The sequence below is a fragment of the Nycticebus coucang genome, chromosome 20 (genome assembly GCF_027406575.1).
Source record: "Nycticebus coucang isolate mNycCou1 chromosome 20, mNycCou1.pri, whole genome shotgun sequence".
NCBI lineage: Eukaryota > Metazoa > Chordata > Mammalia > Primates > Lorisidae > Nycticebus > Nycticebus coucang.
The window spans coordinates 65,397,829-65,467,822 of NC_069799.1; the positions used below are offsets into that span (position 1 = coordinate 65,397,829).

General features: G+C 50.3%; 1 protein-coding gene and 2 long non-coding RNA genes across 9 annotated transcripts; 2 read left to right on the plus strand and 1 right to left on the minus strand.

Moving 5' to 3' along the window:
• The first annotated feature begins 654 nt into the window (after window positions 1–654).
• Window positions 655–28,300, plus strand: ASB13 (ankyrin repeat and SOCS box containing 13). Of its 7 annotated transcripts, none has more exons than XM_053572914.1 (7): window positions 770–917; window positions 1,324–1,491; window positions 12,250–12,437; window positions 12,803–13,789; window positions 15,737–15,871; window positions 25,705–25,896; window positions 26,444–28,294. In XM_053572914.1, exons 4-7 carry the CDS (start codon window positions 13,408–13,410, stop codon window positions 26,569–26,571), a joined length of 837 nt encoding a protein of 278 aa, XP_053428889.1. In that variant the 5' UTR covers window positions 770–917; window positions 1,324–1,491; window positions 12,250–12,437; window positions 12,803–13,407; the 3' UTR covers window positions 26,572–28,294. The 7 variants fall into 7 exon arrangements, with proteins under 7 accessions (XP_053428887.1, XP_053428893.1, XP_053428892.1 ...); XM_053572915.1 differs by having other exon boundaries at window positions 1,324–1,462; XM_053572911.1 differs by having other exon boundaries at window positions 13,639–13,789; window positions 26,444–28,290.
• Window positions 28,301–42,204: 13,904 nt separating this feature from the next.
• On the minus strand, window positions 42,205–47,667 carry LOC128573018 (uncharacterized). The gene is made up of 2 exons (XR_008376298.1): window positions 47,053–47,667; window positions 42,205–44,132 (listed from the first exon to the last, which is right to left on the minus strand). It is a non-coding gene; the product is annotated as an uncharacterized LOC128573018 (long non-coding RNA).
• A 619-nt stretch (window positions 47,668–48,286) lies between these two features.
• Window positions 48,287–49,959, plus strand: LOC128572865 (uncharacterized). The gene is made up of 4 exons (XR_008376265.1): window positions 48,287–48,575; window positions 48,876–48,977; window positions 49,402–49,556; window positions 49,831–49,959. It is a non-coding gene; the product is annotated as an uncharacterized LOC128572865 (long non-coding RNA).
• The last annotated feature ends 20,035 nt before the right edge of the window (window positions 49,960–69,994 follow it).

Here is a 69,994-nt window from a genome sequence, read left to right on the forward strand (position 1 = left end):
TAATAAGCATTTGGTTATTTTTTTTTATTTTTAGAGACAGAGTCTCTGTCACCCTCTGTAGGGTGCTATGGCTCACAGCTCACAGCATCCTCCAGCTCATGGGCTTAGGCGATTCTCTTGCCTCAGCCTCCCAAGCAGCTGGGACTACAAGCGCCCACCACAACACCCGGCTATTTTCTTGTTGCAGTTTGTCCAGGGCCGGGTTTGAACCCACCAGCCTCGGTATATGGGGCCCGCGCCCTGCTTACTGAGCCACAGGCGCCACCCGGTTAATAAGCATTTGATATGCCGTTTGAGGTACCATCTTACACCCGTTAGCTTAGCAAAAGCATTTAAATTTAACAATAATGAGTCTGGACACATTCGTTTTGCACGTGGATACGGGACTGCACACCAAACACATTTTGCATAGGGATAACACGAACACGTTTTGCCCAAGGTCCTTGGATACACGTATTGTACACAGACACACGGATCGGTGCTTGCACAGGACACGTGTTTGCACAAAGGCGCATGTTTCACACACGGAGGTGCACATACTTGCACGGAACACATGCACACGACACGTTTTTTTGCACAGGACGCACGTTTTCGTCCTAGGCACACACAACTCCTTGGCCCGGCCCAACGTAGACAAGCGCCGTGGCAGTGACAGCGCAGCCAGGAACAAGGGACCACTCTGCCCAGCCAGGAACAAGGGACCACTCTGCCGCGGGCGCTGACAGCGTCCTGGGCACCGCGCCAGGCGGCGGCGGGAACTACAACTCCCGACGCAGCGCGCAAGGTGGCCCCGCCCGGGTCCCGGCGCAGGGCCGGGCGCAGGCAGTGGCTGGGCGGTGGGGCTGCGGGGCGGTGCAGCCGGGCAGCGAGCTTCATGGAGCCCGCGTTGGCGGACGGCCGCTTCCTGGGCGACTTGGGTAGGTGCGGGCGCCGCGGGGGAGCCGGGGGAGCCAGGCAGCCCGCGCCGGCACTGGGGACCTTGGAGGCGCGTCCGATGTCCCCGCCCGGGGGACAGCGCTGCGCCCTGACCCGGTGCGTCGTCAGGGGTGCAGGGGTCCTGCGGCTACTGCGGATCCCGGGGCTCCTGAGCACCTCACGTGGGCTGGAGGGTCCGGCATTTTGTCCTGGGCCAGCAATTTGCGGGGCTGCAGTCCCTGGGACGCCCAGGTGGTGCGGGGCTTCAAAACCTCAAACCCACCCGCGCGCCCTGGGTGCCTGCGGCCGTGTGCAGGGCTGTTCCTCAGTGGAGGGGCAGGGCTGGGGGTCTCGGCGGGGGCGCAATCGCTGGCGGGAGATCCGTGCCACTTCCCACCTGCCCTTTAGGTCCGTGTCGCAGTGTCCCCAGCATCCTGCAGAGGCACCTGGTGTGACAGGGCGTCCGCGCCAGAATGAGGACGGCCCTCGGGATGCCGCGGGACCCTAGAAAATGCAATCTCAGTTCAACGTGCGACCTGCAGATTCGGTCAGCCCGAGAACAGAAAGGATTGGAGGGTAAAGGACGTTGGGGAAGCAGTCCTGTGAAGTAATATGGCAGATGAAAGGAATGGCCAAAGCACTTGGAAAGCCTGGAAAGAAAAACTAAGGTCTATTTACACTAGCAGAAACGGTAGTGAGAGCTGAAGAGGAAGTTGCAACCATAGTAAGGCAAAAAGATTTTAATTGATTTTACAAAAATAAACAAACAACCAAAACCAACCCCCCCCCCCACACACACACCCCTTCAGCCTGATCAAAGGCACTTAATGAGCCTCTGTTTTTCACTTGGCATCCACCCCAGGCAAGCGCTGGACTTTGGCCTTGACCCTGCAATCCCTGTTTGTCCCTGTTTGATTTGCTTGCTTCAATAAGCAATGAACAGCTAAACACTGAAGCCTATTCAAATATGTATTTTAATGTTTTTGTCCATGTGGAGGGATCACAGGCTTGGCATCACCTCGGCCCATGTTTTTTGTATAGTTTGTTAAGGAATATATCTATAGAAGAAAAGCTCATTGTAGACTAATGGGTGTACAACTTCTGGGGTTCATGGATAGTTTTTTTTTTTTTTTTTTTAGACAGAGTCTCCTTATGTTGCCCTGGGTAGACTGCCGTGGTGTCACAGCTCACAGCAACCTCAAACTCCTGGGCTTAAGCAATTCTCTTGCCTCAGCCTCCCAAGTAGCTGGGACTATAGGCGTCCACCACAATACCCAGCTATTATTTTGTTGTTGTTGTTGTAGTTGTCATTGTTGTCTGGCAGGCCCCAGCTGGATACGAACCTGCCAACTCTGGTGTATGTGGCTGGCGCTGTAGCTGCTGAGCTGTAGGCACGGAGCCATCATGGATAGTTTTGACATTGTCATTGGGTCATTTAACATATGTGTATTTTTCCAAAAATATGATCTGCTGACATCTTGTTATTCCCAACCTTATGAATCAGCTGACTACATCACATCTGAAATAGTACTGCTACCCCGGCATAAGCAGAGGCCAGGCTAGCTCTGACCCGTTTTTAACATTCCGATTGCACATTCTATACATGTGGTGTGGTCCAACACGAATGTTTAGGTTTTCCTTTTTTTTTTTTTTTTGACAAAGTCTCACTCTGTTGCCCCAGGCATCATAGCTCAAAGCAACCTCAAACTCCTGGGCTCAAGAGTTCCTCTTGCTTCAGCCTCCTGGGTAGCTGGAATGCCAGGCGTGTGCCCCCATGCCCAGCTAGTTTTTCTGTTTTTAGTGGAGATGGGGTCTCACTCTTGTTCAGATTGGTCTCAAACTCTTGCGCTCAAGCAATCTGCCCACCTTGGCCTCCCAGAGTGTTAGGAGGTTTTTCATTAGTTAATGTAACATCGCACAGAGGTAATGATGACAGAGTTGTACCTATGGTCTTTTCTCTAAGTACTAAGAGTTTAGGGTGAGTCATACCTTAAAATGAATCCAATCTTTATAATTTAGCAAATATAGGGCAGATCCTTATTGACCCAACATAAGTGTCTATTTGCAAAGTTGAAAAAGTCATTCCCATATTTAGTGAGAGCTGCTGATTTACGCTCTTTAGTTACACTCAGCTGAGGGCCCTGAACATAGACGTGTAGAACGTGGCAGGTAAGAAGGAAGAGAGACAGTTCCTGGGACTGGGTGAGCTGCTGGGTTGTGTGTGAGACACCAGCTGTGAGCCCAAGGTGTGGCTGCAAGACAGTCCTCAGCTTTGATGACTTAGAGATGCAACAGTGGTCACACAGCTAGAAGGTAACAAAGCTGAGTTTAACCCCACATTTTATTATTATTATTATTTTTTTGTTTTTTGGCCGGGGCTAGGTTTGAACCTGCCACCTCCGGCATATGGGACCGGCACCCTACTCCTTGAGCCACAGGTGCCACCCCCACATTTTATTTTTTAATTTGGTCATTGTTTTACCCTAAAAGGCTCATGCTCTTCCCATGAGATAGGTTAGGCTATAATGGATTTGTGGGGCTCCCCGCAGTGTGGAATGTCTCTGTGATTCCAGACATGGGTCAGCAGAATCTGCTGTGGTCTCTGAGGTGGCCTGAGGGCACTTTTACCAAATATTTGCCATTTCTGCCTTATACCATGTCAACTTCCTACGAGGAGGAATGTGTTGCCTGCTTCAGTGGCCCCCATCAGCACCAAGGTCGATTTTCATCCCTCTGTCCCAGCTCTGTGATCTCTTAACAGTCCTAGGAATTTACCTACAGATTCATTCTTCTGTTGAATCTGCTGAATTTTTTTTGGCAGTTTTTGGCCAGGGCTGGGTTTGAACCCGCCACCTCTGGCATATGGGGTTGGCGCCCTACTCCTCTGAGCCACAGGCACTGCCCAGAATCTGCTGAATTTTTGATTTAAAAAAAAAATAACAATGTATTGCAAGTTCTTTGAGAGATTTAGATCATTAGTGCCCTAGCTGAGAGGTAAACACCAACAAAACCTTTGTAAATTGTGTTTCTATTTCTGTCTTAGAGAAAGTTGCACTCTAGACATGTCCACTAAAGGAGACTATGTTAGACTGCTTACAAAAATGTCTGAGGGAGATTAAAAGCAGGTCCACTTCAGATGTCTCTAACACCTGTTGGGATTCCCAAGCAGTGACTGTGGCCTGTGGTGGTTGCGATCTGCTGCAGAATGGATATGGTTTAATTATTTGGCTTTGCTACCTTGGACAATGGAGGAAGCCCTGGAAATTTATTCAGCTGGGGCTTGAGGAACAGGGGATAAGAGTGAGGTATTTTGGGCTAGACCCCAAAGGTCCTTTAGGAGGAAAGGAGAAAGGATAGCTGCTCTGGGACACAGCTGACCCTAGGATCCAGTGGAAAGGGAAGTTCTTGGGTGGTGCCCTCCAATGACAGAGAAACACAGTCCTGACCGCTATTGGAATAGCCTGAGGATGTTTAAAAATACTGATGCCAGGGTCCTATGCCCTGAGATTCTGGTTGAATTGCCCGGGTGCCATACATTTTTTTTTTTTGAGACAGAGTCTCACTGTGTTGCCCTTGGTAGAGTGCTGTGGCGTCACAGCTCACAGCAATCTCCAATTCTTGGGCTTAAGTGATTCTCTTGCTTCAGTCTCCCAAGTAGCTGAGACTATAGGCGCCCACCACAATGTCTGGCTATTTTTTTGTTGCAGTTGTTTAGCTGGCCCGGGCCAGGTTCGAACCCGCCAGCCTCGGTGTATGTGGCTGGCACCATAACCACTTTGCAACTGCTGCCGAGCCAAGGGTGCCATACATTTTTAAAAACACTCCAGTGGATTCTAACCTGTTACCAATTTTGGAAACTACTTTATCAGAGAAGGTCCAGTAAAGCTGACTATCTGGAATAGGTCTGTGCACATAGGGACGAGAATGGAGCATACCCACCTCCCAGGCATAAAAAAGAGGTATGTTTTGGTACAGAATTGAATGCAGAATAAAACTGGGCTGACTGTAGCAGCGGAGGGAGAGGTTTAAGCTTGATTGGGTGAAGTCATTCTTTATTGAGACTTTATGTGTGCCAAGTGTAAAATGAAGAGTATGTTAGCTACCAGTCAAAGCAAGAGTGAGACTGCTTCTCTACTAAAAAGAGTAAAACTAGCTGGGCACTGTTGTGTGCACCTGTAACAGCTATGCAGGAGGCTGAGGCAGGAGGATTGCTTGAGCCCAGGAGTTGGAGGTTGCAGTGAGCTGTGATGATGCCACTTTACTCTACCCAGGGGCCACAGAATGAGACAAAAAGAATACATGAAACAGATCTGAGCTTTGCTGAACCTTTCTGTGTGGAGGTTACATTGCTGTACTGAGGAGACACCCTACCCATCTTCATTGCCCCCCAAGTCTTGCTAGCCAGGTGTTTGCAGCTCACATCCTAGGGTGAGTTGTTTCTCTGGTTGGTTTACCATTCTCTTGATAATTCTTACTTTCAGAACTCAATCTTATTCTAAGCTCTAGGAGTGGATTCATCATGAAATGGATTTGGGGCATAAAAGGGCAAACTGATGGATTTCGGTATACAAAGGCACCACCAACCTAATGAACAGGCAGGAGAAAAATAATCTATATTTTTGCCTGTGACTTATATGTTCAATGAAAATTCAGAACTTGGTGAGGTCACTTTGTGAGGTTGGTGGACCTCACCACCATGCCTAGCCACAACTCATCTTTTTGTTTGTTTATGTGAATTTATGCCTCCTGCCCTTATTCTAAATTTAGTGGGGTCTTTGGGAAAGGGGCAAAGAAGATCCTCCACGATGGAGCCCCCAGGTCTATCATTCTTTACTTCTGTTGGGGGTGGGAATCCGTGGCAGGGGAATCCAGTAGAGTCCAATAGGGCAGTAATCTGGGGGATTTTCTAAGTGGTAGAGAGATACCTAGAGTGGAAAGCTCATCTGAAAATAGGAATTCAAAGAGGAAAGACGGTGGTGGCTGACTAACCAGAAAAGCCTATTTAGGGCCAGCAAAGGTATCAAGGGAAATAATCTTTTCTTTACAAACATTTACTGAGCACTTTGATGGGCATTTGTGTCTTATCATTCTCCATACAACAGCTCTGTTGTTACCTCTGATCTTTGATAACTGAGGCTTAGAAGATTTAAAGTAAACCTTGAAGCCCCTAGTTGAGAAGGGGGACAGGGAGGTGGGTGCTCAAGGCTCCCGAGTCAGAGCTGGGCTCTGTGGGACCTGGAGCACTCTTGCCCCAGGCTCCCCAGTCAAAAGAATTTAGGGTGGCCCAGAGGCAAGGGAGGAACTGGGGTAGCAGGTAATTGGGTGAATGATGAGTCAGGGAGGAAAGGTTGAAGGTTGATGGACCTAATTGCGTTTTTAGCAGGATCTACTCTGCCCCTCCATCCCTAGGCAGTCACTCGCCTGACAGCCTGTCTTTCTCTTCTTAGATAACCTGTTTTCACTTTTCTCTTTGCTTTTTGCTTTCATTTATTCTCTTTCACTTTCTTTTTCCCCTGCTCTTACTGATTGTTACATTTACTTTTTGTTTCATGGAACGCATTTTAAAACCACACGATCTGTTGAGGTTTTATTGACAAACAATATTTTGGGGGCTCATAGTGAAAACGTGGTTAACCAGTATCTTACAAAGCAACCACACACTCAGCTCAAACTTTTCAATGGGAATTTGCAATAGATGGATATTTTTTCCCTTGGGAGTCAAGGTGACTGAGTTTCAAGTGCACTAAGGTGTGAATGCAGGCTGAGGTAGTGGGTTGTGTGTGGCTGTCACAGCCATCCTGCTGAGCAGGTGGCACCATCCTTTCTGTCTTTACCTCTGTGGTCTCTGCCCTTGTGGGCTTCTCCCCCCATTTTCTGTGACTGATTGCCACACTAGGACAAAGATGTTTTTCCCCTGGGGCTTCTATTAGGTCAAGAGACACGTGAGTTACATATGCTTCATGTGGCCCTGGCCTCAAAACTAGCGTCATTTAAATACAACTCCCATGGCGGTTAGTGTGTTAGTGTGGTTTGGGGCACAGGCGAGGCGGATGCAGGGCACACGTGGCTTCTTCCCTGGGAGTGATCGTGAGGGACTCTCGGGTGCTATTCGGCTCTAATAGTCACCGTTAGCTTAAAGTACAGAGGTGCCCAAGTCCTTAGCTTTAGGGGACCCTGGGGGCTGAGTCACTTAGGACCCCAGCTTCTCCCTGAGAACTGAGGATGAGCCCACCGAGAGCTGCTGTTTGTGGTTCTTCTCGGGTGGTTTCCCCAAGTGTGCTTCCTTCGTCTCTCTGTGGATGGGGCCAGGTGGAGGGCCACTGTCCCAACTTCAGGGGGAATGGCTCCTCCCAGGCCTGCAGGTTGCTTGGGCCAGACACCTTCTCATGATGTAAGAGTGCCCCAGGTGCCCTGACTCAGAGCTGGTGTCATCTTGCAAGTGTCCTCCTCAGTGGCATTTGAAAATGCTCTTTGTTGGAGTGGGCTGGTGGCTGCAGACAGGTGGCCAGGCTGGGAGGGGGCAGCATGGGGTACAGTCATAGTTGTTTTTTTACAGTCACTGTCAGGGAGAAGTCAGGCCTCTGGTGTGGGAGCAGACAGAGTGGCTGGGAGGATGGGCTTGGGGTGCCCGGCTGTGTGGTGGGCAGGAGCCTGCAGAGCACAGGGCAGCTGCCAGCCTGGACGCAGAGCTAATCACACCCTTCCTGCCCAGAAGCAGGTCCTAGCTCTGGGGTGACTGGTGGGACACTGGCACACCTGCTCTCTGGGGAAAAGGGAGGGAGAAGAAACAAAACCCAGACTGCTTTGCAGCTTTCCCTAATGTGGACACTTATGTCGAGGCTGGTTTCTGCTGGCTCTGGCCAGCTGGCCCCAGCACCCAGAATACCTCTTGTCAGGGATGAGGGGTCTGCGTCTCAGAGGACCCAAGCACTGAGCAGGGAACCCAGAAACTGGGCAGGGAAGCCGGGTAGGGACTCCATCAGCTGGGGGGGACTCAGATAAGCATCGAATTACTGGGAGTGGAGTGCAAGACAGGGCCTGTCATGGGGAGAAGGGATGGCAGATCCAGCACACACCTCTAGCAGTGCTGGTAGAAATAGTAATGATGACAGGCGTTATGTCATAGTCATCACAGCATCTGTCGCCTACTGAGCGTTTACAACCAGCCAGGCATGGTTCATTCAGTCTTCACAGCACCCTGTGGGGTAGACAGAAGTACCTCCATTTTGCAAGTGAGGAAACTGAGGCTTTGAAAGGTGAGCTGCCCTGGCTGGGCATAGTGGCTCACACCTGTAAACCCAGCACTCTGGGAGGCCGAGATGGGTGGATCACTTGAGCTCACGAGTTTGAGACCAGCCTGAGCAAAAGCAAGATACCGTCTCTACTAAAAATAGAAAAAGTGAGGCAAGAGGATCGCTTGAGAATTGGAGGTTGCTGTGAGCTATGATGCCATGGTACTCTACCCAGGGTGATAGCTTGAAACTCTGTCTTAAAAAAAAAAAAGAAAAGTGAACTGCCTAAAGAGGCAGAGCTAGGTGTGAGAGAGGTGGGATTTGAGCTTGTGGCCTGGGTGCCTCTTGAGGCTTCCAGGGGTGGGCTGAAGCTGGGCCACTTACAGCACCCAATGAGAGCTTTTTAATCTCATAGGACAGGTGTGGGTCTGGGGCAGGGCCCAGCCTCAGATAGGAGGGTGCTGGGACCCCAGCTCAGGGGCCAGAGGGGGTGGAGGAGCATGTGACCAGGAAGGTCCACACCTGGCCCCTGGGCCGAGTCAATAAGGTCACACTGTGGATAGAAGATGGGAGAGCCTTCCAGGGGACAGGCGGCCACCTGGTCCCTCTTGACGTGACCTCTGCCTTTGTACAGTGTTAGATACACAGATAATGCCTGTGAAACTCTCTAGTTTTGGAGGCAAAAGTTTTGCTTAGTCTTTCATTGACTTGGGTGTGCAGGCTGCAGGTGGGTACAAGGAGGCACATGAATGTCCCCGTGACCCTGGCCTGCAGCGGAGAAAGGGAGCAGGGAGAGTTATCAGGCCCATGTCACCAGTCAGCAAACACTGTTTTCTAGAGGTTACAGCCTCGGTTCTTACAACAACACAAATTCTAATTTTGTGTTAGCGCTTTAGCCAGCCCACGGTGGGTGAGTGTGGCCAGGTTAGGGCTCAGGTTACTGTCTGGGGCTGGAAGGTGGTTGTACTTTGGTGGAACAGAGAACAGACCCCAACAGCAGGGGGAGGAGGTTCAATGGAGAGATGCTTCTTGTGAGTATTTATTCACCCCGAGACCTGTGTGTCAGGCCTGTGCCAGAGTCAGAGGCCAGGCAGCCCTGTTACTGCCCCAAGGTGCCAAGGACGGCCTTGGGGAAGGCACAGGGTGGGAAGGGTCTGATGAGCCATGGGTGTGGAGGTGGGAGGGCAGGTGGAGATGGCGTGGATGGGGCCACATCTTGGGGGGCTTCCTGGAGGAGCAGGCACACCACTCTGAGGCTGAGGAGGAAGTTCAGCTGGAGGAAGGCGGGAGGGGGAATGGGGACATGAAGCCAGCTGGCACTCTGTGAACCATGAGGAGGGCACTGGGGACGAGGCCGTGTGCCTGACAAGGAGGAGGAAGCTCGTGACAGGGAGCTCTGGGGTCTCACCTGCAATTTTACCCTGGAAAAAAGAAGCCATTGGAGGGTTGGTAGCAGACCCCAGTGGACTGATATATGATTTGCTTGCAGTGGGAGGGGGTGGCTGGAGACCAATTATGTGGCAGGGGTATAGGGCACAACTCTGCTCCCCGAAGGAACTTGCCAGAACAGCCTGGGGTCTCAGGTTTCCAAGGTGGTGCCCCCCTAAGGGAGATGGTGCAGGGCCTGGGAACTGCCTGTGGTCAGGCCTAGCTTGTCAGTTTACTGAGGGACAGCGTGTCCTGTGCCCTCCTGATGGGTAGATTTAGTGTTACCATGGGCTTTCCCTTCTTAAACCTTTTCTATGGGGCAGCTGGAGGTAGGTTGGCCCTGCTGTCACAGGGCTGAGTCACATTGCTCTGTGGTGCTGGCCACTTGTCTTTGTGCAGAGCCTGGCTCTCCTCTCTCCCTGGAGGGGCCATCCTGCAGTTAGGGAGTGTCAGGAGAGGGGATGAGGCTGTGCAGCTCTCTGCTGTGGAGGCCAGCCTTTGTGACAGTTTGTGGCAGCCTCCCCGCTCAGGAAGTCCTCCTTTGTCTCTTGGTTTTCTTTTTTTAGAGCCTGTGTGCTTCGGCTGGAATGCATTGGTGCAGTCACAGCTCGCGGCAGCCTTGAACTCCTGGGCTCAAGTGATCCCCCTCTCTCAGCCCTCCAACTAGCTAGGACTACAGGTGCTACCACCACTTCCAGCTGATTTTTCTTTTCTTTTCTTTTTTTTTTGTGATTTTTGGCCAGGGCTGGGTTTGAACCTGCCACCTCTGGCATATGGGACCGGCGCCCTACTCCTTTGAGTCACAGGTGCCGCCCCCTTTTCTTTTCTTTTTTGAGATAAAAATCTCACTCTGTCACCTTGAGTAGAGAGCAGTAGCATCATCGTAGCTGTCCCATTTTTCTGCATTCAGAATAGTGATGTTTCATCTGTGTCGTAGGATGTGATAGAATTCCCTTCCTTTCTAAAGCTGATGATATTCCATTGTATGGATAGAACACATTTTTCTTATCCATTCATCAGTTGATGGGTACTTGGGTGGTTTCCACGATTTAGCTATTCCAGCCAATGCTGCTGTGAACACAAATGTACAAATATCTCAAGACCCTGCATTCAGTTATCTTGGGTGAATACCCAGAGGTGCGATTGCTGGATCAGATGGTTCTGTGTCTTTCAGGAAATGCTGCCCATGCTGTTTCCATAGCAACCACACCATCCTGGGTTCCCACCCACTGTGCACACAGGTTCCAGTGTCTCCACAGCCTCACCAGCACTAACTGTGTTTTTGTTATGTTATTCCTCTTAGCAGGAGTGAGGTGATGTCTCACTGTGCTTGTGATTTGCATTTCTCTAATGATGAGTGATGTTGAACACTTTCTCATATGCTGGTGGCCGTTTGTATGTCTTTGGAGAAATGTCTATTCAAATCCTTCACTATTTTGAAACTGGGTGTTTTTTGTTGTTGAATTGCAGGTGTTCTTTATATATATTCTGGATATTCACTACTCAGGTGTATGAGTTGAAATATTTTCTCCCATTCCATGGGTTTCCCTTTCACTGTTGATCGTGCCCTCTGACGTGCAGACATTTCTTTCTTTTTTTTTAAATCATGTCTGCTGCTTCTGGCCTTTGCCCTGAGTTGCTACTGCTGAGGTCCCTGCAGCTGATGTTCATGCCTGGTTACCAGTAAATTGCATTTCCTCTATAGTCTAGTCATATAAAGAAATAAAAACTAGACCAGCCTGAGCAAGAATGAGACTCCATCTCTACCACAAATAGAAAAACCAGACAGGTGTGGAGGCAGGCATCTGTAGTCCAGCTGCTTGAGAGGTTGAGGGCAGAGTCTCACTTGAGCCCAGGAGTTTGAGGTTACTGTGAGCTATGACGACACCAGGCAATCCAGTGAGACTCTGTCGCCAAAAAATAAAAAAGACAGAAAATTCGATTTTTTTTTTTTTGAGACAGAGTCTCATTCTGCTGCCCAGGCTAGTGTGCCATGGCCTCAGCCTAGGTCACAGCAACCTCAGACTCCTGGGTTCAAACAATCCTCCTGCCTCCACCTCCCAAGTGTTCAGGACTCTAGGCGCCTGCCACAATGCCCAGCTAATTTTTCTAGTTTTAGTAGAGACAGGGTCTTACTCTTACTCAGGCTGGTCTCAAACTTCAGAACTCAAGTGATCCTCCTACCTCAGCCTTCCAGAGTGCTAGGATTATACGTGTGAGCCCCTGTGCCTGGCCAAAATTTAAATTTTATTTAAAAAATTGTATGTCCAGACTTTATACTCATTTTAGTAATTCCTTCCATTCACTCACTCATTCACCTGGGCCTTCATGGGGGATGCAGATGTTTGAGTAGGGGCAAAGTATACAGTTGAGGGGGCGAAGGTGAAGGGGTGTGCAGAGGTACAGGTGTGGACCTCTGGGGCAGTGCTAAGCTGCATGTTTCCCTGCAGAGTGGGGCTTCCACAGGAAGGTGGTCGGGGGAGGGGGTCCACATGACAAAGACTCTTGTGGCCCTGCCTAGGAGGTTGGACTCCAGCCTCTAGGCAAGGAGGTGGCTCAGGGATCTTACAAGAAGTGTTGGGATATTTCCATGATCACATATGGTGCTCGAGTGCCTCAGGGGGCCAAGGATGGGAGTAGCAGGGTCTCAGTGCAAGGCCCTTTTCCTTCCCAGGCTTCTGGGTGGAGAGGACCCCCGTGCATGAGGCAGCCCAGCGGGGAGAGAGCCTGCAGCTGCAGCAGCTGATCGAGAGCGGTGCCTGCGTGAACCAGGTCACGGTGGACTCCATCACGCCCCTGCACGCGGCCAGCCTGCAGGGCCAGGCGCAGTGTGTGCAGCTGCTGCTGGCCGCTGGGGCCCAGGTGAGTGGCCCTGCCCAGATGGGCTGCAATTGCAGGGACTGAGTGGGTCAGCTCAGGGGAGGTCCAGGGGTGGAGGAGCAGTTGGTGGGGTCAGCCTCTGTGACACACAGGCACACAAACCGGGAGAAGACCTTGAAGGAAAGGCAGAGGGGACAGACAGGGTGTCCCGGGAACCGAGGGAGGAGAAGCTTAGCTCTGTCTGCTGTCTGTGGGGATTGGGAAGCCGAGGGCTGGAAAGTGCTCTTGGGCTTGGCTCTTAGGAGTTCATGGTGGCCCAAAATAAGACAGTTTTACCAGAATGGTGGAGTGGGGTGGCCAGGAAGCCAGCTGTCCCCCGGACATAGGACATATTACCCTCTTCATAGAGTGACTGGGCCTGGGCTGCCACATGGGCCCACACGGCAGGTTCTGCTGAGTGGGACTCCATAGACCAGCTGTTTGGGAAGAAAAAGCGAAGAGAAACAGAAAGAAACCCAGCTCTCCCGAGTGTGAGCACACCTGGCTGGCTTTGAGCTGCCAGCGTTTCTGGCTGGCAGAGCCCCCAGCAATGTAGCTGTGAGCCCTGGCAAGCTGCGGCTGGCCCTGCACACCCCAAGTGACATTATAAGGCCTGGAACCCATCTCAGAGCCCTGGGGACAGGGGAAACAAGAAGCTGTGCCCTGTTCACTCTTCCCACAGGCTTGTGCTAGAACGAGTTTCAGCACCTACCCAAACAGAAGCAGAATGTGGTCAAATTCTAAGCGGAATTTGCGAGTGTGGGGAGTTGCTTTTTTCCTGGCCTGTGATGGTCACGCTAGAGGAGGCACGTGACGTGGTCCCAGGCATTCCCTCCAGTGGAGGCCTGAGTTAAAACCCATTTTTATACCCTGCCTCCCAGCTTGCAGCCCCTGCTCTGTGCCTATTAGGTATTGGTGGGGGGCGGGGGGTAATCAAGGGGGAGGCTGAAGTCTCGAGAGAAAAGAGCCCCAGATGGGATGGCTTCTTTGCTTAGGAGGCCACAGAGACCCCCACCTATGGGTCTGTCCTCACACGTCCTTGCATTGCCGGTGCCTTCGCGTGTTAACAGCAAAGCAGTGCTTCCAGGAGGGGTCTTTGCAGAGAGGACTCTGCACGGGTTTGGGGGTGGGGGATGGGAGGGACAGCAGGGTGCACAGTATCTCTCTCTCCCCATCCTCTGACACCTGCTTCTCCCCCCATGAGGTGGATGCCCGGAACATTGACGGCAGCACCCCTCTCTGTGACGCCTGCGCCTCTGGCAGCATCGAGTGTGTAAAGCTCTTGCTGTCCTACGGGGCCAAGGTCAACCCGCCCCTGTACACGGCATCCCCTCTGCACGAGGCCTGCATGAGCGGTGAGCTGGGGGGTGGCCGGGTGTCCCAGCTGGGCTCTGGAAGTTCCTCCTCCTTTCTGGGATGACAGGGGTTGGTGAAGGGAGCCATGCAGATGGAATTTGGGCAGAAGAGTATGTTCGTGGCTCACAGTGGCCAGGCGATGGAGATTCTAAGACAGGCGTCCAATTCACTGTCCCTCAGACCGTTGGAGGGCTGGACTATAGTTAAAAAAAAAAAAACTATGAACAAATTCCTATGCACACTGCACATATCTTACTTTGAAGTAAAAAAACAAAACGGGAACAAATACAATCACACCGCCTCATGTGGCCTGCGGGCTGCAGTTTGAGGACCCCTGTTCTAAGATTTTCCTCCTCCGGGAGACGGTCGTGGACTGAGGCTGAGGCCTCTGGTTCTGTGGTAGGACTGTGCCTCTGGGGCCTGTCCATGTTAGTGCTGGAGCCTTCACGGCTGCAGCGTCACTGGGTCTTTGTGGTAGCTTGCCCTGCAGGTCCCTGATCCAGATGGGAGACCAGAGAGACCTGGACACATCTCAGACTGTCCCAAGAGCCTGAGCCAGAGGGTGTGTCCTGACTGTGCTCTCAGGAGGGCTCTGGTCCCACAGGCTCAGGGAGCAGGTGGGGTTTTAATGGCCAGCAAATAATAGGCAGATCACAGACAGTGGGGGGATAAGAACACCCGTCCTGGTGTGGGGAAGATCCCGCCTCCAGTCTTCCTGGATCAGAAGCTCCTTGTGTCATATATAGGACTGAAATTTGGGGTAAGACCAGCTGTGGAAACATTTTTAAAAGACAGCCTAAGGAATTTGGATTTTACTCTTCTGAGCAAAGTTGCATGTTTGCTAGGGTGCTGTTCATTTATCTTTGGGTACATTTCACTAGGATGTAGGGTGCTTCCTCCATGGTGCCACATGGGGCCACTTCTCGCTGTGGCTCACCTCTGAATCCTGTGGGCATGGAGGTGGCTCCAGGATGTGTCATGGGGTTTCTGAGCAGGTGTTGAGTGACAGGAGAACAGAATGTGGGGCAGGCTGGTTTGGTGGTCCTTCACAGGCAGATAGACTGGCCTGGCCTGGGTGGTTGGGGCCTCCTGGAAGCAGAGGGGCGAGTTGTGACCCAGGGGCAGAGCACTTTGAGAAGGCTGGTGGCGTGCAGTGGATTTGTTCAGGTTTCGGGAAGAATCCTTGGGGGCTGGTGTGGGAGAGGCAAGGGGTCAATACTGAGTCAAGTGTGAATTGGGGACCTCAGGAAGGGGGAGGGAGGCCCCTGTGGTGGAGACAGCAGCTATGGCTGCCAGGCACAGCTGTGGGTGGGGCAGGGCTTCAGGGCCAGAGTAGAAACTGGGGAGCTACCAACAGCAAAGAGGTGATTGAGTGGTGAGAGAGGGAGTCAGGACCAAATGTGCTGGAAAGGCTAGCATGCGGCCCTGGACACTGACTCAAGCCTGCATGGGAGTCCCTGGAAGAGGAGATGGGAGAGGCTGCTCCTGTCCTAACAAAGTCTCCCCATGAAACACCCAGATGTTATGTCCCCATGATCATTACAAAAATACCTTTAAAAAACTCCAAGGATATTTCCTCCAAGAGACCAAGCCTGGTGCTGGCCAGGTGCCTGCTGGTGGCCAGCTGCCTGCTCGGGGAGCAGCAGGCGAGTCCCTGCTCTGTGGCTTATAGCAGGGGCCGGCAGCCTTTCTTCCCTCTGCCAGGCAGCAGTGGCCCTGTGCCCTCCAGGAGAAGTGCGAGTCTTCCAGCTTCCTGAGGCCTGGGAGGGGTGAGCTGCTGCAGGGGTTGGGTCACAGGCCTGGCTTCCTTGCCTGTGCCCCAGCACAGGTGCCGGCGGCCCGTCCACGTCCAGGCTGCTGTATCTGTTGTGCTTGTTACTTGTGTTACACACACTTCCCACGTGTGTTCACAGACATTTCCCCCTCTTTTCCATTTACTTTTTAAGGGAGCTCAGAATGTGTGAGGCTTCTTATTGACGTTGGGGCCAATCTGGAAGCACATGATTGCCACTTTGGGACCCCTCTGCACGTGGCCTGTGCCCGGGAGCACCTGGACTGTGTCAAAGTGCTGCTCAATGCAGGTGTGTGGGCACTACTCGGGAGCGGTCACGTGGGCACTACTCGGGAGCGCGCATTTGGCCGTACAGATTCAGGCTTATGCTCCAAAAGCCTCCACTTTCCCACACCCTCTACTCTGCCCCCTCCAATGTCCAAACCTAAACCAATACCTTTGTCCTAAACTCTGCCAAATTCTAGTCTGCTCAAGCCTGTGCCATTTGAACCAATGACTGCGGTCAGGGGAGAGGCATGGAACCGATCAGGACCCATAGCAGGGGCCAAGGTTAGTCCCAGCCTCTGCACCCCCCCATTGCAAAGTAGCAGTATGGGGGGCTGGGCAGGGAGGAGGCAGGACCTGCAGATTCCTGGCAGCGCTCTGTGGGAGATTCCAGATGCTGGGGCGTCTGGCTGGGGACATTGCCAGCCCTGGCTGGATGCTTGTTGGTAACCTCAAGCTGCCAGCACTGCTCACCACCCTTATCTCAGAGGGTCTCCCTTGACGCCCCATTAGTAAAGCAGGTGGGTTATCATGTTTTTTCTTAGAAACTATTTTTCCATTTTGGGAAGTTTCAGACATAGCTGCAAACCCCTACGTACTCACTAATGGATTTTTTTTTTTTTAAGTAGTGATTCTGAACTTTTCTCCACAGGCCCCTTGGGGGACCTAAGGGAAACTCTAGGGAAGTTTGCACATGGCACCTTTGCATGTAATTTCGGGAAGGGCCCAGGCCCCATTTGAGAGGCCATGCTGTGGAGTGCACACTTGTGCTCCAAGGGGGACTTGGAGACGGTGGTTCTTTTTGTTTTCTTTGCAGGCAGTGTGGCGAGTTGAGAAACCAGATTATATTTCAAAGGAGAAGGGCTGGGGAGAGTGAAAGTCCAGTTATTACGGCCAAGTCGGTTTTAATCTGATACTAACAATAAATATTTAACCTGCTGGGAGCATTTAGAAGTGGCTCACTGAGGACTGCTTTGTGCCTGCCTTTTCAGTTTGTTGTTGTAAAAGGCAAATATTGAGCTGTTTGTACTCAGGTTCCAGGATCCGGCTGGTCCTTGGCCTGCCAAGGTGTATTAGAGCATCCCTTTGCTCTGCGGGCTGTGGGTTCTCTGAGTCTGCTTAATCTTATTTTGCTTTGAAATTGGGATTTTGGTAATGAGCTGATGATGACCCCTTTTCTCTGAAGCATAAAGTTCAGAGTTTTTAACTCCTGGTGGTACCAGTTGCTTTTCTGACCCGTGTTTCTCTGTCTCTCTTACTTCTCTGTTCAAGGCATGTTACCATCCTTGCTTCACACAAAACTACTTTCTTTCCATCTTCCCTCCCTCTGTCCTTCCCCACCTCCTCCCTTTTTAAAGTGTGTCTCCATGCTTGATTTTTTTCTGCGTTATCAGCCGACGCTTAACATTTTAACAGACATAATGGGAAGTGGAAAGGGCTTGGCTTTGTGTTGTCATGTGGCTGGCTATGTTTTTAGGCACACACCTCGAGAACTGTTACGAATGTGGGTCTTGGGTACTATTAGGGGCTTAAAAATATTTTAAAACAGAAAGTGGAAAGCAGAAGGGTTTTTCAGATACTTTCTCAGCGGAGGGACTAGAAAATGTAATAGCTTTGTGCCCCTCATTTTCTTCTCTTTCAGCCCCTTAAAGTTACCATTAAGTGGTGGCATACTGGTGGTCCGCCTTTTAGAAACCCTCCTTTTAGTAATACTTCATGGGCCAGGTGCAGTGGCTCATGCCTGTAACCCGAGCACTCTGGGAGGCCAAGGTGGGTGGATTGCTTGAGCTTAGGAGTTCCAGACCAGCCTGAGCCAAGAGCAAGACCTTGTCTCTAAAAAAATAGCTGGGTGTTGTGGTGGCTGTCTATAGTCCCGGCTACTTGGGAGGCTGAGGCAGGAGGATTGCTTGTGCCCAAGAGTTTGAGGTTGCTGTGAGCTATGACGTCTCAGCATTCTACAGAGGTCGACAAAGTGAGACTCTTTCTTTTTTTTTTTTTATTGTTGGGGATTCATTGAGGGTACAATAAGCCAGGTTACACTAATTGCAATTGTTAGGTAAAGTCCCTCTTGCAATCATGTCTTGCCCCCATAAAGTGTGACACACACCAAGGTCCCACCCCCCTCCCTCCGTCCCTCTTTCTGCTTTCCCCCCCATAACCTTAATTGTCATTAATTGTCCTCATATCAAAATTGAGTACATAGGATTCATGCTTCTCCATTCTTGTGATGCTTTACTAAGAATAATGTCTTCCACTTCCATCCAGGTTAATACGAAGGATGTAAAGTCTCCATTTTTTTTAATGGCTGAATAGTATTCCATGGTATACATATACCACAGCTTGTTAATCCATTCCTGGGTTGGTGGGCATTTAGGCTGATTCCACATTTTGGCGATTGTAAATTGAGCTGCAATAAACAGTCTAGTACAAGTGTCCTTATGATAAAAGGATTTTTTTCCTTCTGGGTAGATGCCCAGTAATGGGATTGCAGGATCAAATGGGAGGTCTAGGTTGAGTGCTTTGAGGTTTCTCCATACTTCCTTCCAAAAAGGTTGTACTAGTTTGCAGTCCCACCAGCAGTGTAAAAGTGTTCCCTTCTCTCCACATCCACGCCAGCATCTGCAGTTTTGAGATTTTGTGATGTGGGCCATTCTCACTGGGGTTAGATGATATCTCAGGGTTGTTTTGATTTGCATTTCTCTAATATATAGAGATGATGAACAGTTTTTCATGTGTTTGTTAGCCATTCGTCTGTCATCTTTACAGAAAGTTCTATTCATGTCTCTTGCCCATTGATCTATGGGATTGTTGGCTTTTTTCATGTGGATTAATTTGAGTTCTCTATAGATCCTAGTTATCAAGCTTTTGTCTGATTGAAAATATGCAAATATCCTTTCCCATTGTGTAGGTTGTCTCTTTGCTTTGGTTATTGTCTCCTTAGCTGTACAGAAGCTTTTCAGTTTAATGAAGTCCCATTTGTTTATTTTTGTTGTTGTTGCAATGGCCATGGCAGTCTTCTTCATGAAGTCTTTCCCCAGGCCAATATCTTCCAGTGTTTTTCCTATGTTTTCTTGGAGGATTTTTATTGTTTCATGCCTTAAATTTAAGTCCTTTATCCATCTTGAATCAATTTTTGTGAGTGGGGAAAGGTGTGGGTCCAGTTTCAGTCTTTTACATGTAGACATCCAGTTCTCCCAACACCATTTATTGAATAGGGAGTCTTTCCCCCAAGGTATGTTCTTGTTTGGTTTATTGAAGATTAGGTGGTTGTAAGATGTTAGTTTCATTTCTTGGTTTTCAATTCGATTCCAAGTGTCTATGTCTCTGTTTTTGTGCCAGTACCATGCTGTCTTGACCACTGTGGCTTTGTAGTACAGACTAAAATCTGGTATGCTGATGCCCCCAGCTTTATTTTTGTTACTAAGAACTGCCTTAGCTATACGGGTTTTTTTCCGGTTCCATACAAAATGCAGAATCATTTTTTCCAAATCTTGAAAGTATGATGTTGGTATTTTGATAGGAATGGCATTGAATAGGTAGATTGCTTTGGGAAGTATAGACATTTTAACAATGTTGATTCTTCCAAGCCATGAGCATGGTATGTTCTTCCATTTGTTAATATCCTCTGCTATTTCCTTTCTGAGGGTTTCATAGTTTTCTTTATAGAGGTCCTTCACCTCCTTCGTTAGGTATATTCCTAGGTATTTCATTTTCTTTGAGACTATGGTGAAGGGAGTTGTGTCCTTAATTAGCTTCTCATCTTGACTGTTATTGGTGTACACAAAGGCTACTGACTTGTGGACATTGATTTTATATCCTGAAACATTACTGTATTTTTTGATGACTTCTAGGAGTCTTGTGGTTGAGTCTTTGGGGTTCTCTAAGTATAAGATCATGTCGTCAGCAAAGAGGGAGAGTTTGACCTCCTCTGCTCCCATTTGGATTCCCTTTATTTCCTTGTCTTGCCTAATTGTATTGGCTAGAACTTCCAGCACTATGTTGAATAGTAAAGGTGACAGAGGACAACCTTGTCTGGTTCCAGTTCTAAGAGGAAAAGCTTTGAGTTTTACTCCATTCAGTAAAATATTGGCTGTGGGTTTGTCATAGATAGCTTCAATCAGTTTTAGAAATGTGCCACCTATGCCTATACTCTTCAGTGTTCTAATTAGAAAAGGATGCTGGATTTTATCAAATGCTTTTTCTGCATCTATTGAGAGGATCATGTGATCTTTATTTTTGCCTCTGTTAATATGGTGGGTAACGTTTATGGACTTGCGTATGTTAAACCAGCCTTGTATCCCTGGGATGAAGCCTACTTGATCATGATGCATGACTTTTTTGATGATATGCTGTAATCTATTGGCTAGGATTTTGTTGAGAATTTTTGCATCTATATTCATGAGTGAGATTGGTCTGAAATTCTCCTTTTTGTTTGGGTCTTTTCCTGGTTTTGGTATCAGGGTGATGTTTGCTTCATAGAATGTGTTGGGGAAGATTCCTTCTTCCTCAATTTTTTGGAATAATTTCTGCAGTACAGGAATAAGCTCTTCCTTGAAGGTTTGATAGAATTCTGGTGTGAAGCCATCTGGACCATGGCGTTTTTTGGTTGGAAGATTTTTTATTGTTTCTTTTATCTCGGTGTTTGAAATTGGTCTGTTCAGGAGCTCTATTTCTTCCTGGCTAAGTCTTGGGAGAGGGTGTGATTCCAAATATTTATCCATTTCCTTCACATTGTCAAATTTCTGGGCATAGAGTTTCTGGTAGTATTCAGAGATGATCTCTTGTATCTCTGTGGGATCAGTTGTTATTTCCCCTTTATCATTTCTGATTGAGGTTACTAGAGATTTTACTTTTCTATTCCTCTTAGTCTGGCCAATGGTTTATCTATTTTATTTATTTTTTCAAAAAAACAACTCCTTGTTTCATTAATTTTCTGAATGATTCTTTTGTTTTCAATTTCATTGATCTCTGATTTGACTTTGAATATTTCTTTTCTTCTACTGAGTTTAGGCTTAGATTGTTCTTCTTTTTCCAGTTCCGTAAGATCTCTTGTGAGATTGTTGATGTGCTCTCTTTCTGTTTTTCAAATGTAGGCATCTAGAGCTATGAATTTTCCTCTCAAAACTGCTTTTGCAGTATCCCATAGGTTTTGGTAGCTTGTGTCTTCATTGTTGTTATGCTCAAGGAAGTTAATGATTTCCTGTTTTATTTCTTCCTGCACCCATCTGTTATTCAACAGAAGATTGTTTAATTTCCATGTCTTTGGGTGGGGTCGAGCATTTTTGTTAGAGTTGAGTTCCACCTTTAGTGCCTTATGGTCTGAGAAGATACAAGGTAAAATTTCAATTCTTTTGATTCTGTTGATATTTGTTTTGTGTCCCAGGATATGATCAATTTTGGAGAATGTTCCATGGGGTGATGAGAAGAATGTATATTCTTTATCTTTGGGGTGGAGTGTTCTATATGCGTCTGTCAAGCACAGTTGTTCTAGGGTCTCATTTAAATCTCTTATATCTTTGTTTAATTTCTGTTTAGAGGATCTGTCCAGCTCTGTAAGAGGAGTGTTAAAGTCCCCTGTTGTTATGGTATTATCAGATATCATGTTGCTCAGACTGAGTAAGGTCTGTTTCAAGAATCTGGGAGCATTTAAATTGGGTGCATAGATATTTAGAATTGAAATGTCTTCTTGTTGTATTTTTCCCTTGACCAATATAAAGTGACCATCTTTGTCTTTTTTGACTTTAGTTGCTTTCAGTCCACATGTATCTGAAAATAAGATTGCAACTCCTCTTTTCTTTTGAATTCCATTTGCCTGAAAAATTGCCTTCCAACCCTTGACTCGGAGTTTTAATTTGTCTTTTGAAGCCAGGTTTGTTTCTTGCAGACAGCAAACGGATGGCTTGTGTTTTTTAATCCAGTCAGCCAATCTATGTCTCTTCAGTGGGGAATTCAAGCCATTAACATTTATTGAGATAATTGATAAGTGTGGTAGTATTCTATTCATCTTATTTGGTGAGAGTCCATTGCTTAGTTTTATCTTTTGCATCAGTGTGGAGGTTAGGTTCTGTCCTTTAATTTCTGAGTTCTTACTTTGCTGCTGATCCATTGTGGTGGTCAGTGTGAAGAACAGGTTGAAGTATTTCCTGTAGAGCTGGTCTTGTTGTGGCGAATTTCCTCAATGTTTGTATATCCGTAAATGATTTGATTTCTCCGTCAATTTTTAAGCTTAGCTTAGCAGGGTACAGAATTCTGGGCTGGAAATTGTTCTGTTTAAGTAGATTAAAGGTAGATGACCATTGTCTTCTTGCTTGGAAAGTTTCATTAGAGAAGTCTGTGGTCACTCTGATGGATTTGCCCCTGTAGGTCAACTGGCGCTTACTCCTGGCAGCTTGCAGAATCTTTTCTTTTGTCTTGACTTTGGACAGGTTCATCACAATGTGTCTTGGAGAAGCTCGGTTAGAGTTGAGGCGACCTGGGGTCCGACAGCCCTCTGAAAGCAGTGTGTCAGAATCTTTGGTGATATTTGGGAAATTTTCTTTTATAATATTCTCTAGTATGGCTTCCATTCCTCTGGGGCATTCTTCTTCCCCTTCTGGAATTCCTATAACTTGTATGTTGGGATGCTTCATAAAGTCCCATAATTCTGACAGTGAACGTTCTGCTTTCTCTCTCTTCTTTTCTGCCTCTTTTACTATCTGAGTTATCTCAAGAACTTTGTCTTCTACCTCTGAAATTCTTTCTTCTGCATGGTCTAACCTGTTGCTGATACTTTCCATTGCATCTTTAACTTCCCTAATTGACTGTTTCAGTTCCTTCAGCTCTGCTATATCCTTTTTATATTCTTCATATCGTTCATCTCTTATTTGATTCTGTTTTTGGATTTCCTTTTGGTTATTTTCCACTTTATTAGCAGTTTCCTTCATTGTTTCCATCATTTCTTTCATTGTTTTCAACATGTGTATTCTAAATTCCCTTTCTGTCATTCCTAACATTTCTGTATAGGTGGAATCCTCTGCAGTAGCTACCTCATGGTCCCTTGGCAGGGTTGTTCTGGACTGGTTCTTCATGTTGCCTGGAGTTTTCTGCTGATTCTTCCTCATGAGTGGTTTCTTTTATCTGTTTCCTTGCCCTAATTTTCCTTTCACTTCCTCTTGCTCTTTAAGTTCTCGTGCCTGTGGACTAAGGGTTACAGGACCAGAGGGGTGAGAAGGTTGAAGAGCAAAAAAGGGATGAAAGAAAGGAGGACTGGGTGATAAGAAAAAAAAGAAAAATAGAGAAAGGAGAGGGGGTGGGTAAAAGGAATATTGACAAAAAGAAGAGAGGCACAGAAAGAGGGAGACAGAACAATATAGGTGTACAGTAGGGTACTTTGACACAACCTTAAAAAACCCCACCTTCTGGGGGTGCCCAGTTGGGTGGTTCCCTTGAGGTCAGCAGCTCTTTGCTAACCTGATCAGACACAGTGCCCCACCTCCACCCAGTAGAGAGGAAAGACAAAAATGCTATAAATCAAACCAAAACAAGCAAACTGAAAACTTTATGGGATAAAATTGGGTGAAAAACCAAATAATAGCAGTAGAAACACTAGCAAAAATGAAGTTCTAATTATTGAAAAAGACAGCAATGGGAAATTATAACTGAACTAGAAAAATTGTGAAAGAAAAAGGATCTGTATGGAAAAGGTTGAACTTATAAAACAAAACAACATCAACAACATCAAAATAAACAAAAAAAACCCAACCCAACCAAAAAAAAAAAAAACACAACCAAAAACAAAACGGTATGTATATGTTATTGAATATTGTCTGGGCAACACATGGTCTTCTGGGGTATGAGATGTTAATCACAGTTCTGATACGACTGGAGGGTGCTGATTTCTCAAACCCCAGCAGGTAGACACCCTAAATCTCTCTTCAGCCCACTTAAAAGGCACTTTGAACTTGTTCACTTGCTGAGCAGAAGCTTTCCCAGGAAAGTGCTCGTCGCTGGAATCACTGCTGAAGTGGCTATCCACTTACCCAGTGTGCCAAAACTGGTCTCACTCTGCCCCTGAGGGTTAGGGCTGCAAGGCGGCTCAGACCCTGCCCTTAGGCTACTTGGTCGCTGGGTTACCAGCTCCCACCCAATTCTAGCTCTGCGACCCTGCGGGCGGAGCTTGCCGGGGCAGATCACTCACAATGGCTCCCTGTGACCCACCGCCAGACACCATTAGCTCCGTCAGGCTCAGCGGCTCAGACTGGGGCCCTAGACAATGGCCAATGTTCCCTGCACTCCTGCTCAGGCTCTCCCCAAGGTGTCTTTGGACTTGAGTGCCAAGTCCAAAGACACCAAAACAGTTCACAGGTAAGGCCTTTCTGGTTTGCAGTCTCGCTGCTACTGAACTTACAGTTGCGGGCGGGTTTAGACCGATTGAACACACGCGACCACTTGCTGGTTTTCCACTGTTTTAGTCCTCCTCTTGGGGTCCAGAAGTCTCTCGCTGACACCCTGTATCTGCACAGGGGTGATGATAGGCAGATCCCACCAGCCAGAGATGCCTGGAGTTCTATCTCCCCAGACTTACGGTGCCCAGATGCAAGGAAGCTGTTACTCGGCTGCCATCTTGCTCCGCCTCTCTCAAAGTGAGACTCTTTCTCAAAAAATAAAAAGTAATACTTTATGATTGTGGTTTGAACCTGGTGTTTGTGGGATTACTTTATCAATGCTGCACTTTGGGTTGGCTTCTTAAGAGTTCTGGCTTGGTGCTCATAGCACAGTGGTTATGATGCTGGCCACATGCATCGAGGCTGGCAGGTTTGAACTGGGCCCAGGCCAGCGAAACGACAATGATGACTGCAACAACAACAACAAAATAGCCAGGTGTTGTGGCAGGCTCCTGTAGTCCCAGCTACTTGGGAGGGTGAGACAAGAGAATTGCTTAAGCCCAAGAGTTGAGGTTGTTGTGAGCTGTGATGCCATCGCACTCTACCGAGGGCGACATAGTGATTCTCTGTCTCAATAAATAAATAAATAAAATAAAGTGTTCACTTTTAACTTCCTTACCTACTAAGGAACAGACTTCAAAAAGATAGTATTTTCTTCCAAAATAAATTCTGAGATCCTGATAGAGCTCATTGTTTAGAAGTGCTGAGAGCCCTGCCCTAAGAATGATGTTTTACACAAATCCTATGTTTATCAAAATCTGTGTTTTTTTTTTAATGCATTGAACAATGCCATATTTGGCTGCTAATTCTGTGCATCTTCCTGAATATCTGCTATCATCCTGAGAAAGACAAGGAGGGCAAGGCTGAATTCACATCTTAGAGGCTTTCTTTCTTATTTGAATCCCATGTGATTTTGGGAATATTACCTAGTTTCTTTCCCTTTGTTCTCTCCTTTTAAAAAAGAATACCAATTTTTTAAAGGCATATTCTTTCATTCAACCAATATCTTTAGAGCCTCTGTCCTATGCCCACTCGAGTGTGTGTGTTTGAGGCCAGTCTTGGGTCACTTGGCCTGGGCTTCTGGAGACCTAGGATCCTGAAGGCTGACTGCCTACCTCACTAGCACTGACCTTGAACTCTTGAAGTTGTTTTTTTTGTCTGATTCTTTTTGGTTCTATTTCCAGTTCTTCTTCTTTTTTTTTTTTTATTGCCACCTGTCTTTAGCTTTCTTCCTGTAAGGGAGAGGAGAAAGTAATTACTGCTTTTGGGTTTTGAAAAACAATTTTGAGAAAGCGACAGCAGAGCCTGTCTTGACTTTGTTTCCTGGCTGGGGCTAGCCTCTGAGCTCCGTGCTGACGGAAGCCTCACTCACCGATCTATCTCCCGGCCCGAGTCCCCTTCTGGGTGATGTTTGTTCTCCATTCTGGACCTCCAGGCGCCAATGTGAATGCGGCAAAACTTCACGAGACGGCCCTTCACCATGCAGCCAAGGTGAAGAGCGTTGACCTCATTGAGATGCTTGTGGAGTTTGGCGGCAACGTCTATGCCCGGGACAACCGTGGGAAGAAGCCATCAGACTATGCATGGAGCAGCAGTGCCCCCGCCAAGTGCCTCGAGTACTATGAGAGTGAGTGGATGCCCTGTGTGTGTGTCCCTGTGCCCCAGGTGGCCGGGGACCCCATCCTCCCGCATGGGCCCCCGTTCTGTGGGGTCTCCTCAAGCTTTGAGGGCTGAGTCTTTAGTTCTGAGCACCTGTCCTGTGCCACCAAGATGTGCCCATGAGGACTTTTGTGCTAATGCACTGGTGCCTCCTGGGGACCTGTAGCCAGTGGCGCAGTGGGGCAGGAGCTGATTACCAGCTCTCACCCCTGGACAGGTCCTTTCTTCAACATCTGACAAAGTCACTCACTAGCTACAGAGAAGTTATTTATAATGCTGTGGCTCAAACAAAACAAATTCCCCCGACTCACGCAGTGAAATCCCAGTGGACGTCACCCCAGTTCCATTTTCTGGTGTTGCTTCCTGAGGTCCCTGACTATCCTCCCCAAGGAGGCGTGCAGGGCAAATCCTGCTTGCAGGTTTCCAGGCCCCTCCTTCCTTTGTGTTAGGCTGTGAGGGGTGGGTGTGCTCCTTCTGGAAACTGACCTCGCTGCTTTCTCCCTCCCTGTTTTCAGAGACCCCCCTGACTCTGTCGCAGCTCTGCAGGGTGAGCTTGAGGAGGGCTGCTGGTGTGCGGGGACTGGAGAAGATCGCCAAGTTAGACATCCCGCCCCGGCTCATCGATTACCTCTCCTACAACTGAGCCGCCCCTGGCTGGCTGGGGAAGTGGCAGGCTGCCGAGGGCTCTATGTGTTTAAGCAGCAGCGAGATAGACAGCTCCTTGCAGTTGGCTGTCCTGTTTGAGCTTATCTCCTGCGTCTCAGGTCTTGGTGGGGACGTCACTCTGTGCTGCTCTCTCTTCGGCATGAGCCTGGCCACCCAGTTGTCCTCTTTTCGTGGATTGTCCTCAAAGGCACTCTCAGGACAGATAGCTCAAGGAGCATGGAGGAAGCTGGCTGGACTGGGCTCTCAGGGCAGCTGCGCAGGTGCACCTATCCCAGATGTGGCCACCACCTCTGAGTCAGCACCAGGGCTGTCCTCAGTGCTCCGGGGAGTGGCCTGTGTTCTGAGGCTGGGCCTACAGAAGCCCAGATCCTGACCATGTGGCCTGGACAGCAGCTGTGCCATCGTCCTGCTGCTCAGACGCTCTTTTGGAGCAGTGGTCGGCACAGTGCCCCCTGCGCCCAGACATTTCCATCACTCAGGGTCTTTACATGGGTGCCGTGGGGAGAGGCTTAGTTTTTTATTCCCCGAAGGTAGCATGGTGTTTCTTAGGAAGTTTGTCTTCAGTGTTAGCCTCAGACTCTTTTAAAAAGTTTGTGTAGGATAAAAACCTTTTAGAGGTTGCAGGGGCCGTCCCACTGTCAATGAGCCATTCAAACAAACAACCCCATGAAGGCGTGAGGGTGCGTCCCGTTGCATTTTCACGGGAAAGGCTGTTCTCAAACTCTTTGGGGTTGATTTCCGTCCATTGCTAGAGTTGCCAGGTGAATTCGTCACCCACCCTAGATTTTCTTTAACTCTTTGAAGCTATCTGGTTGGTTAGAGAGGCTGCCTGCGCCCTCGGGTGCTAGCACGGCTTGCTCATACATCTCTCAGGGGCCAGGTATCCTTCGGGCTCTTTGAACTGACTCAGCCAAGGCTGGAAAAGAACTTGTTTCACAATCCTATTCTATAATAATAGAAAAAAGCAAGTCTTCATTTGAAGCTTCAAGGTAAAGTAGTATATTCAGACTGCATTTGCTTCCTGAGAGTCTGTGTTTTCATTAAAAACAAAATATAAAAAACTCCCCACCTACAACAGAAAGTGAAACTAGATGAATTTTATTTCATTAATGGGGTATGTTTGGTTTCTGGGGAAATGGAGGAAGGATGCCTGTGGACACTCACATGGGCTGGTCTGTCCTTTTGGAAGACAGTTGCCTAGAATGGGAATATGGTGACTCCAATGTGCCCAGGCCTGCCTGAGCCTCCTTCCTGCAGAGTGTGTGGGACAGAGGGAGCCTGAGCTGGCCGGGGCGCTTCCACTGTGCGGCACGGCCAAATCCTTCTCTGTAGGGTCACTTCCTGGGGGGCGTGGGGCATGGGCCTTCACAGGTGTTTCCTTCTCCACTGTTTCTCCTAAGGCTGAGAAGAAGAGCCACTACCATTCAGTTACATAGATACAACTTAGATATAATTTCTTAGATGTAATTTCTGAGTAGATGGATGTTTCTGCATGGAATAATAATTAAAAACAGCAGTGGTTCTGCCCCTTTCATCTTTGGGACAGAATCTTCCCCTCATCAGTGACATCTGTTAACATCTTACAGTTTGGCACTGGGTGCAGAACCGGGTGCTCATAGTTGTTGCTCAATAAAAGTGGTGGCATGAAATCCATTCTTGTGTTCCTGCAACCCTCTTGTCAGGGGAAGAAACCCAGGGACAGGCTCACCCACATGGGTAGACAAGGGATGCTCTCAGCTTTGCCTGCTCTGGAAGGTCATTTGGCAGCTCTGAGCCTGCCAGGGAGCTGTGCCTTCCCAGCTCCTCACTGTCTCCTGGGGCCAACAGCCTGGTGTGGACTTCCTCTGTGGAGAAGGACACCATGCAAGAGGTCAGGTGACTCGTCAGCAGGGCTGTGCCTGTAGATAGGTGTGTCTGCTCCTTGGGGACTGGATAGTCCAGCTGTAAAATTGGGGTGATGGGTCAGAGTTGGACCACTGACGGAATAACCACCATGGTCTGGTCCCTGTGTCTGCAGGTGAGAAGATGGGACCAGTGGTCTCGCGGGTTTTTGTGAGGCTGAAATTAGGTGACTGAATGATGCCTTGAAGAGCAGCAGGTGCGCCTGTGTGCTGCGACTGTCCTGTGGGTGTTTGCTGCTCTTACAGCTGTGCGGCCTTTTCTCTTCTGCCCCAGGGTCGCAGGCCGTTTCCGTGGTCCTGTAAGGAGGGAGACCTCTGCCTGCACTGGGGACCTCTGTCATACTGTGCAGTTGGCAGCTGTGGAGTAAACACTTGTGGCAAACAATTGGTAATCAGGATATATGGAGATCTTTTTTTTTGAGACATAGTCTCACTCTGTTGCTTTGGGTAGAGTGCTGTGGCATCATAGCTCACAGTAGCTTCAAACTCCTGGGTTCAAGAGATCCTTTTGAACTCTTGCCTTAGCCTCCTGAGTAGCTGGGACTACAGGAACCTGCCATAACACCCAGCTAGTTTTTCTATTTTTAGTAGAGACAGGGTCTCATTCTTGCTCGGGCTGGTCTCAAAATCCTGAGTTCCAGCAATCCACCCACCTCAGCCTCCCAGAGTGCTAGGATTACAGGCATGAGCCATTGCACCTGGCCTATAGAGATCTTATAAACCATTAAGTGATTAATGACCCAATGGGGAAAAAGCCAGGCGAAGAATATGAACAGGGATGTGGCAAAAGAGGTATTTTTTTGTTTGAGACAGAGTCTCAAGTTGTCGCCCTGGATAGAGTGCTGTGGTGTCATAGCTCACAGCAACCTCCAACTCTTGGGCTCAAGTGATCCTCTTGCCTCAGTTTTACTATTTTGAGTAGAGACAGGGTCTTGCTTTTTTTCAGGCTGGTCTTGAACTAGTGAGCTCAGGCATCCACCTGCCTCAGCCTCCCTGAGTGCTGGGATTACAGGCATGAGCCACCACGCCTGGCTCAAAAGAGGAATCTTCAGGTGTCCACTCACAGGAAAGGATGCTCGGTAGAGATCAGGGAACACAGGTTAGTTACTCCCCAATGTGGTTCTGTTCTATACCATCACCTTGACCATCTCTTCAGGTCTGACACTTACAATACTGGTGAACCCACGGGGCAGGTGAGGACACTGATGGAGTAAATGGATACATTCATTTGGGAGAGCTGTTGGTGGCTACTGTAGTGAAAAGTGTGGATTCCCCATGTCCTCAGTAATTCTGCTCTTCTATCAATATACCCCAAAGAAACGCTCTGACCTACAAGAACATGTCTGAGGAACTTTAGTGCAGCAACATTTGTAAGAGTGAAGCTGAGACCATATCAGCAGGGGACAGGTTGTAGAATATGTCTGTAGAATGCCTGTACCCTATAGAAATTATGATGCATTACAGTTAGATGTTTTAACACAAATACGTAGATCTAAAAAATAAAATGGTAGATGAGAAAAGTTGCCAGCCCTTATCTATGTGCAGAATGAATCCATTTGTATAAATAAATTCAGCCTAGGTATGTAAAGATACCTATGTATAAGTAAACGTGAAATCTCAGAAGCCACACACCGGCATTGTGGAGGCGCGTGTGATGCAATGGAGCGTAGGGGCTCTGCAATAATTCATTTTTAGCTGATGTGGAGCAGCATGACAGGTTGCTACTGTTCACATTGGGAGGCAAATCAAAGCCCAGTCAGCATTCTCCATGGGTTTCCACATTTAATTTTTTTTTTTTGGTAGAGACGGAGTCTCACTTTATGGCCCTTGGTAGAGTGCCGTGGCATCACACAGCTCACGGCAACTTCCAACTCCTGGGCTTAAGCGATTCTCTTGCCTCAGCCTCCCGAGTAGCTGGGACTACAGGCGCCCGCCACAACGCCCGGCTATTTTTTTTTTTTTTAGTTGCAGTTAAGCCGGGGCCGGGTTTGAACCCTCCACCCTCGGTATATGGGGCTCAGCGCCTTACCGACTGAGCCACAGGCACCGCCCTTCCACATTTAATTTTTTCATAATAGAATTTGAATGCACCCAGTGGCAAAGGGCAAAAATGTCCTTTAAAACAAAAGGAAGAAGAAAAAAAACAAAAGGAAGAGATCTGTGTGAGCATTGTAAACTGAACTCTGCTAACAACGCCTTTCAGCTTCCCACTGAGTGTAAGGTCATCGTTTTGGTTATAAGATCTTGTATTTCACTGTGGGCATTGACGCTTTTGTGGGAATTATTCCTCTGAGATCAGCACTCGTTCTGTTTGGCCCACAGAGCCTGCCTTTTGAACTCTTGTGCCCGTCATCTGTAGGAAAGCCCCAGATGAGAAGCCTGTCACTGATTAGCTTTGCCTACTCTGGTGCGGCACAAAGATGCACCTTCTAGACGTAGCTTTGGACCAAGTCCTCAGTTTGAGCCCAGCCCTTCTGAGACAGCAAAAACAGTTCCTTATAACAGAGGAGTCCTTTTACAATGAGAAGCCACAGTTGCGCCTGCGGTCACCAGCCTGTGTGGGGTCTAGGGAGGGACAGAGGACACGTGGGGAGGAGAGGAACAGAGGAAGGGGCCTGGTGGGATCCCAGGGAGGAAGTGGGGTGTCCTCCTGTACCACAGAAATGCTACCTGTGGTGTCTCATCTGTGCTCCAGGTGAGCCTGCAGGGAGCTCAAGGCCTTTGCCTGTCACCCACGTCACTTTGTCAGAACTGCTGCTCCTGCTACCTTTCCAGGGGGCCACACTCTTCCCTTCTAAGCAATTGAGGTCTTTTACTCACAAAAACGAGTGCAATGCTGACTCTGAGAACAAGGCTCGGCAACTCTGGAATCTCACAGGCAGCTGCGCTATCTGGAGATTGAGGTGGGACTGCAGAATGCACCGAGTGGCAAGGGCAAAAATGTCCTTCTTTAAAACAAGATCTGTGTGAGCGCTGTAAACTGAACTCCGCGAACAACGCCTCTCAGCTTCCTACTGCAAGGTCATCATTCTGGTTATAAGATCTTGTATTTCACTGTGGGCATTGACACTTCTGTGGGAATTACTCCTCTGAGATCAGCATCGTTCTTTTTGGCCCACAGAGCCTGCTTTTTGAACTCTTGTGCCCATCATCTGCAGGAAAGCACCAGATGAGAAGCTGGTCATACTGGGCAGCCCTGGGCATTTGCTGTACCCTCCAAAATGCCCCGGAAAATATGTCCAGACCCTGGAACCCACCTTTTCTCTTTTCCCCACGGGGGCACTGACAGCTAGGTGCTAATTATGAAAGTCTGTGATCTCTGGCAGATTGAATGAAAATATGGCTGAAGCCAGCTCAGTCGAAACAGAGTACCTCTAACAGCCTGATGCCTCCAAACCTCAATAGAATAAAGGGAGCAAAGATTTATACTAGTGCTTGCACACGGGTAAACTCTCTCACTTGTGCACACACAAACACATAGACTTATTTCATTTCTTGTTTATATGAAATTTCACTCCCCAGTGTCTGTCTCCAGGTTCTTCTGAGCATAGACTCTGAGTCTGGGGAGCGTTTGACGCTGAACACTGAGCACAGCCGTCTGGTGGGGAAAGATCAGCACAGGCACCTGCTGCTTGGTGTTAACTTGAATCTGAGCATTCTCAACCTGCTGTGTTGGGGACACAGGGCTGAGGCCAGACAAGAAGCAGGGATTTCCCTCAATTCTCCATCCATACTTCTATTTTCCTTTTATAATACCAATTTTTCTTTCTTTTTTTTGAGACAGAGTCTCTGTCACCCTGGTTTAGAGTGCCATGTTGAAATAGCTCACAGCAACTTCAAATTCTTGGGTTCAAGTGATTCTCTTGCTTCAGCCTCCAGAAGCTGGGACTACAGGTGCCCACCACAACACCAGGCTAGTTTTAGAGACGGCGTCTTATTCTTGCTCAATCTGGTCTTGAACTCCTTAGCCTGCCAGGGTGTTAGGATTACAGGTGTGAGCCACAGCCCCTGGCCCAAAACAATTTTTCTATTTTAGGTTCCCTGTGGGGCATTAAGGATAAAAAACTCATAAAACCCAACCTTAGCCTTAATGGATTTCTAAGTCTGTCCTTCAGGGAGCAGGCCTGGGAACCAGCACTGTATTAGGGCTATGGCAGTGAGAGGTATCCTATGGTCTGAATGTTTCTGTTCCCCTGAAATTCATATGCTGAAATCCTAACACTCAATGTGAAGGAACTGGGTGATGGTCAATGATTAGCTGGTAAGAGCAGAGCTCTCATGAGTGGGATCAGTGCCCGGATAAAAGAGGCCAAACAGCGACCATTGCCCCTTCCACTATAGGAGAACGCAGCAGGGTGAAGGCGCCATCTCTGACCCAGGAAGCAGATTTTCTCCAGGCACAAAATCCGTTGGTGCCTTGATCTTGGACTTCCCAGCCTCCAGAGCTGTGAGAAATGGGGTTCTGTTGTTTTGTGGTATTTGTTACAGCAGCTTAGGCAGAGACAAGGTATGAGCCCCCCAAAAGAAAGGAACAACTAATCCCAACCCAGCCCTAACCCAGCGATATGCAGGAGAGAGACAAACTTTGACCCTGTTTCTAAAGTCTTGGGTTCCTACAGACAATTACATAACAAAAAACAAGCTTATGTTTTGTATTCCTTGGGCTCCCTTGTCCACATAGCATCAGAAGGCTTCCACCTCGACCCTGCTTTCCCAGGGCGGGCGGGAAGAAACAGAAGGCCAATTTGCCTTCTCTTTTCTTTCAGTCTTTTTCTGCCAAGGACAGAAACGGGAATGAGGCTTAATCCTGGGGAATTTTCCAAGTGTAATAGGGTTTACTGTAATCCGGGTTTCCAAAGCCCTGAAGAGACTTTGATCACAGAGGGTAAGAGGGGGCCATCCAGAGGGCAGGAGGTTTGCCGGCGAGCACGTGGGAATCCGCGTGATGGAGCCAGAATAGGTCATTTTACAAAACTGCAGTTACCTGGGCCATAGGAAAAACATGATCAAGGCTATATTCTTCTTCTTCTTTTTTTTTTTTATTAAATCATAAACACATAGATCATGTACACATTAATGCATTTATGGGGTACAATGTGCTGATTTCATATAGAATTAGGAATGCTTACATCACACTGGTTAATATATATCTCGTTTACTTAGTTATTGTGTTAAGACATTTATACTCTATACTAATAGATCCGACATGGACCCTTGCATTATGCACCATAGGTGTGATCCCACCATTCACCCTCCCTCGATCCATCAAGGCTATCTTCAGAGAATCTAATCATTAGTTCTTTCCTTTTTCTTCATTGGGTCAAGGGAATTTCTTGCATCTTTTTAAAAATAGCAAAGAGTGTAAAATGAAGGTGTCCAACATTTTTTTTTTCCCCTCTGCTGCATATTGGAAGAAGAGTTGTCTTGGGCACACATTAAATACACACACACTTTTACACTGCTGGCGGGATTGCAAACTAATACAGCCTCTATGGAAACAAGAATGGAGATCCTCCAAGAGCTAAAAGTAGACCTCCTATTTGACCCCTCAATCCCATTACTAGGTATCTACCCAGAAGAAAATAATCCTTTTATCACAAGGAAATTTGCACTAGAATGTTTATTGCAGCTCAATTCACAATAGCCAAGATGCAAAAGCAACACAACTATCCGTTAACCCAGGAATGGATTAATAAACTGTGGTATATTTATACCATGGAATACTCTTCAGCCATAAAAGGATGGAGCCTTTACATCTTTTGTATTTACCTGGATGGAGTTGAAGCACATTCTTCTTAGTAAAGTATCACAGGCATGGAAAAGCAAGAATATGTACTCAACACTAATATGAATCCAATAGATACATAACTACATGCCCATGCAAGAGAAAAACACAATTAAATTCACATGGGAGGGAGAGGGGAGGAGGGGGAAGGGAGGAGGGGGATTGATGTGCTCTCATCTAATGTGCACAATGTAAGGGTATACAGCACACCCCCTGGGTGAAGAGCTCAACTACAACTTGAACTTTACCTTAGAAACACAAACAATGTAACCTAATCATTTGTACACTCATAATAATCTGAAATTTAAAAAAGGAATAAAAAAATAGATAAACACTAATGCAAGCTGATAGCAAAAAGAGGTCTGTGCATCCTTTTGGTGACATCTAGCACCACAGTAAACAAGAAAAGGGCCTCAACAAATTAGCATGTGGCCCATAGGTTATGAGTTGGACACCCCTCCCTAGTATAATACTTAATGCAGGATATATAGGTAAAATGTGACTTAGATGCAGTGTTTGGTCAAATATGGCTTTGATCAGAGCAAAGATACAAGCCCAAACCACTATATCCAGCCCCCAACCTGCATTCATCCCACCATTCAGCAACTCCCAAACCCCAGAGGCTGGATGTAAGAACGGCCTTCCTTCAGACTATCCAACCCCCCCACAGATCAATTCTCTATTGCTTCAGAACAGGGCAGCATGTGGCTCAGACTTGATGAAGCCCAGTGACATTTCTAATAACAAGTAAACCATGACCCCAGGTGTGAGCAAGGTTCATGGGAATGAACATTGCAAATGACGATTGGGGTCCTAGGCCAGCCCGTGACAATGTACCCTTGACATTCCAGAGATGTGTGTTGATTGCCTGCGTTGGTTAGAACATTCTGCCAGGATCTGCCCAGGTTCCAGAGGAGTAAAACCTCGAGTAAGGTGACCAGGTCACTGCCGGTGTCAGGCCTGGGGGAAGAATGGCCAGGGTGGCCATTCAATGTCCCCGAGGAGTTATGATGTCACTGAAAGACTGGACAGCAAGAAACAGGACTGCATCCACAGGAGAGTAAACAAAACAAAGTCCATTTATGATGTTGGCTTTGGTGTACTTGAACTTGAGAGAAGTAAGAGGAAGAGGAGGTGGCGGCCAGAGGAAACTTTTTTCTTTCTTTCTTTTTTTTTGGCCATTTTTGGCCAGGGTTGGGTTTGAACCTGCCACCTCCAACATATGGGGCCAGTGCCCTACTCCTTTGAGCCACAGGTGCTGCCCAGAGGAAACTTTTTTCAAGAAGCTGCCAGGTGCTTTGGGTCTTGGGAGGTATCTCAGTTCCCTTCCGGCTGCTCTCATGATACCCACAGCTAGGCAGTTTGTAAAAATCAGAGACTTATTTCCCACCTTGGATGCTGGGAAATGGAGATCAAGGGTCTGGGGTCTGGGGACGTCATCGAATGAGACAATAAACCGCCTCCCACCTGTCACCTTGTGGGTTAGATTTCTAACATGCGCTTTTTGGGGGGGACATATTCAGACCATAGCAGAGGGGTTGTAGGAGTTTGTAAGATGGCACATTCCTCAAATGTGACTTCAGAATGTGGGTGGTGCGCTTTCCTTGACACAAGAGCCCCTCAGGACTTCCTCAAAGCGTAAGAAAGGCCCATTTGGGGCTGATGATGGGAGAAGAAAGAGTGTGGAAAAGAAAATGAACAACGAGAGAGAGGAGAGTAGGTTTCTCCAGGTATCAGGCAAAGGGTGGGTGAGAAGAAGAAATTGGGTGGATACTGGAAATTTGGCTCAACACTGCTCAGCTACTATTCCGAGTGATTTTCAGGGGTGTGACGCACTGGGGCAGATGGGGAGAGGGGTATGGAGTATTTTACAAGTGTGGTTGTCATAATTCAACAACACAATTGTCCACACACTGAGTTTGGGACCTGTCATTTACTAAGCAGTGGCTTTGTTTAAAATTGGACACTTACTAAAATAGCACAGCCAGTCACCTCTCGAAAACTGTGTGCTGTCAGAGGGTGGTGCAGGGACATAGCCAGGCTGGGAGTCCCGCGTCCTCCCTTCACAGAAGTATCTGTATGGAGTAGGGGTTCACCTCAATGCCTGGGCTTTGCTGTTTCCCACCAGTCTTCCCAAACTGCAGAGTTGAGAGCTTGCAGATAACTATTCCGGTCTTGTGAGGCATGCGGAGCTGCAGAAAGTCCCTAAACTCCCAGGCCCAGGGAGAGCTGGGCTCTCCAGGGACCTGCAGTGTGATGGTTCCTCTTCTTGCTCACTTCCCATCACCCCACCCCACTTTCTGGAATGATCTATGGTGAGGGTTGGATAGGAGCAGAAGATGCCTGAGTTGGCGTTGGGATAGGGGAGGTCTGAGAAAGCCCAGAGATGGCCATGTGCCCTTCTGGCCTTTCCCTGGATTTAAGAGTGGCCTCTGGAGGTGGGCAGGTCTCTGACACTCCTTGTGTCACTCCTGGTGTACCCAGGGCCATTCCCTTTCCCGTTCCTTCCTCACTGCCTCCTCCCAACCTTCCACAGTTTTGTGCCCTGCGGGACATGGCTGCGATGGACTGAACTGTGTCTCCCCCAATCCATATGTTAAAGCCTTGAATTTTTTAATCTGGAGAGAGGGCCTTTAAGAAGGTGATTAAGGTTGAGTGTGTTCATAAGGGTGGGGCCATGATCTGATAAGCCTCATGGGAAAACAAAGTCACACCAGAGATCTCTGTCCCTAAGAGAGGCAGCCCTGTGAGGACACAGCAAGAAGGTAGCCGTCTGCAAACCAGAGAGAGAGAGCCATCACCAGATCCTTGACCTTAGACTTCCAGCCTCCAGAGGTGTGAGAAATAAACGTTGGCCTTACACAGATTGTGTAAGCCTCCAATCTGTGCTGCTTGGTGACAGCAGCTCCAGCCGACTGAGACAGTGTCCATCCCACCTGGCAGAGCTGGACGGAGCAGGTTAACGTGTAGGTTCTGGGTGTCTGTGGCTTTGACAACTGGAATTTTTAAGTGTAATATGAACGTTCTTCCCAGACATACACATTCACACAGTGAGGTGGGCTGCTGGCTTAAAACAACTGCAATACTGCATGTGACGAGGTGTTCCCTGCCTGTCTGTCCTCTATCTCTCTGTGAAAAATACATCAGACTGTGTAGAAGGCTTCTTAGGAGGAAGATCGTCTCTTCTTTTAGGACTCAGCTCATTTATGGCCCTGGGAACCTTTCTTAAATTCTCCCTGGACAGAGGAATCATCCCCTTTCTGGATTTCCATGTGCATTCCTCACAACTCTGCCCCAAGCACTTGGCTTTTATCAGTCATAGTTCCTACTATACCTGATCCTAGTAATTTATTACTGTGCTTGTAAAGTTCCCCAAACTGTAAGGACCGTGAGCATAGAGACTGGTCCTATCAGTCCATCAGAGTGTGTGGGATGAGGACTGGGTGGACGGCAGCCTTTGACCACTGTGCCATGGCGGGGGGCGGGGGGGCAGGGCGCTGTTTCCCATCAGTCCTTCAATCGCACCTGCTCTCTGCGTACTGCACAGAGGACAGAGCGTGGGCCCTTAGTCTTTTTGTCATCATTTCCCAGGTAGATTCTGAGCTGTGATGCAGTGGCCAGGGCAGCCTTGTCAAGGGTAGCAGGTGAAACCTCTGGAGGCACCAAGGGGTCCGGAAGTGACCACTTGGCGAGGCCAGTTCTGGGTGCAGTGGGTAAAGGGAGGGAGCTGCCTTCTTGCTGTGCTTGAAATCTGGAGTCTAAATTTCAGTCCTAGTGTGTGCAGGTGTATGAATAGGTAACTGTCAAGTGTGCTCCCTGGACGGGGTGCAGTCCCTCCGTGCAGACTTCCACAACCTCTCAGAAGTGGCCTCTGGCCTACGTGTGGGTCAGCACCAGTTGCCCCCCAACAGTTGCCACAATGTTAGCCACCCCTCAGGGTTTCTAACCTTTCCCCTATGGGGATCAGGGTGCCATGGTGGAAAGCCTCGGCCTTTGTGCAGAGTGCAGAGTGCCCATAGGATGACAAGGCTGGAGCACGTCCTTGTCACACCAGAGAGTCAGCTAACCCAGAGGTGAAGAGGGCAGAACTGACCTCGTGACGTCAGTGACGCTGCCTTCACAGCTTCCGGCTTCGCCATCTGCTGCCTGTGCAGGGCTCCCCTGATTGCCACGCTGTGGCTCAGGGTCCACCTAGGAAATGATGGCAGAAATTACATCCTCCCAGCAGCTCCGCCTCCAGCGTGTCACTCTTCCTCATCCTAGCCATGTCCTGCTGTCTTCCTCATTTACAGACGAGGGAGGTCTGGGAGGAGACACCATTTCCCCCTGGTTACGTTCCAGGAAGAGATGGCCAGGCATACGCGGCCTCTCCTTTGTCCTCACTGATCCTGCAGACTGGGACGCCACACGTCTGCCATCACCTTTCTCCTGCTCAGGAGTCTCCTTCTCTCGCACGCTCTTTTAGGGCTTCCTGCTCCTGGACACCCCTCAGAGATCTGTACTGTCTCAGAAAGCAAAGAACACCAGGCTCCCTAGTCCCTCATCTTTGGAAATGGATTTTCACCTCATGAGAGCTTTCTGGAGGCACAGTGTCCCTGGGCTGCATCATGACACAGTGGGGCCTGGGCACTGCCGCTTTCAGGCGCCTGTTCTTCCATAAAGAGAAAACAACTAAAAATGCCACTTGGGGGCTGATGGTACAAAATTGAATATAATCCAGGCTGGATTCATGATTCTATATCCATAATTATTATGTTCATTTTTTTCTTTCTGATTTTAAAAGAAATGGAAGAATACTTCCTAGGCTCCTAACAGCACTGCAGGACCTCATGCTGTGCCTACGGTGTTCTACCCTTTGCAAAGAGTGGGAATTTAGTCACTGGATGGGCTGTTGAGGGGATGCTCTGGGCATATGGTCCTTCCTGGATTCTGTAACTCCTGGAACAATAACACAGGGGACAGTCTTGAAGTTAGCTTTTTATGTTGCTATTGAGTTCCTTTACATTATGGGTCCTTTGCATGCCCTTAGTTTTTATGAACGAGCCTAGGGTTCACCCTAAATATTTGTCAGCCACTGGTCAGGTGCAGATCTATGGCTCTGTGGACACACAGACATCCTTAACCTCATTGGCCACAACCCTGCAGGGTGACAGGTGCAGGGGGACACCAGGCTCAGGACCCGGCCAGGCATGTGTACATTCAGCCTGGCATTTAAGCATTTGGCCACATGGGGGCACTGACGCAACAGCCTGGATCTGTCTGTGCCCTGGCTGGTCTCGGAGGAGTGCATGGGGCCCTCCTGGAGAGCTGAGACCAGAGCCTGGGAAGGTGTAATCCAAAAGGTCCCATGTTCCCCCGACCTTCAGAAAGCATAGAACTCCAAGGACGCTGAAGGCAGCTGAGTCCCAGGAAAACATGGGTCTGGGTGGAGCTGGGCCTGTGTGCTGTCAGCTCTGTTCTTCTTGTGGGCCCCGCTTGTTGGGGTGCTGTGGGCAGCAGGAGCAGGGCACCCTGTGTGAGCCTGGTTTCTTCCCCCTCCCTGACATCTGTGGGGAACTCTGACTTCTCAGAGGAAGGGGCTGGATGCAGCCTGCAAGGTGTCCTGACCGTAGAGATCAGAACATTCCGCAGGCCTGTGGCTGGAGCCTGGAGAACAGAGCAGAGCTTCCAGATTCCACTCACTCCTCCTGTACCAGCTCCCTTGTGTGGGAACTTCTGCATTTAACCATCTTGCTGAGGAGAGTGCATAGGACTGAGGGGTGGTGGTGGTGGTGGTTGCAGCCTGAACATGCAAAGTCCCAGGCCCTGCTCCAGTTGATTTCAGGGTCTGGGGTGGGGCCCGAAATCTGCATTCTCTTAATCTGTCACCCAGGTGAGACAATGCCATAGAAACGTGTTGCATCTTTTTCTTCAATGGGTGTTTTTTTCTTCTTTTTTTTATTTCTTTCTGTTTTACATCATCTTACTAGCTCAGAATTCTGGGAGGGGGGTTATAAAAATAGCAATTTTTTGGACCTAGCGTTTCCTCCGTCTTCTGTTTAGTCTGAAGCAGTGTCCCAGCCTCCTACAGGCTGAGGCTGCTGGAAGGCTAGTCGTGGCTCACACTTCCCAGCCCCCCCAATTCCCCCACCCCCTGTACGCTTGCTTCTATAGCCCCTCAGAGCTGGCTAGTGGGGCCACGCCAAGTGAGGGCTGGCCCAGGACACTCCCAGCCCAGAGGGAACACAGGGCAGAGCTGTTCCCAAGTGTGGGTCCCCCTCCCCCATCTGACATCTGATTTCTCCAGGGAGGCCCCTCTGCCCCAGTGGCAGCTTTGAACACCCAACTCTAAACCATCTTCCACGGGGCCCCTGGGGCTCTGCTGCTGTGACCCACCCAACTTTCCCTCTCTGAGGTCACACACTTGCCCAACAGACTTGACTTCAGCCGGGTGGGTGCTACCTCCCCTCTGTCCTCCTGTAAACCAAGCTCCAAAACCAGTCATAACAAGTTTAGAAAAAAGGAAAGGGGAAAAAATGTAAAAACGCCCACCTTGGCCTCAATACAAACCCAGAGACGATCCCCTTCCCAGCCACTCAAAAGCGCCATGGGATACAGCTCTGCTGCAGGGGTGCAGGGGAGCAGGTCTCTGCTCAGTGGGGTCGCCCAGCCTTGCAGAAGGGGTCTCTATGGGGGTGTGGGAAGGGGGGAGCCAGGAGGGAGGGGATGGCCCCCCCAGGAGCAGTGCTGAAGGCTTAGCCCCGGGGCTGTCTGCAGGGAGGGCCGACCCCTTCACCCCCCACCCACTGTGTCAGGCCTGTCTTCTCCGCTCTCTTGTCTCCTCCTTCCTAGGCTCAGCCCTCCAGGTGACCTCAACCTGTGGGGGCTTTTCCTGCTCACTCCTTCCATGTGCTCTGTGCAGCCCACTCAGCTCAATTCCTTTCTTCCTGACCTGTTCATTTGCTTCCTTCCATTGGGGGTGGCCTACTGGTCCCCTTCCTGGTGTTCAGGTCCAGAAGCAGCCTGGCCCATGTGTGGTTCCTGCTGGAGGAAGTGCCTGGATGCTTGCCCGCTGCCTGCTGCTGTGGCCTATGAGACACTGACTGGTTCCCTCCTTCTCAGCTCAGTTCTGGAAGAGCCCCATGAGGCGGGGGCAATGGCTGCCCTGACTGTCTTTCAGGAGAGACAGGTGCAAGGATGCATCCTGTTGTTCACTCACACACCGGCCGTCTCAGCACTGAGCGGGTGTCCATTGTTCTGGGGGGGGGCGGTGGTCAGCCTGCACCAGGGCCCTGAGCATGATGGGACACGGCTGGCAGCAACTCGGAACTGCAGCTCACCTGGGCTTCACAGCACAGGAGAAGATGCTGGAAGCCTGATCCTTGGCGGGAGCGTGGCCACAACTGTCACTGATTACCCTGCCTGCACCAGCCTCGGGGCTCGGGTGTCCTTTCTCCCTCTGAAGAGGAAATGCCGATGATGCCTCCCACAGCTTGAGGAGAAAACAGGCAGGCCCCTATGGGTTGACGGAGCAGCCAGGGCCTGGCCTTCCTGTCTGGACACCCATCTGCCTGCCGAGGCCTGGCCAGAGCTCTGTGGGGACTGGAGAGCTATGTGGTCCTGGGCAAGTTATCAAGCCTCTGAGTGTTCCTTCCTCGGGAGCTAACTGGTTCCCTCCTTCTCAGCTCAGGGGATGATTGCACTTCCTGCCTCCAACATCCTCAAAAGGTTTATTTTATATATATATATATATATTATATATATATATTATATATATATATATATATATATATTTGTAGTTTTGGGCCGGGGCCGGGTTTGAACCCAACATCTCCGGTATATGGGGCCAGCGCCCTACTCCTTGAGCCACAGGTGCTGCCCTATTATTAATATTTTTATTCAATTTTCCAAAGATGATTTCAAAGCAAAGGGCTGGAGAAACAGATCATCATAATAGCTAATTTTACTGTGGTCTTACCAACATGCCAACTGCAGTCCTGAGTGTTTGGCGAATGTTACTGCGTTAAGTCCTCAGATGGTCTCTATGTGGAAGATGGCCTGTGATTCTTAGTCATAGAATGAGGGAAGGGAGGCCCTGGGAAATTAAGAAATGCATGGAGGGGAGCACCCGTGAAGGGTAGAGCTGGGATTCCCACCTGTGTGTCGGATGCTTGTCATCACTACCCCGTGGTGCCACCTCCTAGGAGGGGAAGAGGAGTGGCCACAGAGCCCCCCCACTGCTTCTAAAGTTGTACCCCCACAGCCAAATGCTGAGTCCTGCCCTGGCCACATTCTGTGGCATTCGGGTGCCGAACTAAGGTCATCATAGCCAGAGAATGGTTGCATGTGAACTGCTCAGATGTAGGACGAGGGCCTGGCTCAGAAGCATCCTTGAAGCTCTCAGACATTTTCCTTCTGGTCCCAGCTCTATCTACGAATCTCAAGGTGCATCGCTGCCTGAAGGTGTTGGAGCCGCTGGGTTTCCTGGGCCCTTGGTGGGATGAGCTGGCTGCAAAGGGCACTTGGTCCTCAGGGTGAAGCCAGACTTCTTACCCAGTATTCAAGACCCTGCCCCGCTGCCCATCTGCTATCATTCACCAAGAAAATCCGCACAGGAGGAGCCCCTCCCTGAGCGGTCCGGGGTGGAGCTGGTCGGAGCCCAGGGCTTTCTCACCCATGTGCTCCTCAGTGTCCTGGGAAGGAAACCCCAGGAAGGCCAGGAACAGAAGCCACACATGGCTGAGAGTGGCGACAGGTCCTCAAAGCCTGAGTCAGCGTGTTCCCTAAGATCTTCTGCAAAGAAAACTGACCCCTCCTGCTCCCCAGATCCCTGCTCCCAAATGGAGGGATGCAGAGAAATGCAAACACATAGCAAAACGCCCCTCAGACCCCCGTGTCACCGTTACCTGCAGGACTCAGTCATTGGTGGGGACCACTCTACTTCACACTCAGGCCACCACACGTGCACATGGTCCTGAGAGGGGAGGAGCACAGCAGACGGTGGGGACATGGGAATTTGGCTGCTGTTTGTGACTGTGACCAGACAGGAAAATGGAGACACTGTGGGCAGGAGACCTGGAAGGAGGAGCATTTCCCAAGGAATTAGAAAAGGCTCCTCTGGCAGGGGCCTGGAGGGCTGTGCAGACATGATTCCTACTTCCCCTGGGGAACGAGGGCCAGGGGTCTCTGCCCAGTCCCCGTCTCAGGGACACCTCAGACTGCTCATTTTCCTAATGAGGCCAGGCCCTGAGGTTTGTTCCCAGGATGTCCCCCCAGCAGCTGGTGATGGCAGGTTCTCCAAAAGTTTAGGGGGTGTAAAAACACTCGCTCCCTCAGGGCAAAAGTGGGGGGAAGGTCAATTATTCAAAGAGGACTATTTCCTTCTGTCCAAGGGCCCTACTGCCTCTGATGAGAGGAGGAGCTGGATCCAGCAGTGGGGAGGAGTGAGGGCTCTGGGGATCCACCGACCAGCATCCTGGAACTTCTTCCACGCCGTGAGCTCTGTGCCAGACTCAGGCAGGTACCAGGCGCATCTGAGCCGGACTGTATGGGCAGGTAGGGGATAGACCCTGCTCACACTAGGGGATGGACAAGGTCCCGGAGTTGGGGCAGAGAAGAGTCTGCTAGCCAGGGCTGGGCCGGGAAGACTTCTTGTGGTTACTAGCTGGTGCCCAAAGTGCCAGGCCCTGTGCTGAGCCTTTGCAGATGTCCTTTGATGGTGCCGGGCATAGGCCTGAACAGATGCTGACAGTGGTGTCATTGCAGAAAGGATGTTGAAGCCACGGAAGAAAAGTAATTCATCACGAGGTGCTGAGTATATGAACCACGTATGGGGCAGGGCTGTGCCTCTCCGTGTGTCCTCGCCGAGGTCAACTGCTCAGGTGTGGATTTCAATATGGAGGCAAAAATACTTATTTCAGAGGCCATTGGGAAGATTAAACAGAGTTATAGCCAGGAAGGCTATGTTAACTAGTGTGATGAAAATATGTCAAATGGTCTATAAAACCAGTGCATGGTGCTCCATATTTGCATTAATGTACACAGCTATGATTTAGTTAAAAAAAAAACAGAGTTATATATGTGTGTGTAATGTGTATATATATATATTTATTATTATTATTATTTTTAAAGAGTTTTACTCTGTTGCTCCAGGCTGGAGTGTTGTGGCATCAGCCCAGCTCACAACACCCTCGGACTCCTGGGCTCAAGCGATCCTCCTGCCTCAGCCTCCAGTGGGACTACAGGTGCCCACCACAATGCCTCTGGCTAATTTTTCCATTTTTAGTAGAGATGGGGTCTCACTCTTGGTCAGGTTGGTTTCAAACTCCTAGCTCAAGGGATCCTCCCACCTCAGCCTCCCAGAGTGCTGTGATTACAGGCATGAGCCACCTCGCCCAACCCGAATAGAATAATATGTAAACCTGCATGGCACAGGCCTGGCCTTCAGTGACCACTGCCTGGGTCACTGTGCAGTGGGCAGCGAGTGCCTGCTTAATGGACACTTCGTCTTCTATGGCAGCACCTCATCATCTCTCCTTTGTTGTTTCTTCCTAGACCTGAGCTAGGCTTTGAGGTCTTCCCATGTCAATGCAAAGGGACTTCTTATGGGGACCTAAACGAAGGCTTTTGAGCACAGATGTTCATGTTATTGAGAGAAAACAGACCCATTTAAGTAGCCAGCGTGAGGTAAGTTAGAACCTGGCTAGGGCCTGATGACAGAGGCTGTTGAATAACCAAGTGCTTTGAGGAACTCGCCTTATTTAAATACTTTGTAAAACAAAATGGATATTTGGGCTAAAGTTTAAGAAAAAAGAAGAGGCTCAGCTCCTGTGGCTCAAGCAGCTAAGGCGCCAGCCACATACAGCTGAGCTGGCAGGTTCGAATCCAGCCTGGGCCTGCCAAACAACAATGACGGCTGCAACCAAAAAAAAAAAATAGCCGGGCGTTGTGGAGGGCGCCTGTAGTCCCAGCTACTTGGGAGGTGGAGGTAGGAGAATCGCTTGAGCCCAGGAGTTGGAGGTTGCTGTGAGCTGTGATGCCACAGCACTCTACCCAGGCAACAGCTTGAGGCTCTGTCTCAAAAAAAAAAAAAAGAAAGATAGAGCTAAAATATCACAACCAAGAAACCAAGAAAAATGAACACCAATTGCTAGTCAGCATCCCCTTGGAAACTCAGCACGTAGTAACATCTGCTGACTTAATTAACTAGGAATCCACGGCTATGCGGGAACAGCAGTGGAGTACGAGCTTTGCTTATGAGATCTGAGAGCTGCACAGTCCCAGCACTTTATCCTGTGTGGACAGGAAGTAGCCTCCCACCCAAGAAAGCCAAGGAGCCCCCTCACCCCCTATTAGAGGGTCACTGAGTTGTCTCTCCTTGCTTCCCAGCCTATGGGCAGAGAGACTCCCATTTGGGACAGCTGGGGAACGGGGAAGACTCTGGTTTCTCTGTGTCTCTGTTAATCCCAAACTCTGTGGTCTGAGTAGGATGAGGGAATAGGGCACCTGGCTGGCCATCTGAGAAACGAGTGGGCCTCAGTGGCCAGGGCCAGGGAGATGCTTTAGCCCAGCTGGGGTGTCCCCCTAAATACGGGGGGAGGGAGGGGAGACGGGTGTCCACTCTGCAGGGTAATAGATGTTGCCAGCCACACCCCTGGAAAATTCTCCCATGTTTGGATCCCTAGTATTTATTTTGGCCCCAGGCAGCAGACCTCTGTGGGGAAAGAGGAACCTAGTGGAACAGGGCCAGGGTGGAGGCGTTTGAAATCCACAGGGTTAGCGATGAGACGGTGCAAAACACACCTAACCAAAACACTGGGTTTGGGGTGGTGCGCTTCTGGACTGTTCCATGACTGCCAAGCCCAGTGTGTGGAGCTGAACACACCCGATTCCTGGTTCCCTGCAGACCTCTATTTCCTGAACAGCCTTCCACAAAGTGATCCCAGAACTTCAGTAGGAAAGGCCACAGCCAGCCCCCTTCCCGCCACCATAATCACAAGCAGCAGCTTGGAGATGGGCGAGTTCTCCCGTAAGAAGCCAGGCTTCCCAAAGAAAGACCCGCCTGGGGGACCCTCACCTTGCACCTCCCACAAATGGGCCTGGGTCCTTCTCTGGACTCCCCTGGCCCATCCATTCAGGGTGGGGGCAGCACATCTCTCACCCTCCCCCCATATGTCACCTGGAGTAGAGCTAGGGAGGGGTACCTGGGGTGTTAGAAGGACCCCCTTTTATCCTTGGGATGCTACAGCTTTCCTTCCATCTGCTTGCAGGAAGGAGGAAGGGGACAGAGAAGAGAACCCCAGGGGATAGCAGGGGTTCCTCCCTGCCATGGGGTCTGGGGGGACTGAGGGACATCTCCAGGTGGGGGTTAGGTAGGCCCAAGTCAGGAGAAGGGGGAGCTCAGCCTCCACACTCAGCCTCCTGCCCCCTGTCCTGCGACTCTGACCTGATGTGCCTGAGGGAGGTGCCTTTCTCTGGCTAGGTCTCTGTGTTTGCCTCGGGGGCAGGGAGACTTTGCGCGTCTGTCTTCCTGTTCTCGGGGCCTAGCGTGAATCCTAGTGCAGGGAGGGTGGCCAGAGTGAGTGGGAGCCACACAGGGGCAGGAGAGGCAGAGGGGGGAAAGGAGCTGCCCATGGCGGAGGATGGACGTGGGGGGTCGGCCTCGGCTGGGTGGGTGAGGAGCCCTGGCCTCTCATCCTTCCCATGTCTTCTGGAAGCCCCCTTGGCTCCCTGTCTGGCCCGTCTGAGGCCTTTCCTAGATGTTTGCTTAAGGAGAAAAGAGAGAGGGAATTACCCAGAAAGACAGGTTTGTCCTCTCAGCAGTCAGAAGTCAACAGAAGCCGAGGGTGGTGATGGGCTGTGGTGGGCAGCTGCCTTCGTGTCCAGGCTGGTCCTCATTTGGGGCGTGTCCTGGGCTCAGGACAGCGCTGTGCAGGCCTGACACTGGCACGGCTGGCACGCGGGAAGCCGTCCACTCTTCAGAGCCTCGTTGTCACCATCACATAACTCACATTAGACACAGTACTTGTGGAATAATCCCCCACACGCTGGGGACACAGGAACGTGTAGCCGGTGGCCCACTGTGGGGCTCCAGGCAGGTGCCCCCAGGGGTCTCCCGTCACTGGGCAAGCAGAGCCTGGGCTGCCTGGAGAGTAGTATGAGGTGCGTCTTCCCTGCTCTGCTGCTAAAGTGAGTAACCACGGCTCCCCTGGCGGCTCCTGCACTGTGGAGCTGGCAGAAAGCATGTGTAAGGCCACAGCGTTCCAAACAATGGCGTGAACCACGCCCGGTCCACAGAGGCTCAGAGGAGGCTGGGAGTTGTGGTGGTTACTCCCAGAGGAACCCTCATGTGCTCAGGAAACCCCTCACTGCTGTGCGCCCGCTCCACACCACGCGGTTGGCCAGCTGACCTGAGCACTTCCCAGCCTGTACATTTGAGTCCCCCCACATATAACCTTTCCACTTGCCCAAACCAAGAGACCCCAGGGAGGAGAAGGGGTTGATCTTAAATTCCTCTAGCTCTGCTCCCTACCCAAGAGCCATGGGAGGTGGACGGGCTTGTCAACTGTCCCAAATGGGAGTCTCTGGAGTAGGGTGTCTTTAGGTCTGAGGACAGTGTGGAGAAAGGGCAGTGGCACGTCAACAAATCCAGGAGCCATAAGGCTTGACACACAATCCCAGGTCCAGTCTGCCATTGGAGGCTGTCCAGGTGGGTGAGTGGTCACCCAGAGGGTGAGCAGTGGGCAGAGGACAGCTGGGCCTTGCTCCTGGAGCAGAGGCAGGTCGAACTTCACCCTCAGCTCTGTCACTGATTAACTGTCAGTGGGGGATCTTGGTTTTCTTTCCCTGGGCCGTGGTTTCTCCTAAGAACTATGTGCCTGCCTTGCTGTTTTCCCTTCTTTGCCTGTCCAAAGATGGGTTGTCAAATGAGGCCAAAATGTGGTTCAGTGCCCCTGGGCTGTGGGTCCATCATAAATGTTAAACATCAACTGCCCCAGAAGGCCTCGTCAAGCTGTCTTTACCGTCTCCTGCTTGGTTTTGGTGCTGCTGAAGCTGCACTCTCCTGACCTGAGGGCCCCATGCAGCGTGCTTGTGGCTGTGGTCACTGACCCTGCGCTGTGAGCACTCCGTGAGTGAGGAGTCTTGTATCTTCCTCAGCCCTGACATTCCCTTGGTGACCCAGCAACTCAACAGGTGAACCCAGCAGTTTCCTGGTCAGGAGAGCTCAGCAAGCAGAGCCCCAGGCAACCCACTGCCCACAGAAGAGGAGAGAGAAGTTCTGAGTGGACCCCAGCATGTGCTCCCAGCCCCTGAAAGGTGGGGATCCTCTCGGCCTCCCACCGAGCTCCAGAGGCAGCCAGCAGGAAACCCTGGGGTCTGAGCCCCGGTCATTTCCCCTCTGGTCCTCCTTTCTCCTCTGTGGCGCTCAGAGCTGACTGCTGAGGAGGAGCAAGTGTCTGGGTTCATTTTCTCCAAAGTTCTCAGGGTCGGGGGCTGCAGGTCAAGTGATTGGGGCTTTTTCCATGGGTTAGGTCAGCCCTCAGACTGGCTCTGTCATGGGGGTGGCATGTGGCTGCCGACACTGTTTGGGCCATGCATGTCCCTGTTCACATCTAGGAGTGGGGAGATGTTCCTTCTTCCCCCCGAAGACCTGAGCTTCCCTCTGATGGTGCTGTGTCCCTCCCTGAACCATGCCTGTGACAGGAGAAGTCACTCCAGGTGACCAGGGGCCTCTGCAGCTCGATGCTGTGTCAGAACTACGTAACCACTGGCCAGTATTGAGCAGATGTGGTCACTGGCCTGCATCAAGCAGACGTGGGTGGGCAGCTGTCAGAGTTCGCTACGATGTGAGGTTGAGAAAACTGTCACAGTGAAGCCACGTCAGGGGCTAGCCGTGCTGGGAGAAGCCAAGAGAGGGGCCGGTAGGCAGGGACTGGGTGCGCTTTTCTGTAGGGACAGGCAGTGAAAAGGTGTTGGGGGTGGGGGGACTCCAGCACAGCCAGCCTGCTCTTCAAATGTGTGGCCTCTGTGCATGTGCATGCGTGTGTGTGAGAATGCAACTGTGTGTGTGTGAGAATGCAATTGTGTGTGTGTGCAGATGCGTGTGTGTGAGAATGCAATTGTGTGTGTGTCTCCTCCTGAGTCCTGGCCAGGTTCCCCATCATGCAGGATCCCCAGGTGAGCACCCCTGACACCTCAGCAAACTCGGAAGCCCAGCCCCTGGGCTTCAGCACATCCACAATCAACCTGAGTGCCCGGCGTTTTGGAGGTGGCGTTTGGAGGTGCGGAGGTTGAAAGGTGAATTTTCTGTCCACCTGAGGGCAGCCCTCACCGCTCTCCTGCCCCTGCCCTGCTTCCATGAGGGCTTAAACAGATTCCATGTCTTCCTGGTCATCCTTGGCTGTTAAAATTTAGTCTGTCCAGCTTAAAACCGCAAATTATGACCCAACCCAAAGCTCTTTGCCTGCCCCTTCTTCAGGAGGCTGTCCTGGACCCCTGGCAGAGACGCCTGGCCGAAGACAAGGGTGCATTTCCCACCTGTTCATCTTCACTTTTTCCTTTTTAATTCCAGGTACCAAGGACATAACCAAAACATTTGAGCATGGCAGGCTCAGGTCCTTGACAAAATGCTCTGTGCAAAATTAAATCCAGTTAAAGGAGAAATTGCCTTACTTGATTAAAGAAAACGTCAGTGTGTAAGATCTTCTGTCTGGTCTCCTCCAGAATCTGTCTCTCTAGGGGACCTAGAGATAATGTGAACTTTATACCTTCTGCCCTGGAGTAGTACCTACATTAAAACCGCTTTATTTTACCTGCAAAATAGCTACTATATAGCAACCAGCAGGGAAATTGTATGTGCAGGTTGTTAACGATGCTAAGTTGAGCAGTTTGCTTTTTCTTTGTTTGTTTTTGAGACAGAGTCTCATTTTGTCACCCTCGGTAGAGTGCCGTGATATCACAGCTCACAGCAACCTCAAACTCTTGGGTTTAAGTGATCCTCTTGCCTCAGCCTCCCAAGTAGCTGGGACTATATGTGCCCACCACAACACCTGGCTAGTTTTCGATTTTTAGTAGAGATAGGATCTTGCTCTTGCTCAGGCTGGTCTTGAACTCCTGGACTCAGGCAATGCTCTCACCTCCTAGAGTGCTAGGATGAGGCATGAGCCACCATGCCCAGCCAGAGTAGTTTGGTTTTTGAACATAAAAGGCAGAAGCCATGTTGTTCATGCCTATGTAGAGAACATTTCTTCTGTTCCTAACTCCTTTGAGCTTGGGATGAGGAGAAGACACGTGTGCTACAAAACCAATTTCTCTGAGCCATATGCTGGGACTTAGATGACTGGGGTACGGTAGTGGAAAGACAAAAAAAAAGGGTCATGGCTTTGGGATTCATTTTGGCTGGTTGGTTTAGCTTTGCTCCATAGGCACAGACTGCACCCTAAATTCTTTGGGACTGCTTGCAAATGTGTCTCCTCGCCCAGAGAATCATCAGCTGAGAGAGCGTCCATTGCCACTCTTAGGAAAGCGTCTCTGAACAAAGGTTAGCAAGGGCCACTCGTGCGGCTTCAGCACCTGAAAGGAGGGTCTTTTTGACACAGGGACACAGCACAGAGAGGCTAAGTGACCTGCTCTATGCCAGAGAAGACTGAATATCTGGTTTCTGTCTTTTCTACTGAGTGTTAGTGACTTAAAAAAAAAAAAAAAATCTCCAAGCCCATCATCACTTTACAAGCTGCTGCCAATTTCAACGGGCTGCTCCCCCAATCCAAGCTCTCTCAGGGGTCCAGCTGCCTGGCAGGCCTGGTGGGTTAGCTATAGCCAGATTTTGAGGGTAGCTCTGAGGAAGGCCTTGGAATGTGTCTTCATTTTGGTGAGTTAAATTTTGTCCAGAATGCTTGCAGCTTTGAGGACTAAGCCCCATGCTAAGTGCGCCTGCACTTCCTGGGACCCTCTCTTTGAGTGGGCCATCCTGGGGTGCTCGGCCTGCGTTGAGGACGTGGCAGGAGCAGCATGAGGGGAACTCAGAGCAGAGTGCTGATGTGTGCACCCCATTCTTACAGAGCTGTCGGGAGCTTGTTTGACCCTGCTGGATTAGCAGAGTGCATTGAGAAACGAGATCCTCTGGGGAAAGCTGAGACCAGGAAATCCAAAAAGCCAAGGTCAAATCCACAGTGTGCCAGCAGCTGAACTGCAATTAGGGAGACAGGCAGATGTCCCAAGGTGGAGGGAGATGCGGTCTGCAGAGAGCAGGTTAGGAGGCAGCGAGGGTGATCCTGTCCCTGTCCTGAGGGTCCCTGCCAGCGTCCCTGGTCACTGGCAGGTGGTGCGAGGTGTTATCAGGAGAACTTTGGCTTTGTGGGGGGCTCCCCTCCCTGAGACAGCCGGGGCCTTTCCTGTGTGTTGGGATGGCTTTGCTAGTCTCGCTGGCTCATCCGGCACACCCAGCCCTGGGAACACCGTCTGGCGTCTCAGCAATGACTCGCTACATGTGCTGAGTTGGTTCAGTCTTCACTTCCCTTCACTCAAGGGAAAGGCCGGGTCAGAGTGCTGCCCTGCTCCCTTCCTACAAGGCGGGAGCTGAGACAGGGTGTGGAAACAGGTCATTCAAGGGAATTTATCCAGGGTGACTATTTCCTGCTGTTTTCGAGAGGGCAACCTGGCAAACAGCCACTCCTGGTGGCCTGGGGGTCTTTCTTTCTTTTTTTTTTTTTTTTTGGAGACAGAGTCTCACTATATCGCCTTCAGTACATTGCTGTGGCATCACAGCTCACAGCAACCTCAAACTCTTGGGCTCAAGTGACTCTCTTGCCTCAGCCTCCCTTGTTGCTGGGACTACAGATGCCTGCCACAACACCTGGCTATTTTGTTTGTTTACTTGTTTAGCCAGCTCAGGCCCAGTCGAACCCTCCAGCTCCAGTGCACGTGGCCGGTGCCATAACCGCTGAGCTATGGGCACAGAGGTGGCCCAGAAGTGGGGGTGGGGCGGGGTCTTAACATCAGACCCTTCTTGCTCACCTGAAACTCCTTTTCTGAGGCTGCAGGTGAACTCTGGCCTTTATCGTGGCCTTTCTCTTTCATCCTAGCTACCCATCTTTCCATTTCTTATCTTATTTGGGGGGCATTTGGAAGTTTATAACTATCCTCTCTGGCTTACTCACTATCTCAGACATTTTATAATTCACGTCTGGGGGAGGTAGATAGGTTGACTTCTCAGCGAGGTGCCTGGACTCAATCCTAGGGTTATCCAGGGGAAAGCCAGATACCCCAGGGACTCATCAAACCAGAAGAGGAAAGGAGCCCAGAAGCCAGAGGGGCCTGAGCCTAGAGAGTCAACAGGTGGGAGAGCCTAGTTCTCTGAACTTTGATGGTAGTTAGATCAGAAAACCTGACTTACTTCTTCTGCAGGGATAGAACTACCTTTCAAAATATGCCATCCATGGGATAATTGTTCAGGACTTATATTCTTCAGACATGTTCCTTTATAACTGGGTTTGGTTCTAAATTTCCTCTGCATAGGAATCAGTGTCATATAGTGACGATGAGAGATTTGGGCTTATTTATTATTGTTTTCATCATTAGCTGTTATCATTTCCATTTAAAGTACACGACGGATTCCCATAGTAACATTTTCTCTGTATAGATCCACTTAAAAACTGGCCTTGGAGATAAATAAATGAAAACAAGTGAAAAAACAAAAGAAAACAAAACACGCCACCAGCCCCTTCTGTTAGCAACCCCCTACCTTTACCCAGCCCTCTCTCTATTCAGTCTTCCTGGGGACTTGGGGTTCTTTCCACCCTGTCTTTTGACATTTTTACATCTTGCACATGCACTTTTGTTAGAAATCAGTAAAAGCTTCTGAAGAGGCTGGAGAGGGGCTGCGTTTTCTCGGTCTTACCTCTTGGCCTGAGATAATGTAAGCCTTCTCCGGCTTTACACTGCTCACACTTTATATTTTAAACTGGCATAGATGATTTTTCCTCAGCGTCTATTTCCCAGTAGGCTTTCAAACCAGGCTGGGCTCTGGGGGTTTGTGCATAACGACCCGCAACGGCGCCTAACAAGGTGGAGGAAACAGTGAAGGCTGCACTGTTCTGAAAGTTGACTTAAGAGCTGGGGCTGCAGAGTAGACTCTCTCTTTCCTCCTCCATCCTACCTTCACACTCTCTCTCTCCCTCTTCGCTCTTTCTCCGGGCTACAAGATGATGAGATTTAAAAAAATGCAAACAGCAAACTAAAATTAGACCTCTATGACCAATAATTCTGCTTTGGGCAATGGAAAAATAAACCAGGCCTATGTTTCTATTTTTCCCAGGCTCCGAGAAAGGGCTATTTGGGTGGTTGGCTACTCCTGGGCCCACTTCAGAAATAACTCATGTTTATTTATTAGTGGGTATTTATAACAGCATTTCAGAGTAAGTTTCCAATGACCCCACAAAGGAGCGTGGGCAGTCGTGGGGAGGGGCAGGTGGAGGAGGGAAGGACACAGTCCTGCCTCTCCTCTGCATTTCTGCTGGCTGAGGCCACTCCGCAGGGGCGGCTCATTGAACCAGGAGGCTCAGAGCATTGTTTTTCCCAGAGTCTTCCCTACAAGGACGGCAAAACCTAAATCGGATTACTCTTGGCATTTGACACTCACCCGCGCACACAGGCAGAGACTAGCGGTGACGCGTCGGCGGATTCCTGAGCTGTCCTGGCAGACCTGAGTGGCCCAGGAATGCTGCTGGCTCCTGGGCACTGACCTCATTCCTCTCCTCTGACCCACACGCCTCGGGGCAGTTATTTTTTTAGCCTGCAGACCCTCCTGCAGCATTCCCGCAGTATACTCAAGGGGACCAGAGTTCCAGGAAGGGCCCCCGGGGCCCTACTGAGCGTCCAGCCTCCAACGTGGAAGCTAGTTTGTGTTACAAGCGGAGGCTTGGCCCCTCTGGTCAGCACCTTCCCCTGGCACATGGGGCTGGAGATGGTGGACGCCGGTCCAGGTTCAAAGGGCCCCCATGAATCTGCTCTCCCTTCCCATCCCACCCCCACACCATGCTCTGTCCATTGTGGCTGAAGGTTCTTAAACAAGTTGGTCTCAGGACCCCCTTCAAAAAATTATTGAGGGTCCCAGAGAACTCTTGTTTATCTAGGTCACGTGTAGCAATATATACTGTATTAAAAATCAAAGCAGAGACATTTCCAAAATATGCATTTATTAATCCATTTAAAATACATCATTAAACCCACTGCATGTTAGCATAAAATACTTTTATGACAAATAACTCTATTTCCCCCAAACAAAAAACTACAAGTGAGCAGAGTGGCTCTTTATTTCACATTTGGCAAATCTTTTGAACAGTGGGGTTATCATGTTTCCTGCCTTTGATTAGTTGCAGGACGCAGCCTCTGGAAAGTCCACCCTAGGATTATTAGGAAAGGGTGTGGGACGCTCAGTGGTTCTGTGCCACACTTTGAGAGCCCTGGTGGGTCAGGGCTTTCCATTCGTGTTGTCTGCAACCCTTTTCCCCACTCTGGCTCCTACAATAAGCATTTGTTGAGAAACCACCGGGACTTAAGCAGGACTTTAAAGCCAAATGTAGCACATGTGTTTATGTGGGTCCAAAAACCCAGTTGCAAAAGAAATAGAATGAACTTTATTTTTCTAAAACAATTTAACATCTGATTTCAAGCCCATATTCTACCAGGCAGGCTGCCAGGAAATCTAGGCTCAATCCTTCCTAAGCTTCTCCTGACCAAAGACTGTGGTGCAATCTTGGGGTCTCACAGAGTGCAAAAGCCTTTAGGGGCTCCTATATCTCTGTAGGGTGCCTGGTGCTCAGTCTGCAGACAGTTGGGACACCTGCTGTCTGGTCAGGTGTCACTGCGGCCCTGTGCTTCCCTGGAGGGCTGGAGGCAGGGTGGGGGGTCCTGCCCATGCCATCTGCCTCCCCTTCTCCCTCAGAGGAGCCAAGAATGTGGGCACGGGTCCTGTCCCCACACCTGTCCCCACCAGCATCTCTCTTGTTCTATCTCTCCCTCAGTTCCTCCCTTTCTTCGGGACGCCCTGCCTCCCCACTTCTCCCAAGGACTCAGGCAGAGAGATGATGAGAGCCAGGAAAGCACACAGCTATTTCTGCACCCAGTCTGCTTTGTGCCTCCCGCAGAATTAAGCCATGATAAATGTGCCTGGAACACACACAAGGCCCAATAAATGTTGCTGTTAGTATTTGTGTTATTTTTACTTGGGGATACTAAGGCACAAGGTTTGAATAGGGAAAGAAAGGGGGAAAACTTGGGAAGAGGAAAAGCTCAGAGCTCGCCTGTCCCAATACAACCATCCTGGTGTCCTCTTCACAGGTGCCGACTCCCTCTCAGTGCTCAAGGGAGGGGGTGCCCCCAGCTCCCCTCTGCTCTTCAGCCACGCCCACCTTAGCTCTCTCCCCATAGTTCACCTGCGGGAAATTCCTGCTGAGCTGGCTCTGGGTGGCCCAGGTGGTGGGACTCACCCTCCTGGAGCCCCTGCGCTACAGGGTCTTTGCTGCCTCCTGGTCCCAGCGTTTACCCCAAGACCCCCCAACCACGGCCCAGCACAGCCCTATTGCAGCTACGGGCCTCTGCCAGCTCCTCTCCAGCCCGCTGAGTCCTCCTTCAGGTGCATTGCCTGTCACCCCAGGGGTTTCAGGGCATGGGCTACCATGTGTCTCTGACTGTCTGGGACTTGGTCCCCCTGGGTACACTCGCCTGGCATCTGCTGGGAGCTGTCAGGGCCTGCTTGGGGTCCAGTGTGTGGGATGCACAGACGGTGGCTGCTTCACCTTGTGGGGAGTCAGTGATGACTCACGGGGTGGCAAGAGTCGGGGCCGGGCAGCCCGCAGGCGGGGTGCAGGCGAATGCACCCACTGCTGCCACCGCGCAGGTGACACGGGAGACTTGCCTTTGCAGAGCTCCTGGCTCTTCCTCTTCATTGCTTCCTTTGCCCACCCCGTGGGGCTGCAAACACATGGTCAGTACCCAGGGAACTGCGTGTATGTGTGTGTGTGTGTGTGTGTGTGTGTGTGTGTCTATGGTGCCCCCCCCCCAGCAAAGAGGAAGGTGGGCACGGCTCCCGAGAATCTTCTCTCTTTCCTCTGAGGCTGTCAAGCCTTGCATATAGGTCTAGAAGGCATATGGCTATTGGTGGTCACTTAAGACTTTTCATAAACAGAAAGCAGCCTGCGTGTTTGCTTTAGGATGTGGTGCTCAGGGCCACTGAGTGTCTAGCTGGCCAGAGCTGCTGCTGGACTCCCTGGTAAACCAGGCCGGCATGTAGGCATCAGACATGGCCTTGTTGGATGCTGCACTCTTGTGAGTCTGGGCAGCCTTATCCTACTGTTCTCTTGGAACGGAAGCAGGAGACAGGTTGGATTTGTTGCAGAGAAGCGGGGTTAGGACACAGCCTTGCCACCCCCAGCCGGGGCTTCCTGCACCGGCTGTACTGCCTGGGGGGTCTGGAGTCAAGAAGCCACAATCCATCACCCCTCCCGGAAAGCCTGCATTGTCTGGTCTTGAGCAGCCTTGGGGGAGGTGAATCAGAGGTGAGTCCAGTGCCTTGGGAGGAGGAAGTGACTTATCAGGCTGGACTTCCTTGAAAGTGTCTCCATCAGTCACTTGCAGAAAACAAAAGAGCAAGAGTGGAGAATGTGCAGCATCCCAGCCCCAGGCCCCCTTTCTTCCAGGATTTGATGGAGCCTCCTAGGGCGGGGTATCTGCAGCCGGCCTAAGTGTACCTTCTCCAGGTGCTCCCAGCCCCTTTCCTGGCAGGGGCCTACCTGGGGTGCTGGAGAGGCTGCGGCATCGTAAAGGGGACTCAGTGTCTGGAACCCCTAATTTAGTCCTGTGCCCAGGGGTTCTTATTATTGCATTTGTGGCTGTCTGAGATTATAAACTCAGGAAAGCCCAGGCCCTTCTGTCCAAAAGGCCTTGTGTGGTGCCAGGGCAGCCCCACTCATCACTTGGTACAAGAATTTCAGCAAGTCACACATGACTTTATATTCTAATGGTTTTATTTCCAAACTTCATAAAGGTGTTCAGAGAGGTAGAGACTGAGGGGAGGAACCCGGAGAAAACAGTCCTGTCTGGCTGGTCCAGTGTGTGCCTTATAAATGTCTGCACGAGGTTAGTTACAAATGACTGAGATTTTCCTGCATTATTGCTGACGATAACAATAACGTGCTTCTACAACGTTGGAAAGTACTCCTTTAATTTGGGTTTCAGGTCTCAATCGCTGGCCGCCAGCCGAATTAGGTTTTGCCAGTATTGATGGGGGAGGTGCTTTGTCTCCATAGCCCAGAATCTAGACTTTTCCCCTTTTCTCTGTTCTCGGAGCAAACAGAATTCCATCTCTGCACAATCTGTGGACTGTGCTGCAGCACTGAGATTGCCTCGTTTCATTTCACACTCCCCCACTGGTGACACAAAGGACCAAAATTGATGTGGTTCAGAGACCCTCGTCCAAGCAATAAAAAGGAACTCGTTATGACAGTCTGCCAGAGTGCAGACGGAGCTCGTGTCTGGCTTTAACGGGAGTGGGAAATCGCTAACAGATGACTTCGCGCTCATGGAGTCTCTGGCCTTCCAGCTGAAACCGCTTCTGATGGTGGTGCTCCCTCCCACATGTGCAGCACAGACGTGGGTTATTTACGGGACGCCCTGAGCAAGGAGGCCGTGCTGAAGGTACAGCAGCAGGGGCCGCGTGTGTGACAGCTGAGGTCATGCAGTTTTTCATTTCAAGCTGTAAAGACATTTGGTTTTAAAAACCCCAGCGACTCTGCTGGGATTGGCTTTCAGAGAAGAAAAACAGCTCCTGAGTTCTTTTCCTGTCCAAGCCCCTGGTGGGATCGCCAGGCTCCATTAACCCTTTGGGGCTGAGAAAGTTCCTGCGTCTTGTAACTTTCTCCGGATGACTTGGCTTTTTGGAGGAAAACATGTGAGCCACAATGATTTACTGTGAAGGCACTGCAAATGGGTCTGCTGCATGCGTGCCCAAACTTCTACAGAAGGCGTAGAGACTAAGAAATCACACAAGGGCTCCGAAACTAACACATTGGGGCTTTGATAAATCTGTTTCTGGAAACACTTTCTATATCCATAATGTAAAGGGGGGGGGTTGGAGGGAGGGAGCCGATTATTTCTGCATCCCCCACCAGCTCTTACACTCTGCAAGCCCGTGGAGGTATTTCACCACATGCGGTACGATCGTTTTTATCTGCCTCCAGCTTCTCCCATGATCAACCTTTCCTTGAGGTCAGGGGCCTTGTCGGGATGTACAGGACCATTTTTATACATCCTCTACCCTGATGACACAAAGAGGTTAGTTAAATAAGAGGCAGAGACGTTATAAGAAGCCTTTGAAATCTCCCTAGGTGTGCAGTTCTGGAAAACCACGGTGAGAGGGTGATGGTTGTGCAGACAACTGTTCTTGGGGTCTGGGGAGATGACAGGTAGGGGCACTTGGCTTTCCTCAGACCGAGATTTCCCTTATTAATGACAAATCTAAGAAGCAGTGTGACAAATTATGGTTGCCATTTCCACAGGGTAACCCTTTGCAGCCCAAAGAGTCCCCATTGTCACTGAGCCAGCTTTGAACAGGGGCAAAAATAGCACTACCCAGCATAATGGACCCTGCATCATGTTCTTACTTAGTAAGTTGCAATGTAACAAAAATGTGGTCATATAGAAAAAAAGAGCGGAAGGGCAGCGGGGTGTCTCTGCTGGTGTGAAGACACAGTCTTTATGTCCTCGCCTTCCAGTTCACTTGTATTTCCTGAATTTCCTACTACCAACATGAGTGAACTACTTAGGTCAGGAGGAAAAAATCCTGCTCCCAGTTAACTGGTGAATTCAGAAATATAGAGCCAGGGAAGTTCCCCACAGTGGAGCCTCCACCATCTCCAGCTAAAGTTCCAACTGCCACCCGAGTGACAATGATGTCATCTTCCTTTTGAGTTAGTTCTAATAGCCTCATGGGTGCTTCATATTATTATAATATTCAGTAAAACCTCTGTAGCTGACCGCCTCCCTCCACTGGCCACCTCCTTATGCTGACATAGTTCGCACAGGCTGGCCAGGGATCACACCTGTGTGTCCGCACAGCAGGCCTGCTCCTCACGTTGACTGCCCCTGTGTGTTCACCAGAGATTCTGCTGCAGATCAAGCTTTGGGAAGTAAATGCAAAATGCAACGTTTGAACGCACAGGTCGCATTACGCCTAAACCCTGAGCCTCCAGAAGACAAGACTTCCACGCGCCCTGCACCAGGTCTGCCACATGTGACAGGGAACATTTTCTGAGTGTTGGGGGCATAGCTCCCAGGAGCAGACACACGTGATGGGCAGGGGCTGGAACCACAGTAGTTTTGGGTCATCTGTCTGCACGTGCTCCTGGGTGGGCAAGGAGCAGCTGTTGCTGGTGGAGCCTAGAGGGGCTCCTAGCACAGACCCCGATGGGAAGGAAGCCCGGCCCAGCCACGTGGCTCGGCTCCCTCGGGATAGTCCAGGGTTTCCTTTGGGTGTAGAAGAAAGGGAGGGGGGGTCTTTCTCAGGGTACAGCCAACGAGAACAGGTAGGTGGCTCCCAGTTTGGGGGATGTAAACTTCTAGCGGTGGTAGCATCTGGGTCTGGAGGCTGAGTCCCTGCAGCAGTGCTCTGGCCTCCATCTATCACATTCCAAGGATGCATTTGCCATGGTGTGTGTGTGAACACACAGAGGCCACACTGGGCTGGGGCCAGCCACCTCTTAGCTGCCAGCCTGTTCAGGCTCACTCATCTCCCACAGCTGTCAGGATGGAGAGCAGCAGGTGAGAGCAAGCTGGGCTCATTGTTCCCAGGAAGCCTTTAGCTACGCCTCCCGCCCCCCCCCCCCCCGCCCTGCTAGGGGGGCCTCCGACTGCCAGCTGTTCACAGTGGGAGGCCAGCTCTTGGGGTGCCTGGGGCCGGCAAAGCCATAGTTCCAGGTCCAGTCCTGAGAGTTACCACCTCCCTGTGTCCTGAGGGACTCCCTGAAATACAGGGACAGGTTGGGGCAGCCCCCGGGAGCTCAGCCAGGGTCCTGCTGGTGGCCCAGTCAGACACCACATCCCAGCCCCTTCAGGCAGCAGGCAGCCCGCAGCACTGGTCTGTATTTGTCAGCAAGCCACTTGAGAGTGCTGCTCATGTTTTCTCTTCCCTAAAGTTGGCCTGACGGACTAGCTCAGTGCTCCATGTGTAGCAAGCTTCGAGAAACAAATGTAAAACTCGGTTGTTTTTAAACTGCCCAGACAGTAGCATACCTAAATCCTGAGACCCGAGGACGAGAACTTTGAAACATCTGGGGCAAAGTTGGTCAACAAGACAATAGTCAGGACTACAGTCCCCGTGGGTTGGCAGGTGTGCGGGGAAGCCCAAGATGTGTTAGGGGTTACAGGGGACACAGCCAGAGGCTCTGCCTGTGTGTCTCTGCTGCAGGCGGCTGTCCCCAGCTCTGCCCTGTGCACAGGAAGGGGGTGGTGAGATGGAACGATGGACTCCCAAACCATTGCTATGCCAGTGTTCAGAATTCCTGGAGTCAGACTCATTCCTCAAGGAATCTCTTAAACAGATGTAACTTAATTAGCCATCCGAGGGGTCCTTGGAGAGCTTTGCTTCATCGGATTTTCTAGTCTAGGAGTTCTGCAGTCAAGTCCACCCCTCTCTCTGCTTTAAGGCCAAGGCCTTAGAGACCCACTCCTGCTATCAGTCTGTCCAGCCATGGGCCACCCTGCCCCCCCGACCTTCGGGAATCTCTTCCCTCCGCCCATGTTCCCAGACCCCTTCCCAGAGCCCCCTTAAAGCACTGGCGGCAGCCATGGCCTGCGGGAAAGAGGCTGCTCCCCTTGCCTGAGCTCCAGGCTGTCCTTGGCTTATCTCTTCCCTCGTATCCCCCGATGCCCCTGATACCCTCTTAGGGTCCACTCAGCCCTGGGGATGGCAGCATCAGCTCCCTGCGTCCTGCCTGCTCCCATCTTGCCTGCTAGAGGGACGTCCTGTTCCACTCTCACCCCAAATCCTCCACAAAGCCCAAACACCCGCGCCACTGCCACGTCCCCTTCCCAGAATGCTTGTCACTACAGCTATGGCAATGATACCAGTTTGCTTTCTAAAGTCTGTTACCCTGTGATGCCACAGATGTTTCTGCTCACGTGTTCTGTTAGAGGAAAGCCCCACTTTAGTTGGTTAAGGGTTGCATGGCTCACACACTGGAAGACTTGGGTAGGCACGTGTCCTTTCTATGTAGACAGTGGTAGAGTTTGAAGGACTGCCTATGACAGCTGCTCATGGCAGCTGGGCCCAGGGCAGCATTCCCTGCTCGGACACTGCAGGCCCTCGGGCAATGGGGAGAGGGCTCAGAGGGTGGCATCCCTCACGGGGCCTGGGACTGTGTCCTGTGAGTCGAGATGAGCAGGGACCATGATGTGTGGACTGGGGCCTCAGGAATTGCTATAGATATCGGGGTGCAGCAGATAGAAATTTTAGGCCTCAGTTGTCTTCCAGAAAATACCGTGCCAAAGAATTTATTTATTTATTTGTTTGAGACAGTCTCACTTTGTCGCCCTTGGTAGAGTGCTGTGGTATCACAGCTCACAGCAACCTCAATCTCTTGGGCTTAAACAATTCTCTTGCTTCAGTCTCCAAGTAGCTGGGACTACAGGCACCTGCCACGATGCTCAGCTACTTTTCTGTTGTTGTTGTAGTTGTCATTGTTGTTTTGCAGGTCTGGGCCGGGTTCAAACCCCCCGGCCCGGTGCATGTGGCCAGCGCCCTAACCAGGGGCACTAAACCCAAGGAACCTCTTCAGAGCAGGAGCTAGGTGGGTATCAGGCAGTGAGGGGCCCCACAGCTGTGGGCAGGCAGCCCCCCTTGTCTCATGTGGCCACCTGGAGAATGGGGTCACTCCCTGGCCGCTTCCTCCCAGCCCAGACCTCATGGCCAGAAAGCTGGGTCCCAGGCAGAGCCCCAGAGGTTGGCTAAAAGCCCCGGGGGAGGGTCCCACCTGCTCTGCTCTCTGCTGCTCACTCCTGTTTTCTCCCTTTTGTTCCCACCTCTGGCGACCCCAGCTGTGTCCCAAGCTGTCATCTCCATTGTCTCTCTGGGCCTAAGAGCCTCTAAAGTTCACCAAGAAAGCTCGTGGGAACTGTCATGGCTGCCCGACAAACTGGGTTCAAAATAGTCTTGCCTAAGCCCCCTGGGGACACTCAGTCTCCTCGGCTCCTGCTTCCCTGTTTCTTGGTCACGCGGCCCCAGCTGTGCTCGGGCGGAGGCTGTCACTCAGCAGGCTGGAGCCTGAGCCTATCTTTAGGTAGCCCCTGGTCCTCACCAGCCACCTCCAGGGGGCCCTTGGGTCCACTCTTTTGGGCTGATGGCCACCATGAGCGCCCTGGCCCTGGAGCGATCTGCACTTAGAGGATATAGGCTGGGGCTGACAGGAAGGTAGCTGGCCTACCACAGGGGCCCCCATTCAGAGAGGCATGGAGTGTTCTGCTGAGCCCTTCCCGACTCTCCATCTTGCCTTCCTCTCTCCCACGCAGGTGCCTGACGTGACCAGAGCCCAGAGCGAGGGTCAGAGTGGACGCCCTCCTAGTGGTGACGTCTGTGCTTCTAGCTCTTTGCATCTGCACCTTGCAGGGCTGCAGTGGGAACACAACCCCATGTCAGCTAGAAGGCTGGAAAACAGCAGGGGCTTTTGTCACCTTCCGAGTGCACCCTGGTTCCCACACGGCTTGAGGATGGCGCACCTCCCGTCCTCATTCCTCCTGTGAGGTCACATAGCAGTCCTCATCACCAGTCCTGGAGGCCGGTCGGAGGAGACCCCAGGTGCACGGGAGGTCTGACATGCTGACATGCTCTTCAGAGCAGACCTTGCTGTGCTGCACCCCGTCAGCCCCCCCGAGCAGCACCCTGGTGAGGGTGCAGAGAGTTGACGCCCCAAGGGGAGCAAGGGCAGAATAAACCCCAGCAGTGCACGGCCAGGCCCCACATGCGTGGACGGGACACTGCTGCTGTTGTCTGGCCATCCCCAGGGCAGTGAGCTGCCGAGACTGTAACTTGGAGCCCGCCAGGGCCAACTGCCCTTCCCCCTCTGGCTCTGTGCGAGGAGGGGTCACAACTAGAGCAATTGGACCACCCCAGGAGCTGAATGCTCAACTGGGAGTCCAGGGTGTCGGGGGGCCCTGAGGACAGTCACCTGCCTTTTGGTGCTGAGCTAGGGGCCAGGACATGACTCTTTCTGTGCCTGCTGCCAAAATTCCCTCAAAGAACAGTATAAGGGGAGATGCCATTTTGTACTCGGGGGCGGGTGGCTGGAAAAGGGCCGTGCAGGTTTTGGGTATGTCATAGGCCAGGTCAGACCACTAGGTAGGGCAGGTGTCCTGAGATGGTCCTTGGCGCAGGCCCTGTTTCTCCCAGCACGCAGCTTCCCCAGAGAGGTGAATGACCTCCTGGGCGGTGCTGCATGCTGCCAGCTGCTACACCCCCACACAGAGTTTGCTGGTTGCCTTTAGGACTCACTGTAAGATATTTTATGAAGACACCATCTCTGCCTTCTAAAAGATTCCAGTCCTGTGGAAAATACTGACAAGGGTGGCAGAGTGTAAGAGAGCATCGTGGTTGAGGCTGTGGACTCGGGGGCTTGCCGCCTGGCCTGCTTCCTGACTCAGGAACTTACTGGCCGTGTACTGTGCCTCAGTTTCCCTTCTGAAAGTGGGAATGAAGACGACCATGCGTCTGCTTTGGAGTTGTTTGAGGGTTAAATGAGTCCCCTCTTGCAAAGTCCTTAAAACAGCCCCTGGCACCACACGTTCTGAGTGTTTGGGAAATAAATAACACATCTGTAACAAAACAAAACAAAAAAATGTGGGCCATGACAAATGGGAAGACCATGCTTCGTGTTTATGATGGGGCCTGGCAGTTTGCAGCTTTTGGTTTTTAAATGTTTAGTTTCAATTACTCCAAATCTGTTTGGGTTTGTGGGAAAGGCAAATGGGAAAGAACGGGATTCTGAAATATAGGGACTGTCACAAAGCTACAAAGGTTCTAGAGACCAGGCTTCACCCGCCTGGGGCCAGGTTGGTGCAAAGCATTGTGTGAGTCGTAAGTTGTTGCTGTGCAAGTCAGGTGGACGGTGAAGATTCCAGGCTCTCCTGAGGTCAACACTGCCATGCCCATGGGGAGAAATTAGGATGCACGATGGCGTGTGAGGTGGTGCTAGGCTGCTGTAGACAGATGTCCTAGGGGCTGGGCAGGAGCAAGGCCTTCTCCTCCAGACAAGTAGATGTTCCTACACATTCTGTCCTCAGAGGCAGTCCCTCTCTGTTCCCCCCGAGACCCCGTGGAGAAGAAGAAGATGTCTCCAGCTAGGAAAGGGACGCATGGCTGGTGGCTCCTGTACATGCTGGGTGTGTTGATCGTGGAATACGTATTTTCCTAGCAGCTGTGGGTCCTCAAAACAACCGGTCCTTGGGGACCACTGAGCAGACAGATGGCCCTTACTTAGTGGGAGCCCAGGCACCAAGCGGGTGTCAAGGGTGACTAGGAGTTCAGGTTCAGAGTCTGCGGCTTTCCAGGCAAAACAAGTCGTCACCCTTTTGAAAGAAATAGCTGAGTCACTAATACCAGAACCTGTGAGCACTCACGTGCCAGGCGGTGCTTGGCTGCGTGCTTCACGGGAGTGACTGGCACAATCTGCCGAAACTCTAGGTGGGGGGTAGTATTATTGTGTCTAATGCATGGGTGGGACAAATGACACAGAGAGGTTAAGTATTTTCCTCAAGGACAGACAGCTTACACATCTCAGAGCTAGGATTCAGACCCAATCAGTTCAGCTCAGGAATTCTTGCTTTAAACCAAGACATCTCACAGCCCTGGGCTACACAAGAGCATGGACTTTCAATGCCACACTGGGACTGGAATTCAGTTTGCACTGGCCCACTCAACTTCTGATACCTGTGAGCTTTACTGGAGGAGTCCCAGTCATGAGACAAGGTGTGGGGCTACAGATAGATGAGCATGAGGAAGACAGTCCTGCTCGCCTCTGCTCTCTAACCTGCCATGTCCCTGTGGACAGACACTGAATTTTGTGAGTGATTACAGCTCTCCAGACAATTTTTGCTGAGCCAACTTTCCCTATAAGGCTCTTAAAATCATTGGATTCAGCCCATTATTCCAATCGTCTCTCTGGTGACTGCGGCTCCGTCATCTGCAGCGCCTCCGTCATTCCATGGTGCCTCTGTTATCTGCAGTGCCTCTGCCCTCCCACTAAGCTTCCGGTCATCTGCAGGTCTGGTCAGCACGTTTTCTCTAAAGTTGCTGGATAAAAACAGTGAAGGAACAGGCCGGGCAGAAATGCGGCCCTTGGTTGCTGTCATTTCCTCGGCCACAGATCCACCTGACTGAGGACCTCGTAAGCCGGTGTGTCCCGCAGGAAGCCCCCCTCCTGGGTCCTTCTCTGCCTGCTCTCTTAGCTACACGGTGCTGTGTGCCCCTCCTCCTCTCCTTCCCCACATCCTGCTCCCTCCCCCTTACTGGGGGGAGTCCTTGGGGACAGGTTCTGAAACCAGAGCCATGGGCCAGCATTCCAACCTATTGTCCACAAAGCCAGCGGAGCAGAACAAACCTGCCTGAGATTCTTGGGAGCTGGGCCAGCTGCAGCTGTTGCCAGGGCAACCAGTGGTGCAGAAAAGGGTGACAGAAAAGAGCTTGGAGGCTCTTGACCCACCTCTGGGAGTCAAGGGGTTGAAGGACAGGCTGGGGCTTGCTGCTGGGCAGCAAGTGTTCCAAATGTCAACTACGATCCTGCTGCGTCGTCAGGAGTCCAATGGGCCCCGCAGAGCCTTGTCTTGTGTCTCACACTCACAGTTGTCTGTCTTCAGTTCTTCCTGGGCTGGGACTCCTTTCCTGTGTGTGACAACATCAACATCAAAAACCAAAAAAATAAAACAAAATGAAAATTAGGGCCAACGACGGTGAGCCTGCTGGCAGATCCATCCTGAAGCCATAATATCTCAGCTGCCTGATCTGCGCGGTGATTTTGTGATGGCCTCCTTGATAGTTTCTCTCCAGTTACCCACTGGAGCCTTCTGTTGCTTCATCCTGGGGAACCCAAGGGGTTGTTTTTCTTGAAGACTTTGGGAGATGTGACTGTGGTGCCCTTCCCTGCCCACGCCCATGATTTCAGGATGTCCACCTTCATGCAGTGTCCAGCCCTGGCCGTTTTATATCTACCAAAGGGAACCCCCTGCACGTGTTAGACATTCATGCAACTCATAGGCCTGAACGTAGGCTCAAGATGCTGCCTTGCTTCCGATTGGCCATCTCTGGTCCCTTCCCAGCCCATCTGCAGGCTTTTTCTAATCCTTTGAGGCTGCAGTAACGTTTTAGGTTAACTTTACATTTCTCAACATATCCTGATCAAAAGAATCACTCAGAAACAGATATTTAGAATACACATTCCCTAGCCCCACCTCAGACTACTGAACCAAAAACTCAGGGAGGTGGTCTGGGAATCTGCTTTGTAAAACTTGCCCCAAATGATGCCTTCCACTTCCCTAAGCAGGGCCTTTCCTCTGGGCCCGGAGCACTATTTCAGTTCTGTCCACCTGTCCACCAGCCAGGGAAGGCCTGGGGGGAGGGAGCATTGGCCTGGTGCTGGCCTAGTGGGCTCTGTTCTGCCTCTCCTAGTATGGTCAACCAGGGGTGGGGGGGCGTCCTTGGGCAGCTGTGGGTATTGCATCCATGCCCCTCAGCTCAGAGCAGTTTGAGCCCCAGAAGGAAGAGATGGGAGAAATTTGGTCCTGTGCTGCCTGCTAAGACTCTCCCATCTCCTGGGTGCAGGGGCTGGAGAGGATATGACACAGCTTTGACATAAGCTACACTTCTTTGTGCATCTGCTGTGCAAACATTCAGGTGCCGTCACCCTCTAGCAGTACCACATGCTCGGAAGAGTGTGGGGTTTGCAGCGTGAAAGCTCTGGGAAAAATCCTGGCTGCCACTTGCTCAACTTCCTCATCTGTAAAACATGGATAATAACTGACTTCACAGGTTGCTGTGAAAAATTAAGTCTGGTAAGTGTCCCGCTGAGTGCTTCGCAGGTAGAGAGCTCAAGTCGTGTCAGCTCCTTTTCTGTTCCTTTTTACTTTCTTTAGAGACAGGCTGATTCATCAAACTTCTCTCATTTCTCTTTTCTGACTCCATTAAAACTCTTCTGAAATAAAGGTCAACATACAAAAATCAACTGAATTTCTATGTGTGACCACCAAAGAATTGGGTGGTGGTGTTAAAAATTTTTTTTTCGGAGGGGTGGAGCAAGATGGCGGTTGAGTAACAGATTCCCTGCAACTGGGCACGGTGAGTCTAGGGAGATAAGACTCCAGGCATCTCTGGCTGGTGGGATCTGCCTATAATCATCCCTTTGAGGAGACAGGGAGTCAGCAAGGGACTTCTGGACCCCAAGAGGAGGACAAAAACAGTGGAAAACTGGTAAGGTTGTGTGTGTTCGATCGACCTAATCCCGCTGGCAGCTGTAAGTACAAGCACCAGTGAGACTGCAAACTGGAAAGGCCTTACCTGTGAACCGTTTTGGTGTTTTTGGACTTGGCACTCAGTTGACCTGCCTTGGGGAGAGCTTGAGCAGGAGTGCGGAGAACTTTGGGCATTGTCTAGGGCTCTAGACTGAGCCACTGAGCTGGACGGAGCTAATAGTATTCAGCTGTGGGCTGCAGGGAGCCACTGTGAAAGAACTGCCCCGGCAAGCTCCACCCTCAGGGTCGCAGAGCAAGGATTGGGCGGGAGCTGGTAACCTAGTGACTGAGCAGCCTAAAGGCGGGGACTGAGCTGCCTTACAGCCTTAACCCTCAGGGGCAGAGTGAGACCGGTTTCGGCATGCTGGAGCCTCGGGCTATTGCGCTGGATAGAGTGCCGTGGCATCGCAGCTCATAGCAACCTCAAACTCATGGGCTTGGTGTCACCCGGACCTCCATAAGAGCTGCACCATGCCCCCCGACCCACGACCCGCACCCGCCGGGCCTCCGCATGCCCTGACCAGGAACCATGCCCTTGAGCCACGCAACCCTGTGTCCTCCCTCCTATACCCTCCCTGCCTCCACACCAGCCCACTCATCTGCCCAGGGTCTCTGGTAGCCGTGTGTCCTCTGGAGCCGTCCTTGCCTCTGCGCAGAGCCCTTCTCCTGGCCAGAGACTGCTGGAGCCTTGGGCTCTCTGTGCCAAAGTCACTGGGTGCCAGGCACTACCAGAACTGTGCGCACCACCTCCCACCCTGTTGCTGAATCTGGGTGTGTCCCACTCCGGAGCTGCTTTCATAACCAGAACTCCCTGGCTGGGGCAGCCCCAGAGGAACTACACAGGGTCACTCCCTACAAAGATCCAGCAACAATAGAGTGATCCTGCTGGGGTCTAATCTTGGAGAGACACCGCTCCCAGCTTTGAGGATGGCCAGAGGCAACAGTGAAAAAGAATCATGAGGAGAAATCAACTGAAAAACTCTGGCAATATGAATAATCAGAGTAGATCAACTCCCCCAAGGATCAATGGGGGAGACACAGCACAAGATGCCATGCACAAACAAATAGCTGAGATGTCAGAAATCGAATTCAGAATCTGGATAGCAAATAAGATCGAATTAGAATTCTAAGCACTAACCCAAAAGATATTTCAAGAATTCAACAAATTCAAAGACCAAATGACCAAAGATTTTGACACATTGAGACAAGAATTTGCAGCCCTCAAAGATCTGAGAAACACAGTAGAATCTCTCAGTAAAAGAATGGAGCAAGCAGAAGAAAGGATTTCTGACATTGAAGACAAAGCTTTCGAATGCTCCCAAACTCTCAAAGAGGAAGACAAATGGAGGGCAAAAACAGATCACTCTCTCAGAGAGCTCTGGGATAATTAGAAGAAAACCAATATTCATCTTATAGGGATCCCTGAAAGCAACGAAGTGGCCTCACAAGGCACAGAGTCCCTTCTCCATGAGATTATGAAGGAGAACTTTCCAGACATGCCAAGAGATCCTGAAATTCAGATAGCAGACAGTTTCAGAACTCCAGCACGACTCAACCCAAATAAGACATCCCCCAGACACATCATAATCAATTTCACTAAAGTTAATTTGAAGGAGAAAATTCTGAAAGCAGCCAGACGAAAGAAAACCATCACCTACAAGGGCAAGAATATTAGAATAACTGCAGATCTCTCTGCTGAAACCTTTCAAGCTAGAAGAGGATGGTCATCGACTTTTAATCTCCTAAAACAAAATAACTTTCAACCCAAGATCCTGTACCCAACTAAACTGAGTTTCATTTATGACGGAGAAATTAAATACTTCAATGACATTCACATGTTGAAGAAATTTACCATAACTAAACCAGCTCTCCAGGATATTCTCAGACCTATCCTCCATAAAGACCAGTATAATCCTCCACCACAAAAGTAAACCCACCCAGATAATTTTGATCAAATTCCAACTTCCACAGTCGCAAAAGGTTTAAAAATGTCCTCCGGACTCTCGAAAGACTTATCAATATTCTCGATTAATGTGAATGGTTTAAATTGTCCTCTAAAGAGGCACAGGTTGTCTGACTGGATACAAAAACGCTAGCCAGATATGTGCTGCATACAAGAGTCGCATCTTACATTAAAAGACAAATACAGACTCAAGGTGAAGGGATGGTCATCTATACTCCAGGCAAAT

Coding starts and splice junctions, on each gene's coding strand:
- ASB13 (XM_053572911.1), top strand. CDS start 1,389: ATGAGGACGGCCCTCGGGATGCCGCGGGACCCTAGAAAATGCAATCTC. Junction 1,492..12,249: donor AGAACAGAAAGGATTGGAGG/GTAAAGGACGTT, acceptor TTTCCTTCCCAG/GCTTCTGGGTGGAGAGGACC. Junction 13,790..15,736: donor GCACGAGGCCTGCATGAGCG/GTGAGCTGGGGG, acceptor TTACTTTTTAAG/GGAGCTCAGAATGTGTGAGG.